This window comes from Globicephala melas, chromosome 14, assembly GCF_963455315.2.
Source record: "Globicephala melas chromosome 14, mGloMel1.2, whole genome shotgun sequence".
NCBI classification, from domain to species: domain Eukaryota; kingdom Metazoa; phylum Chordata; class Mammalia; order Artiodactyla; family Delphinidae; genus Globicephala; species Globicephala melas.
The window spans coordinates 3,347,390-3,419,478 of NC_083327.1; positions in this window are offsets into that span (position 1 = coordinate 3,347,390).

A 72,089-nucleotide genomic window follows, 5' to 3' on the forward strand; every position below is an offset into this window, starting at 1 on the left:
TTCTGAATCAAATCTTTACATAAGAGCTTTATTATAACCCTCTTCCTCCCTTTCCTTCCTATTTTCCTTTTTGACTCAACTAATTTCCAGATTATCAAATTCACAGGCAATCGGAAACATACACATTCATTTCAAATCAAAGATTCTTATAACTAGAGTTTTTAATTTAATAATTGCTAATTGTTCAGTCTATCTTTCTCTAAGAACATATTTGAAAGTTGATTATAATCTTTAAAAGGTTTCCATATTTATTTAGATATTTGTAAAAATCAAGTAAGAATGTGAGATATTCACCTGCTGATAAGCCTTCTAACTGTTTTAAAAATGTTATCATTCCAAAGAAATAAATGTTTACCTTTAAAATTCCACATAATTATAAAGTAGATTGATTTTATTTTTTAAATTACTAGTCAACATTTGAAACCATAATTAATGTGAAGTTTTATTCTAAAGCAGGTGTTGGCACACTGAGGGCCATAGGCCAAATATGACCCTTTGCAGGGCAAATCTAGCTATGGTCACTCAATTACATACTGTCTATGACTGTCTTCATCCTACACCACAGGGCTGAGTAGTAGCAATAGACTCAGCCCACAAAGACAAAAAATTTGCTGTTTGTCCCCTTGCAGAAATTGTTTGCTAACCTGTACAGTCTAAAGGAAGCACATGACTCTACTGGGTATGTAATTTTGTAAAAGCAGAGATAGATTTACACATTTTATTTAAACCAATTTTGAAAAAAATTGTAAACATGGACTGACTATGGTTTCACACATAAAAATATCTATCAATTTTTAAATACTTAGATAATCAATATTAATACATGTTCACAGAGTAAACAGTATTCATTGTGAATAAGACATATTAAAAATAATAATTAAAAAAACATGCTGAACTATTTCTTGGCTTTTTATATACAAATGATGGTTTCAGGTTCTGTCTGAAAGTCCTTACTTCTCTGATCCCAGCTTCAGTCAGGCATGTCAGCTGAGTTTCCAGTTTGCTTGGGAATCACTCAGGTCCCTGGTTTCTGGTGACAGTTCCCCTCATTTTGCCCCCACCCTTTGGATGGGGACAGGGCAGAGGCTTCTTGCTCCACTATAGTCTGCTTCACTGCCCCATGTGGCTGCCCAGTTCTTCCATCCTTTAAATAACACATCTGTTTAAAGAAAAATCCCTCCAGTGGTTTCTATTTTAAGAACTGGTCTGTGACTGGTATATTTTGGAAAAAAAAAAAAGTTGGAAATTATTTTGAACTAGTATGTATGTGGAGGAAGTATGAATGCAAGACATAAGGTAATTGGAGGTGGCAGCGACTTATTGTTTAGCTGGCTATGCCATTCTAGTTTGGAGTTGTTTTCTCTCATCCCCTTGAAAATATCATTTCTCTTCCCTATTGCTCAGAGGCCTACTGTTAGGCTTATTGACATTTGCTAAAATGTATGGTTTCCATACCTTGCTTTTGAAATCTTTGTTTTTCTTTGATGGCCTTCAGTTTCACTACAATACTCATAAGCAAGTTTCTTTTTATTTAACCTAATTGAAAGAAGTTCAACTTTCTGAATCTTAACATTTAGGTCATTAATCAATTATGCAAAGTCCCAATCAATCATATTCATTTATTGACATTCTTCACCCCAGCAAATGTCAGAGCACTGAAATAATCATACCCATCAGTTCAACATTCATTATTATATTTGGTTCATGTAAGGCCTCTTTCTTGTTTTCTCTTGTTTTATTTATCCTTTTTTATCTACATTCTCTACTCACATTCCCTTCTCTTTCTAGAAAAAGAAAACTTTAATATGCATAATATTTTTGTATGTGTTCTTGCCACAGTTACACATAGATAAAATCTGTGTATGGTATCTTCATTTATGTAAGTTGTATTATATTATATAGCCTTATTCATCTTTCAGAAGGCACTCTGATTTCTTTTACTCATATGTGTGGTACAGCTAAAATACTTCTTTCAGCTACTTTATAGTATTTTTTGTCATGATTTACATATACACTGCCTTGAACTTATACTACTCCTTTTGATTGTCATCAATTAAAAATTCTTAGAAATATTACTCCATTGAATATCTATTAACTGCTCTCTTTATAGACATCTGGGAGATTTATTTTTAATAATATACACCACAGTAAAATTATTGCCAGATTGCCCTCCAGAATGTCATATCAGGCAGCACTGCCACCAACAGTGCATGAACATTTCTATATCCTGTATCCCCATAAAAACTTGGCATTATCAGGTTTTTGGATGTTTGCAAGGGCAAAAGATGTAGAGTGTTGCTTTATATTGTTTAAATTTGCATTTTTAAATTAATGACTCTGAGAACTTCTCTCCATATTTATAAGTCTTTGGGGTTTAATTTTCTACTAATTTCTAACTCATAATATCATTTGTCTTTTGAGAATGCTATTTTTTTCTTGTTGATATGCTAAATTGTTTACTTTATTAATATATATTATCAGGAATATCTATGCCTAAAGATAAAACTTATCTTACCTAAACAATTGTTTAGCTCCTAGCATTTAGATAGTAAGCAGATTCATAGTCAGACACAAATGTTGTTTCAAAAACTGAAATACTTTGCCTTTAGAACTCTCAGGTCAAAATTTAGATATATATATATATGATATATTTTTATATGATTTGCTTTCCAAAATAAACAGGGATATAAAAGTTTGACAACTGAAATGTATAAGTAGGTTTATTTAGTTTTTGTTTCATTTGAACTTTAATTTTTCTTGTTTCTATAGAGCTATTACTATCATAATGTGGAGAGGAGGAACTATGAAATGAAAGGAAATATTATTATAGTAATTGGCCTTAGTAAATATTATGATAGTAATTCTCACTTTATAGGCTTATGGAAACATAGCCAGTAGAAAATACCAGAAATTACATGCACATACACACTCACTCATGCACATATAGAATATATAATCATTATTTTGTTCTTTTCTTTTTATCTGTTTTTTTTTTTAATTGTTGAAGTTTGGATAGTTTCTTTAAATTAAAAAAAAATGGAATTACCATAATTAATATTACTTTAAAGATGAGCATATGATGACAAATTCAGCAACAATTTGTAATGAGGTATGTTAAGTTGTTTAGAGCAACATAATATCTTATATAATTTAGATATAGCGTGGATATATTTTAAAAATCAACTTCTGTCTATGTTTTTATTTTGAAATGTTTTAGTTATTATATAGTTATCTTTAAAGTAGATTTTATATTTGATATAATTTTTAATCATATAATTTGTGGAAAATTTCCTACATAAATGTATATGATGAACAAGTGGTCCTCTCAGGATAATTTTCTTAAACTAAGCACTGGCAAAGATAATGTTCCCATAACTACTATTCCTGGTAAAAAGCAATATCTTGGGATAACTGGCACTGTTATATACTACAAAGTGGGTAAAATATATGAAGTTTGTGCACTACAAATGCAATTATTTTTAAGATAACATTCATCTACTAAAAAAAAAAATCACTATTTTACTTGGTCTTCGTGGTTTTCAGTAATAACTGAAAAAATCATGAGAATCATTCTATAGTACTTTCCAAATGCTGTATGTCTATGACATACACTCCTTTTTGGTGGCTTTCATATAGACTTATTCTCTTCAGCTTAAGGAAAGTTTGCAAGAAGGTAACAGATTATCCAACACTGAGTCATTAATAGAACATGGAGAATGTAGCAGGAAAATTTAGGCTATGTTTAAGATGGGAAATCCGGGTGATACTGAATGACTCCTAAGGCAAACCGTTGGGGTCCTTTGTTCTTTTTGGCATTGAATTGTCCAAATATCAGTGTTTCTCATACCAAATAGATGTTCTCAGACTTATTCAAGAGGCAAATACAAAATTTTAGAAATAATATCACTTAGAATTATTTATATATATACTGTATAAATATTACTGAGTATTTCTGAGAGCTGGCCATAATAATATTTAAAATAAATTTCCAGATACACCTAAATTATTTATAATACATACTACAAAAATGGGAAGCTACTTTGTTTCAAAATGCTTTAAACATTTCATTGCTTCAAACACAAAACAGACATAGACATTTAAAAGTTATGAATAATTAGAATAGTAAAAAAAAATTATTTTTTTCTAATATTAGAAAGACGTGAAAGACATACTTTCATATTCCATAACATATAAAACCTCTATAATATAAAGTTTGCTCAACTGTGTTAATATCAACTAAATAATTTTGCTAGTATGCATACTTATGAACAATAAAGTCGATCTGTAATCATAAGCATGAAGAAGTGAAAGAAGTCTGATTCCTGTCTGATTCCTAACCCTACCCCTTATTTATTGAGATAACTTAGACAATTCAGTCAACATCTTTGAGCTTCCTGGATTCTGCAGGAAGGAGAACACATGATCAACAAGCACCTCACTCACACCAAAAATGTAAGGTTCATTCCTGACTTAAAACTGTATCCTAGAACTTGTCTAATCATGTATATCCGAGAGAGATGGGAGTGGGGAGAAGTGAGAACAGAGAGAGATGGACACATAGAAAGTGGAGAGACAGACCAGAGAGACAGTGAGAGAGGAGAGAGAATGGCAGGTGTACATTTAACATTTTAAGAAACTGACAATTCCCAGAAAGGTGGCACTATCTCACATTCCCACCAGGAAGGTAGTACAGAGTTCCAGTTGCTCCACATTCTTGTCAATTGTCTAATTATTTTTTTTTAATTTTAAACATTTTTTTTTGCGGTACACGAGCCTCTCACTGTTGTGGTCTCTCCCGTTGCAGAGCACAGGCTCCGGATGCGCAGGCTCAGCAGCCATGGCTCACAGGCCTAGCTGCTCCACGGCATGTGGGATCTTCCCGGACCAGGGCACGAACCCGTGTCCCCTGCATCAGCAGGCAGACTCTCAACTGCTGCGCCACCAGGGAAGCCCAATTTTAAACATTTTAATAGATAATGTAGTTGTAATTCATTGTGGTTTAAATTTGCATTTCCCTAATGATATTTAGCATCTTTCATGCATTTATTTGCCATTTGTATATATATTTTGAAAGATGTCCTCTGAAATCTGCCCATGATTTTCATGGGTTTTTTTTTTTTCTTACTATTGAGTTTTGAGAATTTATTATGTTTTCTTGATAGAAGTACTGTTTAAGATATATCTCCCAGTCTGTGACTTGTATTTTCATTCTCTTAACAATGCCTTTTGAAGAACCTAAGATCTTAATTTTAATAATTTACCTTTTTAAAAAAAATTACCGATCATGATTTTGAGGTTGGATTTAAATCTTTGCCAAGGTCACAAAGATTTGTTTTGTAAGTAGTTTTTTAATCAGTTAAGTTTAGATCTCTGATCCCTTTTCAGATAATTTTTGTTTTGCTGTGACATACGGGTTGAGGGTCCTTTTTTTCAGCATATAAATATTTATTCCAGAACCATTTTTTACAAAAGTTATTTTTATCCACTGAATTCCTGTTTGCCATAACTTTATCAGAAATCAACTACTTATACATGTGTTAGTATATTTCTGGACCCTTCTAGGCTTTCCATTGATTTTTCTATCCTGGTTCCACTAGCACACTCTATTGATTACTGTAGCTTTATAAAAACGTTTAAAATACGGTAGTATAAATCCGTCAAGTTTATTCTTCATTATCAAATTTCTTTTAGATGTTCTAAGCCTTTAAATTTTTATATGAATTTTAAAATCAGCTTGCTAATTTCTATTAAAAAAGGCCTTTGAGATTTTGATTGTTATTTTGTCAAATCTGTAATTGGTTTTGGAAGAAATGACTAACTATTTTATGAATATGCTATATCTCTATATTAATTTACATCTGACAATCTCTGTCTTTTCAATGAGTTACTTAACCAATTTAAAGGTAATGTATTTTTAAATTATGGTTGGGGTTATATCATGCATCTTGCTGTATGTTTTCTATTTGTCCCTTCCATTATTTTGTCTTTTCTTCCTTTTCTTACTGTGTACTTTTGGATTAATTGAATACTTTCACTATTCTATATCATCTCATTTGTTGACAAATTAGCTGTAACACTATGTTATTTAAGTAGTTGTTTTAGAATTCATCATATACCTCTGTAATATATCAGTCTGTTGTAAACCATATAATATCCCTTTAACTATAGTTTGAGATTCATACAATATTATATTATTACTCTTCCCTCCTGCTTGTGTGCTATGAGTGTCACACATTTTACAGCTGAATATGTTTTAAACTCACAAGACTTTGTTTTCATTATTCCTTTAAAAGACAATAATTTTTTAAACAGATTCAAACAATAAGTCAAAAAAGGCTTTATATTTACTCCTTAGTTATTACTTCTAGTATGCAATACCCTTTACTTACTATTTGAAAGCAAAAGTTTTGGTCTCCACATTCTCAGTTTGTATTTGCCTAGAGAACAAGTCTACCTTTAACATTGCATATTTCACTTACCTTGCCCAGGTTTCAGTTGATTTTTCTTGATTTATTTGATCTCAGGTATATATTTTCCTTATTTTTTTACTCTAGTAATATATTTAAAGCTACATAGTTTTTTAAACTTATTTTCTATTTTGGGTGGGTTTTTGGGGACGAGAGAGGTTTGCTTTTGTTTTGTTTTGATTATTTGTTTATTTAAGATCTAGTTGAGTTATATCAGGAAAACCCATAATTTGTAAAAGTAGATCACAAAGCAAAATTTACAATTGAATAATTTTTCCTTTTATACTTAAAGTATAATATATATACTATAAATTTTGCTTTATATTTGTATAACTTTAAGTGATTTGCCTTAACATACATTTGTGCTTACAATTTTTCCAAGCCCTGGTATTTGAGATGTTTGTCAGAAATATAGTACTTCATTTTTCTTTGCATTCTCCCCCACCCTAATTTACTTATTTTAATTCTAAACTACACTTGTTTTTAATAGATGAGTTTATAATATATATAATCATCTAAAATAGATGTCTAACTTTGATTTTATTATTTAATTCTATATTTTTGCTATTTCCTTCCTTTGCTGAATTATAGCCTTGTATTTTATTTTCAATATTTAAAATACTAGAATGGTTATTTCCCATGTATTACTGACAAGCTCTTATAGAACTTACCCAGTGTCTTCAAATGACTTTTAAAACACCTAGTATATTTTAAGTTGTTAATAAATGTTACTTTCCTGTCAGACACCTAAATCTACCATATCTTTATATGTTAAACCAAGTTTTAAAAACGTTGGATCAAAAAAAAAAAAAAAAAAAACGTTGGATCAGCCAATCAATCGCAGACATTGGGCTGTATAATGTTGTTTAACATCATGGGATCATCATATTGTGGAACTACAAAAGGAAAATAATTTCTGAAAATATATTGAATATTTATTTTATATATTATATGATAAATAGAGGCTGTGTAGGATATTTTTAATATACACTTTGCTCAATACTCTAGTATATTCTTCTGAAGAAGGAGAGGGAAATATTTGACATGGGGCTTTTTCTGTACTTTCAGAAATATTTTCCTGTATCTTCCTATGAATCAGATGGTGGTAAAGATTTTAACTATAAATACTTTGAAACTCATCTACATATAATACAAACTGACCAAAGAAGAAAACTCGGAAAACAAATTACTCTTGTATGTAAATTTTTTTAAAGTATGTGAATTTTTTAATCTAAATTTCTAAATAGGAGAAAAAATACACTTTCACAGATCCAAAGCAATGTTTTCATTGACAGTATTATTTTTAAAAATTAGATTATTTATTAAATAAGGCTATTTAATATATTTGTTCTAACAATGCTGTAACCTTTTACTGGCCTAATAACATAGGTTTCTCATCTCAGTGTACAGTACAGAAGATAAAAGCTGAGAAAAATTGTGTGTAAGTGAAGCCACTATTTTGACATGTAATGTGATTTCACAAAGGTATATTTGCTCCAAATACATTTATGGTAGTGTACTGCGATATACTTAATGTCCAGCATCATCTTTGTATTTATAGCTCCAGGCACTTGGCAAGCTTCACTGTGCTGAGGAATGAATGACCAAATTTCCTAACTTAAAAGTTTCTTGGAAGTCATACTCTGTAAGCACAAAGTATTATGATTTGAAATTTTAGACTTAGTTTCTGGAAGAGAAGTGTACAATGTGATTTCTTAATAGGGACCACTTGGTATTCCCTATGTATCCCCCAGTTCAGTAGTCCTATGATTTTCAGTCTCAAGACTCTGATTGTATGTGGAAGGAATTACTGAAAGGAACGATTTCCAAATACACTAGATGTGAAAATCTGAAAGTGATTTCCATCGTTCATGTAGGAATAATCCTTGAGTATTTATAATGAACTGCTCACTCTGTCATTCTTTTCTGGCTTATGTTAATTTATCCTCAGACAATTTTATGAGAATCATCATAACATTTCAATCTTATTGTTAGTATTTGTTTAAAATTAACCTGGAGTTGTGCCAAACAAAGCAAATGGACACTCAACAGGAGAATGTTGTCAACACAGTGTCCCAACAGAGAAACTAATACCTTTGAGCCAATGCCAACTGTGCTGCCATAAAAACAGTTGGCTTTAAGATGAACAAAAGTGAATAAAAGTTACTGACAGATCTGCTTTAAAGGTCACTATGGATCTGCAACATGCACTTATATCTTAGATCATTTAAATTATTTTCTGAAAGCAAAAATAATACCATCTGACTCTTCCCTAAATACTGCTTTGATCCTTTATATCCAGCTCCACTAAAGAAATTAAGTAGGCAAAATGAGATATGCTTTATTTGGGGTTAATAACTTGCAATTTTTAAAATTTTTAGAAACAGAAATTTACACTGATGATAGTATATAGTAACTTGTATTTTTGTCCCTTTTCAATCATTAAATTCCTCATTTTTTATGACTCTCCAGTATAAAACCTTGTCAAGTTTTTACATATAAATACCTTTCAAAACTAAACAAAAAATTAATAAATCTTACACATCTTTAATTTATACTTGATATTAATATGATGTAGTGTTGGAACTACAGGTGGTTCTTCATTAACTAATAACTAAAACAAATATGTAATATGTTCATTGAATATGTGCATATTGCATAGAGTCAAACTTTTTAGGCCAAGATTTTTCCTTTTTGGGACATTTAATTATATATCCTCATAGCAATACTTACATCATTATTTTGCATTATAATATTATTTATAATCAGTAAGTCCCCTACATATGAATCTTTAAGTTGCAAACCTTCAAAGATGCAAACGTCAGAGCTTCCCTGGTGGCGCAGTGATTGAAAGTCCGCCTACTGATGCAGGGGACATGGGTTCGTGTCCCGGCCCAGGTAGATCCCACATGCCACAGAGCGGCTAGGCCTGTGAACCATGGCCGCTGAGCCTGCGCGTCTGGAGCCTGTGCTCCACAATGGGAGAGTCTACAACAGTGAGAGGCCCATGTACCGCAAAAAAAAAAAAAAAAAAAATGCAAACGTGTGTTCTCATGTCCAGTCATGTAAGTTAGTTCACGTTTCTGGCATACACTGTAACATGCATGCATTCACTACAAGTGGTTGTGCTTTTGTGTACTTTACTGTACAGTACTATGTAGAGTACAGTAGCACAGTATCTTTATTTCAAGCCCAGGATATCTGGAAGTAAGCATAAAAACAGCAGTGATGTAGGTGGCACTGTACTATACTTTTCAAGATACTGTACTGTAAGATTAAAAATGTTTTCTTCATTTTCCATGTTTGTTTGATTTTATGTATTATTTGTGTGAAAAGTATTATAAACCTATTACAGTACAGTACTATATAGCCAGTCATGTTAGTGGGGTACCGAGGCTAACTTTGTTGGACTTATGAACAAATTGGACTTACGAATAAATTGGACTTAACGAATGCACTGTCGGAATGGAACTCGTTCATGTGTAGGGGAGTTACTGTATATAGTGTAAAACTAATTTTGAATTTATATTATTTTAAAGCACAGGATCGTAAATTGCTTCTATCATTATACAATGGAAAAATAGTAAAATACTAGCAACCAATCCTTTAAAAGGCTTCATATATTTTCATGAGCATAATAATTTTCAATTCTCTTAACAACTCAGTGAAGAAGAAACTTGTTTTTTTCTGATGAGGAAAGCCCTCCACAGAGAGCTTAATAGCTTAACCAAGACCACACAACCTGTGTATGTTACTTCTTTTAGGAAGAATTTGGAAATTTTGGCTCTATTTTTGACTGACCTAAATTGTATATATTTGGCTTTGCAACAATCATCATCTTTCTGAACACAAAATTCACTTCAAGAGAGAGTATATGCCAGTATCTCATCATATATTTTACTTGAGGACAAATTAAGTAACATATTTCAATTTACTGTAAAGTTTTACAGAATAAATAGATGATGATGATGTTGATTAAGTTAATACATTTCTGACATCAAAAGTATTTTTCTTAATACTTTTTTTTAAAAATTTTATGTTGTATTGGTATCTTGATAATCTTTAACATTTTTGTGTACAAGGTAGTGAATCTAATTTTAAATTTCTAGAAAAGATTCTGGAATATTCTGCCAATAAAAAAATTTATCTCTCAACTTTTGGCTAATGGGTGTTAAAATATAGAGAAAAACATATGTTCCCAGATTTGCAAAATTTCAACACTCAAAACAGCTATGTCAAAGACATATATGGTATAAATCATAAAATAGAGCTAGGTTGCAATGGAAAAGGGGAAATAGTTCTGGAAGAGATTTTAATCTGATTAATATTAATGAGAAAGAAAAAAATACATTGCTGGAGAATTCTTGAGGAGGAACTCTCTCTGTCTCTGTCTCTCTATCTCTCTTTATTTATGACTTGATGTGATTTTGTGAAATATGGAATTAATAGAGTCAAGTTACCACCAAGAGAAAAGAGGGAAGCTGGACTTAGAATTAAGTTGGCATTATAGAAAATCTCAGGAGGACATCCAATGGAACCAAGTGCTTCATCAAAGGACTGAACTTCTGAGTCAAGCAAAACTGGAAACCTGCATTAACTTTGAATAAATCCTATTTATTGTTTGAATGAATTGGCTAAATAAAATATTCTACATAATAAGAAACAAAATATTGTATCTAAAAAAGGATTAAGTTGTCTAATCAACCTTTCAGGAAATTTTTTTATAGACACAGTTAACCTCTTGTTTCAAAGGTGATTTTAGTCCTAGGAACTATCATCTGTAAATTAGTTTATTTTCTATTTTCCAGAAGTAAACGTGATTTATCTCTTTCTCTTACTAGAGCAAGTAAACTTTTTCCCTCCTCATCATTATATTCACCAATCACCTGTACTGAGGTAGCTATATCTTCCAGTGAAACTGATGAAAATTATTAAAAAACAAAACAAAACATGTAAACTCGCTGGAAATAGTCCTTAAATTAAATAGCAAATGAAGAAACATCTATTTAAGAAAATCTATGGAAATTTGATAAGAAAAGCAGAATGTATGGCATTTGATCAAAGACCACTCCCTCTTTTCCTCCTCCCAGCTCAGTGAGGAAAACACTCCACTCCAAACTGATGCAGCTAAGAACATAAGTCTCACAGCCCATTGACATCCTAGTCAGAGAGCTTTCTTCCTGGGAAGAATAGGACATCAGCATTTCTCATTCAATCCCCAGCTACCTGTCACTAAGGCTGTTCTGGGAATGTGTGGTCCAGAGATAAGGCTTTCCTCTTCCTACCAAGCCCCACTCATGGAATGGAGGCTCTACCTTGGGCACAACATGCTGAGAACACCGGGGTCTTAATTGTCATTGCTCCAGATTGTGAAGTGATGGTCCTATGCAAGGAAAGGCAAGTTGAGTGGACTCAGGCTCTGTCCACCTCCTCCATGTGCTCAGAAATTAGAATAGGCATGTCACTTGGAGAAAAACTTGCCAATGTCCTCACCCCCAACTCCAGAGCCCTGGCTCAGATACTTTACCTGTAGGAAGAACGTGCTTTAAAACAGGTAGCTATTTATCTCTTTCCAAATGAATGGACTTCATTTTCAACAGAGAATGGATAAACTCAAGCCTAAAAGTGTTCTCTAGATAATTGGAGGTTGTGGAGAAAGGCAGTTGGGAGGAAATTAGTGGATTCAATGACATACAACTTAGACTGAAGACTGGCTGGTTTGCAAGAGGAAACAGGGAATAAGTCATTTGTAAGAAACACTCCTGGGTTTAGAAAGAACATTAAACACTGATCTCAGAAACTGTTTGTTTTAAGGACACAGACTTTAATTGGATTCATTTGTACAACAATTTATGCCCCAGGGAATGTTGAAAACAATAGAGCAATCACTGAGCCATTAGTGAAGTGTAACAGCAGGTGGCAATCAGGAAAGAAGAGGAAGGGATCCTACCCAAAACAGTGTCATTCCAGGGGTGTCATGAGCATACTCAATGCTGCCCCTCCCTAAGGAAAAATATCAAAGGCTTAATACTGTGGAAGTAAATAGACCTCACTGAAATGATCCAGCCAGTCACTAAACCAATAAGCAAATAACATAACAAGTCCCCTGAGAGACAGTACATATATATATATATATATATATATATATTAGATAAAATATATTATTCAAAATGTCTAGTTTTCAAAAAAAAATTGTAAAGCATGCAAAGAAACAGAAAAGTATGACTCATACAGAAAACTGGCTGAATTTATCAACTAAAAACTTCAAAGTATATGTTATAAATATATTCATAGAATGAATGAGTGATTTTAAAAGTAAAAGAAGGTATGATAACATTGGCACTTCAAAGAGAATGTATCAACTAAGAAAAAAATAAAACTATGTATAAAAAAGAAACAGGGCTTCCCTGGTGGTGCAGTGGTTGAGAGTCCGCCTGCTGATGCAGGGGACACAGGTTCGTGCCCCAGTCCGGGAAGATCCCACATGCCAAGGAGTGGCTAGGCCCGTGAGCCATGGCCACTGAGCCTGCATGTCCAGAGCCTGTGCTCCACAATGGGAGACGCCACAACAGTGAGAGGCCCACGTACCACAAAAAAAAATAATAAATAAAATAAAATAAAAAAGAAGCAAATGGAAATTCTGGAGTGGAAAAGTACAGTAACTGAAAATTTTAAATTCACTAAAGGGGCTTAACAGCAGATTTTAAGTGGTAGAATAAAGAATTAATGAACATGAAGATAGATAAATAGAGATCATGCAAGTTGAGTAAAATGTAAAAGGAATGAAGGAAAATAAACTTAGCTTCTGAGAAACGTAGGATACCATTAGCACAAACACATTCACAATACAAATACCAGGAACACATTCATAATAGAAGTAACAGAAAGAGAGAAAAGAGCAGAAAACATTCATTCATAATAAAAACACAAACACATTCATAATATTGATAGAAGTACCAGAAAGAGAGAAAAAAAGCCAAAAGAAATATTTGAGAAATAATGACTAAAATTTTCCCAAGTTTATTGAAAAACAATAACCTACATATTCAGTAACTTAATGAAATCCAACTAGCATAAATGCAAAAAAATCTACAGACACATCATATTAAGAATTCTGAATGTCCAAAACAAAAAGAATATTCTAAAAGAGGTGATAGAAAAATGACTCTCCACTTAAAAGAGAACCCCAATATGATTAACAGCAGACTTAAAGGGAGTCATAAGCAGTGGGATAACATATTCAAAATGTTCAAAGGAAAAACAACAACAACAGAACAACAGCAGAACAACCAAGAACCTTAAATCCAAAAATATTATCTTTAAAAATGGGGATGAAATAAACTTTTCAAAGTAAACAAAACTGAAAGAATTTGTTGCTTGCAAACTCATGTTACAAGGAATACTACAGGAAGTTTTTTAGGATAAAAGCAAGTGAATACAGATTGTAATTTAATTCTACACACACACACACACACACACACACCACCACCACCAGCAAATGTAAATATGTAACTATAAAAGGCAGTATAAATGCATATTTTCTTCTCTTAACTAATTTAAAAAGCAATTATGTTCCAATAAAGATCTATTTAAAAAATATATACCTTTATTAGGCTTACAACATAGAGAAATGTATCAGTGTGCAATATATTTGCCAATAATAGAACAAAGGAGTGAGTGGGAGTAAAGTTATAATGAATTAAGCTATATTAGGCTAAGGAAAAGACTACAGATGGACAAGTAATAACTGTAACAATGTATTGTTTGGTTTGTAACACTAATAGTTGTTATATGTAAAGCAATACTATCACAAAAGGGGAAGAACATATAGAGCTATACAGGAGTAATAGTTCTATATATCACTGAATTAAACTAGTATAAATCTGAAGCTAATTCTGGTAAATTAGAATGTTTATGGTAAACACTAGAGCAACCACTAAAATAACCTAAAAAAATAATTAAAGAAATTTAAATAGTACACTAGAAATTATTTGATAATCCAAAAGAAAGCAGTAAAGGAAGAGCAGAGTAACAGAAAAGACATGAGACATATAGAAAACAAAAAGTAAAATAGCAATCTCATCAAAAGACATAGATTGTTAGATTCTAGCCATCTTAGTGCTGTGAACTGGTATCTAATCGTGGATTTGATAAGCATTTTCCTGATGACTAATGATGTTGAACATTTTTTCATGTGCTTACTAATGATTTGTATATCTTCCTTGGAGAAATATATATTTGGGTATTTTGCCCATTTAAAAAATTCAGTTATTTCATTATTGAGTTGTAACACTTCTTTGTATATTCCAGAAACAGTTTCCTTATCAGATATGTAATTACAAATATTTTCTTCCATTCCGTGGGTTGTCTTTTTACTTCCTTGATAGTGTACTTTATTTATTTTATTTAATTTTTTTTGCGGTACACGGGTCTCTCACTGCCGTGGCCTCTCCTATTGTGGAGCACAGGCTCCAGACGCGCAAGCTCAGTGGCCATGGATCACGGGCCTAGCTACTCTGCAGCATGTGGGATCTTCCCAGACCGGGGCATGAACCCGCGTCCCCTGCATTGGCAGACAGACTCTCAACCACTGTGCCACGAGGGAAGCTTTGATAGTGTACTTTAAAGAATAAAAATCTTTTACTTTTGATGAAGTCCAATCTATCTATTTTTTTCTTTTGTTGTTTATGCTTTTGGTGTCATATCTAAGAATTATTTGCCAAATCCAAGGCCATGAAATATTACCATATATGTTTAGGTATCAAAATGTCAAATCAAAAATCAAGTGATAACAAGTGTTGGCAAAGACATGGAAAAATTGGAACTCATGCACTGCTGGTGGGAATTATAGCAGTGCCATCACTTTAGAAAACAGTGAGATAATTCTCTAACTACTAAACAAGAGTTACCATATGACTCATAAAACCCACTTCTAGGTATATACCCAAGAGAAATGAAAACATATGACTACAAAAAAACATGCACACAAATATTTATAGCAACATTATACATAATAAACAGTGGGAACAACCTAAATGTCCATGAACTAATAAGTGGACAATGAAATGCTATCAGTACAAGGCATAATTTTTTTAAGTTTTTTTTTAAGTTTTCATTAGGGCCTTTATTCAAAATCATGCAGATTCAAGGAGATATTTTATACAATAAGGTAAGCATTTGGGCCTAATATGATTTAAGAGTTTTGTGGAAGTAGGACAGGCCTACACATCCTCTCTGTCTTCTTACATAAAGAAAGGCTTTCTTTCTGAGACAAAGCCAGAAAGATCATTTTAGAAGGAAAAAATAGATTTTTCTGATTGATCTTCAATGTTTTTGGCATCTTTTGTCCTTTTGGTACATGCTTCTTAGCATTCATTTTGCTGTGACTGAAAATAACCTTTGATTTGTGACTTGTGACTGAAAAAACCTTTTAATTAAAGCCTCCCATCCATTATTTCGTATGAAACCCACCCAAAAAAAATCCCGCAAAAAACCCAAAAAACTCACTAAAACAAAAACAAAAAAACATTCACTGTTAGAGAATAAAAACTGAAAACCTAAAATGACATTACATTTTAAATATTTACAGGTATGAAATACCCCTCAAATGTGTCAGGAAAACAAATCCTAAAATGAGTGAAATGGGAAAGCTGGTATGATATAACAAGAGGACAATAATGTTCTTTTCCAGAGAAGCATCAAATTTAAGGAGACAAGGCAAGCTTTCTGAGTTCACAAGGCATTGACTAGACCTCCCATCTAAGCTTCTTGACCTTTGATCAAAAGCCAGGAAGATTACCCACCCAGAAGACATGATAGGTCTACACATATGTTTTTTTCAACATGATTTATCTTTATTAATCATCCCTTTTGTTCACATTCTTAATTACTTAGGCAATCCAAATCCAACTAGGACAGGCAAAAAAATGATGATGATGATGGTGGTGATGATGATGATGGTGATGATGGTAATGATGATGATGATGATGATGATGAGGTTAATGGTGATGATGATGACAATGGTGATGGGGGTGATGATGATGATGATGATAATGGTGATCATGATGGTGATGATGATGGTGGTGATGATGATGGTGATGGTGGTGATGATGATGATGGTGATGGGGTGATGATGATGATGGTGATGATTATGACGATAATGGTGATCATGATGGTGATGATGATGGTGATAATGATGATGATGGTGATAATGATGATGATGGTGTGGTGATGGTGGTGATGACGATGGTGATGAAGATGATGGTGATGGTGTGGATGGTGAGGGTATTGGTGAGCATGGTGATACTAATGATCATAAGTAACAATAGTTAATCTTTACTGACTTTGTGCCATATACTATGCTAACTCTTTACATATATTTCCTAATTAAATCCTCACAAATCTATGACATAGGTATAATTTTTATCCTCATTTTTTAAATTTATTTTTTGAACTTTATTTTTTGTACAGCAGGTTCTTATTACTTAGCTATTTTATACATATTAGTGTATATATGTCATTCCCAATCTCCCAATTCATCCCACCACCACAACCACCCTCCCCCCAGCTTTCCCACCTTGGTTTCCAAACGTTTTTTTCTCTATATCTGTGTCTATATTTCTGTCTTGCACACCAGTTCATCTGTACCACTTTTCTAGATTCCACATATATGCATTAATATATGAGATTTGTTTTTCTCTTTCTGACTATTTCACTCTGTATGACAGTCTCTAGGTCCATCCATATCTCTAAAAATGACCCAATTTCATTCTTTTTTATGGCTGAGTAATATTCCATTGTATATATGTACCACATCTTTATACATTTGTCTGTTGATGGGCATTTATGTTGTTCCATGACCTGTCAATCGCAAATAGTGCTGCAGTGAACATTGGAGTGCATGTGTCTTTTTGAATTATTGTTTTCTCTGGGTATATGCTGGGTAGTAGGATTGCTGGGCCATATGGTAATTCTATTTTTAGTTTTTTAAGGAATCTCCATATTGTTCTCCATAGTGGCTGTATCAATTTACATTCCCACCAACAGTGCAAGAGGGTTCCCTTTTCTCCATACCCTTTCCATCATTTGTTGTTTGCAGATTTTCTGATGATGCTCAATCTAACTGGTGTGAGGTGTTACCTCATTATAGATTTGGTTTGCATTTCTCTAATAATTAGTGATGTTGAGCAGGTTTTCATGTGCCTCTTGGCCTTCTGTATGTCTTCTTTGGAGAAATGTCTATTTAGGTCTTCTGTCCATTTTTTATTGGGTTGTTTGTTTTTTTAATAATGAGCTGCATGAGCTATTTATATATTTTGCAGATTAATCCTTTGTCAGTTGCTTTGTTTGCAAATATTTTCTCCCATTCTGAGGGCTGTCTTTTTGTCTTGTTTATAGTTTCCTTTGCTGTGCAAAAGCTTTGAAGTTTCATTAGGTCCCATTTGTTTATTTTTGCTTTTATTTCCATTACTCTAGGAGGTGGGTCAAAAAAAACCTTGCTGTGATTTATGTCAGAGTGTTCTTCCTATGTTTTCCTCTAGAGTTTTATAGTGTCCGGTCTTACATTTAGGTCTTTAATCCACTTTGAGTTTATTTTTGCATATGGTGTTAGGGAGTGTTCTAGTTTCATTCTTTCACGTGTAGCAGTCCAGTTTTCCCAACACCACTTATTGAAGAGACTGTCTTTTCTCTATAATACAATGGCATATTTTTTAGCCATAAAAAGGAATGAAGTACTAATACATGCTACAGCACAGATTAACTTTAAAAATGTGTTAAGTGAAAAAACCTCATTACATAAGACCAAATATTATATTTCATTCATATGAAATGTCCCAAATATGGAAATCTATATAGATTAGTGGTTGCTTATGGCTGTGGAGTTGGGTGGGAAGATAGGGGGCTGATAGCTAATGGTTATTAGTTTTGTTTTTTTTTAAGGTAATGAGAACAAGATGATTGTTGCACATGTCTGTGAATATATTAAAAATCATTGAATTGTATATTTTATATGGGTGAGTTTCACCACCTTTGAAATATCTCAATAATGCTGTAAAAAATAAACCCTTTAATTTCATCATATTTAAGTAAATAATGGCTATAAATTCTACATCATCAAGGCTCAAGAGAGCATTCAGTTAATAAGAGGAGGGTGTCCTCCTGTATGGCTAGACATAAGTTCAATGATCGAAGTTGGTACTTTGTAGAAGAGGAAAGAGAACAGGGACTCACAATGGAAATGTATCACAAAGTAGGACTTTGAATGAGATTCACAATATTTGTTAAAATAAAATTAACCTCCTTCCTGCAGCATATTGGTGTATTCTACAATTTTTGTTCAAGACTGAAAAGTTTTTTGCTTTACCTTTTTTTGTATCTATATGAGATGATGGATGTGAATTAAATTTATTTCAGTAATCATTTCACAAAATATGTAAGTCAAACCACTATGCTGTACACCTTAAACTTATATAGGGATGTATGTCATTTATATCTCAATAAAACTGGGAAAAAGAATACTTGGGGAAAATCAAAGTGTAACTTGTTTATGGGCATTAATAAATAAGTCAAATATTCTTGCCTAAAACTAATAAATGATTAAACTAGAAAAAAAATATGATTTCCTAGAGAGGTGTAAAATAAATGCCTATAGGAGATGAATTATTGGAAAGAAACACAATCTAGTATAATACTTAAAAGCTCAGACCCAGGAACCACATTGTGGATATAAATATGACTCCAGAATTTACTAGTGATTAAGACCATGGACAACTTAGCTTCTCTGGGCCTCATTTTTTTTTTTTTTTTTTACTTCTCCTAAAAACAGTACCTGCTTTATAAGATAGAAATACTTGAATGGGTTCAAATAAAGTCCTCAGAATTATGCCTGACATTTAGTAAGTACTTATTATTAGGCAAAGTGTGATGGAGCTGTCATGTGGAAGAGGAAAGAGATGTTCTGTTTGGGATGGAAAAAGAACAGTATCCAGAAGAACATGTTAGAACTGCACAATATTCCTAATATTTAACAATTTAGAACAGCTGCAAACTATAATTTGCTGCCTCAATATATTAATACAAAATATTGTCTTCTCAGGCATTATTATAGGAAATTTGTGTTTCAGGTGATATTTAGACTTGATAAATTCAAAGATTCCTTGTGAATCTTGGATTATTTTTATAGATATCATTTTCCAGTGTATTGCCTTATATTCTACAGTTGTTTGGCTAAAGATTTTTCATGCCAAACTGATTGATTTAAGTGATTTATATCTCCTAGTTTGACAAATGGAGTAAGAGCAAGAAACCTGACCTGTTATACATATTCACTATATGTAAAAATTCCTATGTTATAAAATATTTAATAGTAATTCACCTGTTACACCTATAAAAGGTTACCGTCTGGGAGTGGCTGTGCAGTTTGAAAGATTCTAATTAACTTTAAAGAATCCACTAAGTCTTTAGCTAGTCTGTTTTAGAGTAAAGGAGTCAATAAAGAGTCAAGATTTTAAATTCAAATTAAATTAACTGTGATTTGCAAAAGGATTTCTATTCAAAACTTCCTCCAAGATATGACAAGACTTGAGCTTCCCTGGTGGCACAGTCGTTGAGAGTCCGCCTGCCGATGCAGGTGACACAGGTTCGTGCCCTGGTCCAGGAAAATCCCACATGCCGGAGTGGCTGGGCCCGTGAGCCATGGCCAATGAGTCTGTGCTCCAAAACGGGAGAGGCCACAACAGTGAGAAACCTGTGTACCACAAAAAAAAAAAAAAAAAAAAAAAATGACTAGTCTTAACCTTCCTGGAATTATTCCCCCACTGCTTGATACCTCTTTTTTATTCCTGATTACATTCTGATTACTACTATATAGCCTAAGCATGATAGGAAACAATGGAATGTTACTAATTACATTTTATGGAACTTTCATTATCTGGATCCTAAGACTGGAATCATATGCATGCGTGTACACACAAGCACACACACATATACCCACCACCACTCATACATTTACAACTATACACTTAGGGGTAGACAAAAATGGTTTGTGCTCTAAGAATTCACGTTTGGTTTATTATAATCATTCCATTTCCCTTCTCTTAAGTTATGGTGGTAAACTCTTTTATCTTTCTTTTATTGGTTACCTTAGAGATTAAAACTTGTGGAGTTATTACTTTTTAATAAAACAATTTTTACTACCTCTTTAATAATACTGGAATCTTTGTCTATTTAAAGTCTCTCTATCTTCTGTTTTATTTTGATCATGTGTGCTAGTTTCAGAAATATTTTAAATAGTACATGACAATACAGAGTTAAAGAAAACTATGCCACCCTCAAATGTACTAACATTAAGTCATTTTTAAAATAAGGACATTAAATTTGCCCTTGATAAAAAAATAAATAATTTGCTTTTTAAATTTTCCCTAAAGAATATCTGTATTGATTTTATTTTCTCCCCAATGAAAAGGGCCAATAATTACAAAAGGATTCTATAATTCATTTGAACAATAAATGGAGCAATTTGTGGAGAAGATGATTAAACCTGAAAGGAAATAAAGAGGGCTATATTTACCACCAGCCATTGGTTTGCCTGATGATGCTATGTGAATATCTCATTATTGGTACTGTTGATATTTGTGTCTGGGGGTTGCCCTGTGTCTCCTAGAATGATTAGGAACATTCATGACTTCTATCCCAATAATGTCAATAGCACATAGCACACACATACCTTAGTTGTGACAATCAAAAATGTCTCCACTCATTGAAACATGTCCCCTATGTGAAAGTCACCTCCAATTGAGAACTACTATTCTATGTTAAGGAAAAGGTCAGAATACAGATAAAGAACAAGTATATACATATATGTATATATATAGTGTATATATATACACATATATTTTTATATATATATATTTACTCATATTTATATACACATACATATGACTTAAAAACTTTAAATTTTATTTTTTATTATTCAAACATCTACAAAAGTGGGATGAACAGTATCAGTCTCCATGCATCCATTACCCAATTTCAACTATTGCTAACATATGGCCAATCTTGTTTCATCTACTCCTCCACTGGCCTGTTTTCCTTTTGTGAATTACTGTAAAAGCAGATCCTAAACATTGCTACTATTTCTTCCACAAAGACCTCAGAGAATTCTACAATATAGGGATTCACTGAGTCCCTTTTTAAACGTAATCACATTATCGTATCTTTAACTGGGTTTGTTCAAAATTGAAGGCTGATATGATATCCTGTGAGTAGGACCCTTCTGATGTCTACATGGAACTGGTCACTATATCAATATGGAGTGAAAGCTAAGGTATTTGCAGGAATGCACAGAAGTGACAAAGAAAACCATTACCCAAATTATTCAAAACAACTTATTCCTTAATATCATGAAATATCCAGTTATTGTTCAGGTTTCTCAGATTGTCTCAGGGAAATTAATTAATTAATTAGTTGTCTACCTATCTATGTATCTATTTATCTCTCTATCATCTAATTATTTGTGTTAGGTAGGTTGTTTGGATTAGGCTCCAAATAAAGTCCAGAATTGATGGATATATTTATCAGGTCTCTTTTAATTTATTAACCTTTATTTGAGACTCAGTCCTGTAGAATTTCTTCCCTCCATGTCTTTTCATGGCTTGATATCTCATTATTTTTAACACTGAATAATATTCAATTGTCTGGATATACCACAGTTTATTTATATATTCATAACCTGAAGAACATCTTAATTGCTTACAAGTTTTGTCAATTAAAAGTAAAGCTGTCGTAAGCATCTGTGTGTAAGTTTTTGTTAGACATATGTTTTCAAATTTTGGTTTAAATACCAAGGATTATTGCTGGATCATATGGTAAGAGTATATTTAGTTTTGCCAAATGCCAAACTGTCTTCCAAAGTGGCTGTACCAGTTAAAATTTTTATCACAAATGTCTGATAGTCCCTGCTGCTCCACATCCTTGCCAGCATTTGGTGTTGTCAGTGTTCTGGATTTTAGCCATTCAAATAGGGATGTATTGGTGTCTCATTGCCTTAATTTGCATTTCCCTGACAATGTACAATGTGGAACATGTTTCATATGCTTATTTGTCACCTGCACATTTTATTTGGTGAGATTCCTGTTCAGGTTTTTAAATTAAGATGTTTGTTTTCTTGTTGTAGAGTTTTAAGCGTTCTTTATATATATTGGATAACATTCTTTTTTTTTTTTTTTTTTTTTGCCGTATGTGGGTCTCTCACTGTTGTGGCCTCTCCCATTGCAGAACACAGCCTCCGGACGTGCAGGCTCAGCTGCCATGGCTCATGAGCCCAGCTGCCCCGCGGCATGTGGGATCTTCCCAGACCAGGGCACGAACCCATGTCTCCTGCATCAGCAGGTGGACTCTCAACCACTGTGCTCCCAGGGAAGCCCTGATTCACTTTTTTGTACAACAGAAACTAACACTGCAATGTGAAGCAATTATACTCCAATAAAGATGTATAAAAAATTAAATTAAATTAAAATTAAAATGGTATCACCATACTCTAGGTCATCTAGGATTTCTCCTATGCTATCTTCTACCAGTTTTATAGTTTTGCATTTTACACTTAGACCTCTGATCAATTTTGAGTTAATTTGTATGAAGTTTGTAAGATCTGGGTCTAGATTCATTTATTTATTTATTTATTTATTTTGCATATGGATGTCATTGTTTCAGCACCATTTATTGAAGAGACAGCAATCTCTTATCTCCTTTGCTAAAGATCTGTCTGTCCTAAGACAGAAATTATAGTGATAAATGCCTACATTAAGAAAAAAAGAATGATCTTAAATAGGCCATCAAAATAAACCCCTCAAGAAATTAGAAAATAAGAACAAACTAAGCCCACATTAGTAGAAGGAAGGAAATAACAAAGATCAGAAGGAAAATAAAATAGAGTTAAAAAGACAACATAAACGATTAATGAAATTAATATGTTTTTTTAAAGATAAAATAGACAAACCTTTAGTTATATTTAAGAAAAACAAAAAATAAAGGACTCAAATAAAATTATAAAAGAAAGAGAGAACATTACAACTGATACCACAAAATACAAAGGATCATAAGGGACTATTATGAGCAGTGATATCTCAACAAATTGGACAACCTGGAAGAAGTCTATAAATTCCTAGAAACATACAATATACCAAGACTAAAACATGAAGAAATTGAAAATCAGAACAGACTGATTACTAGTAAGGAGATTAAATCAGTTATCAAAAACCTCTCAACAAAAGAAAGTCCAGGACCAGATGATATGACTGGTGAATTCTACCAAATATTTAAAGAATAATTAATAACAATACTTCTCAGACTCTTCAAAAATTTGAAGAGGAGAGAATACTTCTAACTTCATTTTATGAAGCCAACATTACTCTGATACCAAAACAACACAAGGACCTACAAGAAAAGGAAATTCTAGGCCAATATCCTTTATAAATATAGGTGTAAAAATCATCAAAAGATATTAGCAAACAAATATCAACTGTACATTAAAAGTGATTTAATGTACATGATCAAGTAGGATTTATTTCAGGATGCAAGGGTTATTTAACATTCACAATATTCAATGTGATATATACCTCATTAACAAAATGAAAGATAAAAATCATGTGATCATTTCAGCATAGGTAGAAAAAGCATTTGACAAAATTCAACATTCCTTTATGATAAAACTCAACAATTAGGTATACTTGGAAGTTTTCTTGACATATTAAGGACTATATATGACAAACCCACAGCTAACATCATATTCAATACTGAAAATATAAAAGCTTTTCCTCTAAGGTCAGAAATAAGACAAGGATGCCCATTCTTACCACTTTTATTCCACATAGTACTGGAAGTCCCAGCCAGAACAGTTACGCAAGAAAAATAAATAAAAATATCCAAATTGGGGCTTCCCTGGTGGCGCAGTGGTTGAGAGTCTGCCTACTGATGCAGGGGACATGGATTCGTGCCCCGGTCCAGGAAGAGCCCACATGCTGTGAAGTGGGTGGGCCCGTGAGCCATGGCCACTGAGCCTGCACATCTGGAGCCTGTGCTCTGCAATGGGAGAGGCCACAACAGTGAGAGGCCCGCGTACCGAAAAAAAAAAAAATCCAAATTGGAAAGAAAGAAGTAAAATTTTCTCTATTTACAGAAAACATGATATTATATATAGAAAACCCTAAAGACACCACCAAAAACATTTAAAATCAACAAAGTTAGTAAAGTTACAGTATACAAAATCACTACCCAAATATCAGTTGCATGTTATATGTTAATAACAAACTATCGGAAAGAGAAATTAAGAAAATATTCCCATTTATAATAGCATCAAAAGAATTTATACATTACAAATGGTTTGGATTTATACTTAGGAATAGGTTTAACCAAGGAGGTGAATGACCTGTGCTTTGACCAGTATAAGACATTGATAAAAAAAAATTGAAGACAACACAAATAAATAGAAAGATATTGCATGATCATGAATTGGAAGAATTAATATTATTAAAATGTCCCTACTACCCAAAGCAATCTACAGATTCAATGAAATCCCTATTAAAATACCAATGGCAGAAATAGAAAACACAATGCTGAAGTTGTATGGAGCCACAAAAGACACTGAATAGCCAAAGCAATCCTGAGAAAGAACAAAGCTGAGGCATCACACTTCATGACCTTAAAATGTATTGCTTAACTATCATAATAAAACAGCATGGTAGTCAGCATTAAAACAGACAAATAGCTCAATGGAACAGAAAGCACAGAAATAAGTCAATGCATATATCATCAATTAATTTAGACAAAGGAACTAAGACTATACAATGAGGAAAGGAAGTTTCTTCAAAAAATGTTGTTTGGAAAACTGGATGGTCACAGAAAAGAGTGAAACTGGGCCACTATTTTATACCACTTACAAAAATCAACTCAAAATGAATAAAAGACTTGAATGTTAGACCTCAACTATAAAACTCCTAGAAGAAAGCATAGTAAGTAAGCTTGACATCAACCTTGAAAATGACTTTTTTGGATTTGACACCAAACGAAAGGCAACAAAAGCAAAAATAAACAAGTGGGACCACATCAAACAAATGAAAAAACAAAACAAAAAAAACAAAGCAAAAAAATCTTCTGTACAGCAAAGGAAACCATCATCAACATGAAAAGACAACCTACAGGATGGGAAAAAATATTTGCAAATTATATATGTGATAGGGGGCTAATATCCAACATATAAAAGGAACACAAACAATCCAGTTTAAAAATAGGCAGAGGATCTGAATCAACCTTTTTCCAAAGAAGATATAGAGATGACCAATTGGTATATGAAAGGGTGCTTAATGTCACTAATTATCAGGGAAATGTAAATTGAAGTCAAAATGAGGTGTTATCTCACACGGGTTAGAGTGGCTACCATGAAAAAGTCAACAGATAACAAGTGTTGACAAGGTTTTGGAAATAAGGTAAAACTTATGCACTGTTGGTGAGAATGTAAATTGGGGAAGCCATTACTTGAAACATTATGGAGGTTCTGGAAAATAATTTTAAATAGAACCACCACAGGATTCTGTAATCCCACTTCTGGATATATATCCAAAGAAAACGAAATCAGGATATCAAAGAGAGATCTGCTCTTTCTGTGTTTATTGCAGCATTATTTACAATAGCAAACATTTGGAAACAAACCTGAATGTCCATCAACAGATGAATGAATAAAGACTACATATGATATCAATTGAATATAGTAATAATATTCTATATATATTCAGTTGAATAATAATGTGTAATATATATTGAATATTATATATACTAATATATACTTCTTTGAATCAATTTACTGTATTTTTTTTATTTTTAGGCTGCGTTGGGTCTTCATTGCTGCACGTGGGCTTTCTCTAGTTGTAGCAAGCAGGGGCTACTCTTCGTTGCAGTGTGCAGGCTTCTCACTGCAGTGGCTTCTCTGGTTGTGGAGCACAGGCTTGAGGTGTGCAGGCTTCAGTAGCTGTGGCACATAGGCTCAGTAGTTGTGGCTTACAGGCTCTAGAGCTCAGGCTCAGTAGTTGTGGCACACGGGATTAGTTGCTCTGTGACATGTGAGATTTTCCGGGACCAGGGATTGAACCTATGTCCCCTGCATTGGCAGGTGGATTCTTAACAACTGCACCAACAGGGAAGCCCTAATATATACATTTGAATATTATTTGGTTATGAGAAAAAAAGGAACTCCTGCCACTTGCTACAACTTGGATGGATTTTAGGTCATTATACTAAATGAAATAAATATACAGAGAAAGGTAAATACTGCATGGTATCACTTATATGTGTCATCTAAAATAAAGTGAAACTCATAGAAACAGAGAGTAGAAAAATGGTTACCAGGGGCTGGGTGGTAGGTGAAATAGGCAGATGTTGGTCAATGTACAGAAACTTTCAGCTTTAAGTTAAAAAAGATTGAACATTTAATGTTTAAAGTGGCAGGTATAGTTGAATATATTAAGAAAGTAGAACTTAAATTGTACTCACACACACAAAAATAGTGTGAGATGATGTGAGATGATGTGAGATGTGAGATGATGGATGTGTAAATTAAATAGTTTGGAGGACACCTTTCACAATGTGTATGTATATAAAATCAGCATGATGTACACTTTAAATATCATGATTTATTTGTCAATTATACCCCAATAAAACTGAAAAAGGAAAGAAAAAGACCTGGAAGAAAACTTTCCATGTTATGACTCTATTGGGAAGTGGTATCCCGGGGAAGCAGAAAAGATTAAGTGACTTAACAATATTGAGGCCAAATATCTATGATTCTTTTCCTTATGTGTGCTACCTCCTGGAAGCTGCTTGAGCTCCAGCTTTTCTTTCTTTAATTTAGAAAGAAAAGAGGATGAGGAAGATACAAATCATTTTTTCTTCTATCAGAAAAACAAGCTTAATCAAAACTACAACAAAGTTCTAATTATGTAATGGAAAATAGCTACCCTGGATGCAAGGACATTACTGGGGTAGCACATAACTCCCCCCACAAAATCAGGGCTGTAAATGAAGAATATACACAGGATACACAGATAAGAGTATCTGCCACAAACACAAAAATATATCTTTACATGATTTTCTGTAATATTTTGGGGAAATAAACAAATATTTATTTGTTTAATCATGCATTCAGCATTAAGGTACAGGTTTAAAATTATTCATTTACCTTTTGAAATTAGAATGTATGAAAGATTAAAACAAAGCAAATTATTAAGAATATTAATATACTCTAGAAACATTCTCCATGGACTCTCATACTATTTAAATATTACAAGCATAAATCACCAAACTGTAGAATTCTAGGTTATTAGAATTGTTAAATAAGCCTTAGATCAATAAAAGAATGTAAATGTTAAAAAATCCGGTGGAAACAACAGAAACCAGTTTAAACTCTATCCTTCAGTTATTTTTCCCTAAATGCCTTGAGGGACAGACCATTTTAACTGTAGTAGCAAGCAACAATTCTCCATTTTAATAGCAAATTACCCTTCCAAAGAAACAATAGCTTCAGAGAGATTTAATCAAATATTTCAATCGGCTGGCATGGATCACTTGTTCAGAAATACTTTCCAAAATCACATATTCCATATCCTTGTTACTCAGACCAACTGTTTCTTTTTTGTTTGTTTTTGTGTTTTAACATCTTTATTGGATTATAATTGCTTTACAATGGTGTCTTAGTTTCTGCTTTATAACAAAGTGAATCAGTTATACATATACATATGTCCCCATATCTCTTCCCTCTTGCATCTCCCTCCCTCCCACCCTCCCTATCCAGCCCCTCTGGATGGTCACAAAGCACCGAACTGATCTCCCTGTGCTATGCAGCTGCTTCCTACTAGCTATCTATTTTACATTTGGTAGTGTATATATGTCCATGCCATTCTCTCACTTTTTCACAGCTTACCCTTCACCATCCCCATATCCTCAAGTCTATTCTCTATTAGGTCTGGGTCTTTATTCTCATCTTGCACCTAGTTTTTCATGATCATTTTATTTTCTTAGATTCCATATATATGCATTAGTGTACGATATTTGTTTTTCTCTTTCTGACTTACTTCACTCTGTATGACAGACTCTAGGTCCTACCAACTCACTACAAATAACTCAATTTCATTTCTTTTTATGGCTGAGTAATATTCCATTGTATATATGTGCCACATCTTCTTTATCGATTCATCTGTTGATGGACACTTAGGTTGCTTCCATGTCCTGGCTATTGTCAATAGAGCTGCAATGAATATTTTGGTACATGACTCTTTTTGAATTATGGTTTTCTCAGGGTATATGGCCAAGAGTGGGATTGCTGGGTCGTATGGTAGTTCTATTTTTTTTTTTTTAGGGAACCTCCATACTGTTCTCCATAGTGGCTATAGCAATTTACATTCCCACCAACAGTGTATGAGTATTCCATTTTATCCACACCCTCTGCAGCATTTGTTGTTTGTAGATTTTCTGATGATGGCCATTCTTACTGGTGTGAGGTGATACCTCAAAGTTGTTTTGATTTGCATTTCTCCAATGATTAGTCATAATGAGTATCCTTTCATGTGTTTGTTGGCAATCTGTGTACCTTCTTTGGAGAAATGTCTCTTTAAGTCTTCTGCCCATTTTTGGATTGGACTGTTTGTTCTTTTGTTATTGAGCTGCATGAGCTGCTTGTATATTTTGGAGATCAATCCCTTGCCAATTGCTTCATTTGCAAATATTTTCTCCCATTCTGAGGGCTGTCTTTTCATCTTCTTTATGGTTTCCTTTGCTGTGCAAAAGCTTTGAAGTTGCATCAGGTCCCATTTGTTTATTTTTGTTTTTATTTCCATTTCTTTAGGAGGTGGGTCAAAAAGTATCTTGCTATAATGAATGTCATAGAGTGTTCTGCCTATGCTTTCCCCTAAGAGTTTTATAGTGTCTGGCCTTATATTTAGGTTTTGAATCTATTTTTAGTTTACTTTTGCCAATGGTGTTAGGTAGTGTTCCAATTTCATTCTTTTACATGTAGCTGTCCAGTTTTCCCAGGACTACTTATTGAAGAAGGTGTCTTTTCTCCACTGTATATCCTTGCCTACTTTATCAAAGATAAGGTAACCATATGTGTGTGGGTTTATCTCTGGGCTTTCTATCCTGTTACATTGATATATATTTCTGTTTTTGTGCCAGTACCATACTGTCTTGATTACTGGAGCTTTGAGGTATAGTCTGGAGTCAAGGATCCTGATTCCTCCAGCTCCATTAATCTTTCTCAAGATTGCTTTGGCTATTCGAGGTCTTTTGTGTTTCCATACGAATTGTGAAAATTTTTGTTCTAGTTCTGTGAAAAATGCCATTGGTAGTTTGATAGGCATTGCATTGAATCTGTAGATTGCTTTGGGTAGTAGAGTCATTTTCACAATGTTGATTCTTCCAATCCAAGAACATAGTATATCTCTCCATCTGTTGTATCACCTGTAATATCTTTCATCTGTGACTTATAATTTTCTGCATACAGGTCTTTTCTCTCCTTAGGTAGGTTTAACCTAGATAATTTATTCTTTTTGTTGCAATGTTAATGGGAGTGTTTTCTAAATTTCACTTTCAGATTTTTCATCATTAGTGTATAGGAATGCTAGAGATTTCTGTGCCTTGCTATTTTATCAAATTTATTGATTAGCTCTAGTTTTCTGGGAGCATAGTTAGGATTCTCTCTGTATAATATCATGTCATCTGAAAATAGTGACAGCTTTAATTTTTCTTTTCCAATTTGGATTATTTTATTTCTTTTTCTTCTCTGACTGCTGTGGCTAAAACTTCCTAAACTATGTTGAATAATAGTGGTGAGAGTGGGCAACCTTGTCTTGTTCCTGATCTTAGTGGAAATGGTTTCAGTTTTTCACCATTGAGGATGATGTTGGCTGTGGATTTGTCATATATGGCCTTTATTACGTTGAGGAAAGTTCACTCTATACCTACTTTCTGCAGGGTTTTTTTCATAAATAGGTGTTGAATTTTGTCAAAAGCTTTCTCTGCATCTATTGAGATAATCATATGATTTTTCTCCTTCAATTTGTTAATATGGTGTATCACATTGATGGATTTGTGTATGTTGAAGAATCCTTGCATTCCTGGGATAAACCTCACTTGATCATGGTGTATGATCCTTTTAATGTGCTGTTGGATTCTGTTTGCTAATACTTTGTTGAAGATTTTTGCATCTATGTTCATCAGTGATATTGGCCTGTAGTTTTCTTTCTTTGTGACATCCTTGTCTGATTTTGAAATCAGGGTGATGGTGCCCTCGTAGAATGAGTTTGGGAGTGCTCACTCCTCCACAATTTTTTGGAAGAGTTTGAGAAGGATGGGTGTTATGTCTTCTCTGAATGTTTGATAGAATTCACCTCTGAAGCCATCTGGTCCTGGGCTTTTGTTTGTTGGAAAAATTTCAATCACAGTTTCAATTTCAGTGCTTGTGATTTGTCTGTTCACATTTTCTATGTCTTCCTGGTTCACTCTCGGAAGTTGTGCATTTCTCAGAATTTGTCCATTCTTCCAGGTTGTCCATTTTATTGGCATAGAGTTGCTTGTAGTAATCTCTCATGATCCTTTGTATTTCTGCAGTGTCAGTTGTTACTGCTACTTTTTCATTTCTAATTCTACTAATTTGAGTCTTTTTTTTTCTTGATGAGTCTGGCTAATGGTTTATTTAATTTTATCTTCTCAAAGAACCAGTTTTTAGTTTTACTGATCTTTGCTATTGTTTCCTTCATTTCTCTTTCATTTATTTCTGATCTGATCTTTATGATTTCTTTCCTTCTGCTAACTTTGGGTATTTTTTGTTCTTCTTTCTCTAATTGCTTTAGGTGTAAGGTTAGGTTGTTTATTTGAGATGTTTCCTGTTTCTTAACGTAGGATTGTATTGCTACAAACTTCCCATTAGAACTGCTTTTGCTGCATCCCATAGGTTTTGGGTCATCGTGTTTTCATTTTCATTTGTTTCTAGGTATTTTTTTATTTCCTCTTTGATTTATTCAATGATCTCTTGGTTATTAAGTAGTGTATTATTTAACCTCCATGAGTTTGTATTTTTTACATATTTTTCTCCCTGTAATTGATATCTCGGCTCATAGTGTTATGGTCAGAAAAGATACTTGTCAGGATTTCAATTTTCTTAAATTTACCGAGGCTTGATTTGTGACCCAAGATATGATCTATCCTTGAAAATATTCCATGAGCAGTTGAGAAGAATGTGTATTCTGTTGTTTTTGGATGGAATGTCCTATAAATATCAATTAAGTCCATCCTGTTTAATGTATAATTTAAAGCTTGTGTTTCCTTATTTATTTTCATTTTGGATGATCTGTCCATTGGTGAAAGTATGGTTCTAAAGTCCCCTACTATGATTGTGTTACTGTCCATTTCACCTTTTATGGCTGTTAGTATTTGCTTTTTGTATTGAGGTGCTCCTATATTGGGTGCATAAATATTTACAATTGTTTTATTTTCTTTTTTGATCAATCCCTTGATCATTATATAGTGTCTTTCTCTGTCTGTTGTAATAGTCTTTATTTTAAAGTCTATTTTGTCTGATATGAGAATTGTTACTCCAGCTTTCTTTTGATTTCCATTTGCATGGAATATCTTTCTCCATCCCCTCACTTTCAGTCTGTATGTGTCCCTAGGTCTGAAGTGGGTCTCTTGTAGACAGCATATATACAGGTCTTGTTTTAGTAACCATTCAGCCAGTCTATGTCTTTTAGTTGGAGCATTTAATCCATTTACATTTAAGGTAATTATCGATATGTATGTTCCTATTACTATTTTCTTAATTGTTTTGAGTTTGTAATTGCAGTTCTTTTTCTTCTCTTGTGTTTCCTGCCTAGAGATTTCCTTTAGCATATTTTGTAAAGCTGGTTTGGTAGTGCTGAATTATCTTGGCTTTTGCTTGTCAATAAAGGTTTGAATTTCTCCATCAAATCTGAATGAGATCCTTGTTGGGTAGAGTAATCTTGGTTGTAGGTTTTTCTCCTTCATCAATTTAAATATGTCTTGCCACGCCCTTCTATCTTGCATAGTTCCTGCTGAAAGATCAGTTGTTAACCTTATGGGGATTCCCTTGTGTGTTATTTGTTATTTTTCCCTTGCTGCTTTCAATATTTTTTCTTTGTATTTAATTTTTGATAGTTTGATTAATACATTTCTTGGCATGTTTCTCCTTGGATTTATCCTGTATAGGAATCTCTGTGCTTCCTGGACTTGATTAACTATTTCCTTTCCCATATTAGGGAAGTTTTCACCTGTAATCTCTTCAAAAACTTTCTCAGTCCTTTTCTTTTTCTCTTCTTCTGGGACCTCTATAATTCTAATTTTGGTGTGTTTAATGTTGTCCCAGAAGTCTCTGAGACTGTCCTCAATTCTTTTCATTCTTTTTTCTTTATTGTGCTCTGCAGTAGTTATTTCCACTATTTTACCTTCCAGGTCACTTATCCATTCTTCTGCCTTAGTTATTCTGCTAATGCTCCCTTCTGGATAATTTTTAATTTCATTCATTTTGTTGTTCATCGCTGTTTTTTTGCTCTTTAGTTCTTCTAGGTCCTTGTTAAACGTTTTTTGTATTTTCTCTATTGTATTTCCAAGATCTTGTGTCATCTTTATTATCATTATTCTGAATTCTTTTTCAGGTAAACTGCCTATTTCCTCTGCATTTGTTAGGTCTGGTGGGTGTTTGCCTTGCTCTTTCATCTGCTGTGTGTTTTTTTGTCTTCTCATTTGCTTAACTTACTGTGTTTGAGGTCTCATTTTTGCAGGCTGCATGTTCATAGTTTCCATTGTTTTGGTGTCTGTCCACAGTGGCTAAGGTTGGTTCAGTGTGTTGTGTAGGCTTCCTGGTGGAGGGGACTAGTGCTTGTGTTCTGATGGATGAGGCTGGATCTTGTCTTTCTGGTGGGCAAGTCCACATCTGGTGATGTGTTTTGGGTGTCTGTTGCTTATTATTATTTTAGGCAGCCTCTGTGCTAATGCGTGGGGTTGTGTTCCTGTTTTGCTAGTTGTTTTGCATAGGGTGTCCTTGCCCTGTAGCTTGCTGGTCATTGAGTGGAGCTGGGTCTTGCCATTGAGATGGCGATCTCTGGTAGATTTTCTCCGTTTGACATTATGTGGAGCTGGGAGGTCTCTTGTAAACCAATGTCTTGAACTTGATTCTCCCACTTCAGTGGCACAGCCCTGATACCTGGCTGGAGCACTAAGAACATGTCCTCCACATGGCTCAGAATAAAAGGGAGAAGAAACACAAAGAAAGAATGAAGAATTAAAATAAAATAAAATAAAATAAAATAAAGTAAAATAAAATAAAGTTATTAAAATAAAAAATAAGTATTTAGAAAAAAAAATGGACAGAGAGAACCCTAGGCCAAATGGTAAAAGCAAAGCTATACAGACAAAATCACACACAGAAGTAAACACACTCAGAAAAAGAGAAAAAGGGGAATATATATATATATATATATATATATATATATATATATATATATATATATATATATATATATATATATATTGTTGCTCCCAAAGTCCACCTCCTCAATTTCAGATGATTCATTTTCTATTCAGGTATTCCACAGATGCAGGGTACATCAAGTTGATTGTGGAGATTTAATCTGCTGCTCCTAAGGTTGCTGGGAGAAATTTCTCTTTCTCGTCTTTATTTGTACAGCTCCCAGGGTTTAGCTTTTTAATTGGACCTGCCTCTGTGTGTAGGTTGCCTGAGAGCATCTGTTCTTTGCTCAGACAGGACAGGGTTAAAGGAGTGGCTGATTGGGGTCTCTGGCTCACTCAGGCAGAGGGAAGGGAGGGGTATGGATGTGTGGTGAGCCTGTGGTGGCAGAGGCTGGCGCGATGTTGCACCAGCCTGAGGCTCTCCTGGGGAAGTTGTCCCTGGATTACAGGACCCTGGCCGTGGTGGCCTGCACAGTCTCCCAGGAGGAGCAGTGTGGATAGTGACCTGTGCTTGCACACAGGCTTCTTGGTGGTGGCAGCAGCAGCCTTAGCATCCCATGCCCATCTCTGGGGTCTGTGCTGATATCTGTGGCTTGCATCCATCTCTGGAGCTCCTTTAAGCAGTGCTCTTAATCCCCTCTCTTCATGCACCAGGAAACAAAGAGGCAAGAAAAAGTCTCTTGCCTCTTCAGCAGCTCCAGACTTTTTCCCAGACTCCCTCTCAGCTAACTGTGGTGCACTAGCCTGCTTCAGGCTGTGTTCACATGGCCAACCCCAGTCCTCTCCCTGTGGTCTGACCGATGCTTCAGCTCCCAGCCCTCGCCCACCCTGGCGGGTGAGCAGACAAACTTCTCAGGCTGGTGAGTGCTGGGCAGCACTGATCCTCTCTGCGGGAACCTCTTTGTTTTGCCCTCTGAACCCCTGTGGCTGTGCTCTCCTCTGGGGCTCTAAAACTTCCCGCCTCTGCCACCCACAGTCTCCGCCTACAAAGGGGCTTCTAGTGTGTGGAAACCTTTCCTCCTTCACAGCTTCCTCCCAGAGGTGCTGGTCCTGTCCCTATTCTTTTGTCTCTGTTGTTTCTTTTTTCTTTTGCCCTACCCAGGTACGTGGGGAGTTTCTTGCCTTTTGGGAGCTCTGAGGTCTTCTGCCGGCATTCAGTAGGTGTTCTGTAGGAGCTGTTACACATGTACATGTATTTCTGATGTATTTGTGGAGAGGAAAGTGATTTATGCATCTTAAACTTCCGCCATCTTGAAGCTCCTCCAGACTAACTGGTTTTTTTTTTGTTTTTTGTTTTTGTTTTTCTGAAACATAGTAAAATATTTTATAATCATCTTCCCATTTTGTGATCTACATCACATATATATTTAATTTGTTATAAATATTAAGTGTATTATTATAATCTATTATTTGTTACTGTTTTTAATAGAATATATACATACCTATAAATGATTTAAGTGTACTATAAAAGTTAAGCAATAAAACACAGCTAAGTAAAATAAAGCTTTTACAGTTCTTAGACTATTGTTTAAATCAGAATAACTGGCATTCAATATTTTTATATTCTTTAAATATAAAATATTTTTACATAGTAGTATTAAAAGGAATTTGTCCTCCTAAATTACCTGAAATGTATAATAAACAGAGTAGCCATGGTAACTCTTGACTGTCTTACCAGAGGTGTTTATGTAGCTTGAGAGAATCTACAGAAAATAATTTGTTTAAGAAAAACATTTTAAGCAGTTTTTGTTAAAATTTTATCATCATGTATTTGGGGCAATTATGATTTCAAGAAACAGGCACATTTCCGGGGAGAAAACAAAACCAAACTTTATGCATCCCAAACTTAATGCTGAATATTAGTGGTTCATTTTTACAGCACATTTATGTTCTGTTTCCTTGGTTGCCCATTTAATGTTAATCTTGAGAATTAGGCAAAGTATGTTTTAAATAAACAACATTATTATTTTACTTTACTATGATTTTTAAAATATTTTCTTAAATGTGCTTTTCTTCTAATGAGTGCCAGTGTGTCATTTGTTATTTTCTACAACAACAAAAAAATATTGTTTAATTTTTCATTAACTCTTGGAAAAAATTTTCATTATCCTTTTTTTAGATATAATATTCTGAATTATATTCAGTTAGTATTCATCTGACAATATAATGTTTTAAATTGAGAATACCTCAACAGTTTTATACTGCAAATGATTTTCTAAAGGACATGTTTTATGAAAAAAACATTTAGTCATTTCTTTTGTGATTACAAGAATCTGTGCTTATTTCGTCAATATAATTCTGAAGAGTTTTGTGAATTTAGGATACTCGAACATATACATCTTTGCATATATTTAAACATAGATTTACTGATGTCATTGTTTTGAATGTTTAAAGCTGTAAAGTGAAGTACATGAGTTTGAACTGCTTGGGTCCACTTATGAGTGAATATTTTTCAATTGTAAATGATGTAATATTACACAATGTGAGGTTGGTTGAATCTGAGGATGCAGAATTGCATATAGGGAGGAACTGCATATATAGAGAACTGACTGTAACTTACATGCAGATTTTTGGCTGGGAATGAAGTGTCACTGCCACTAATACTGATATTGTTCAATGACCTATTGTATTTATATTTATGACAAGTTGTTTAAAGAAATGAAAACAGTGTTTACCTACGAAGGAAAAAGAAAAAAGGTAAATTAAGATCCTATATTGTCTTCAATTGCAAAGAAAATTATTCCCTTTGATATTTGACTTTCATTATTTCCAGCTTTTTCAACACATAAGAGAAAATAGTCACTGGAGTTTGCAATACCATTTGGTGACTTGCTGTCTATTGGCAAAAGGAGTAAATATGAAAAATATTTCTGTCCTCTTTTGTGATCTTCCCATTTTATTCTGACATAAAACTTAGTGTCTTTTTAATGAAGCATAGTTGATTTGACAATATTATATAAGTTTCTGGTGTGCAGCATAGTGATTTAATATTTTTGTTACAAAATAATTGCTATATTTTCCTGTGCTGTACAATATATACCTTTTGCTTATCTATTTTATGCATATGCATACCCTTATCTTCCTTTCCTTTCCTACTTTCCTCTCCCCATGGATATCCACTAGATGTTTTCTGTATTGTGAAACTATTTCTGTTCTGTTGTATGCACTTGTTTTATTTTTTAGATTATATAAATGATAATATATAGTATTTCTCTTTCTCTGTCTGACTAACTTCACTAAGCATAATGTTCTCTAGGTCTATCCACATTGTTGCAAATGGCAGAATTCCATTCTTTTTTATGGCCGAGTAATATTCCAGTGTGTGTGTATTTGTATAATATATATATTATATATATATACATATATATATTTTATATATATATATTATATATATATATATATATATATATATATATATATATATATATATATATACACACTGCATCTTCTTTTGGTCATTCATTTATTGATGAACACTTGGGTTGCTTCTGTATCTTGGCTACTGTAAATGATGCTGCTATGACCATGTGGGTGCATTTATCTTTTTGAATTAGTGTTTTCAGTTTTTCTGATATATATACTCCAGAGTAGAATTACTGGATCATATGGTTGTTCTACTTCAGTTTTTTGAGGAAACTCCATGTTATTTTCCATAGTGACTGCACCAAATTACATTCCCACCAAAAAGGTACAAGGGTTCCATTTTCTCTGCATCCTTGCCATTGTAAGTTTGATTTGTGTTTTTCTAATAATCATGTTGAACATTTTTTATGTGCCTGTTACCCATCTATATGTCTTCTTTGGAAAAATGTATACTCAGGTCTTCTGCCCAGTTTTAAAAATTGGGTTGTTTGTTTTTTTGATACTGAATTGTATGAGCTGTTTATATATTTTGGATATAAACACTTGTCAGTCATATCATTTGCAAATATTTTCTCCTATTCAGTACATTGCCTTCTCATTTTGTCAATGGTTTCCTTTGATGTGCAAAAGTTTTAGTTTAAATTAGGTTATATTTGCTTTTGCTTTTATTTGTTTTGCCTTGGGAGACAGATCCAAATAATATTGCTATGATTTATGTCAGAGTGTTCTGCCTATGGTCTCTTCTAGGAGTTTAATGTTTACAGGTCTTATATTTAGGTCTTTAATCCATTTTGAGTTTATTTTAGTGTATAACATGGGGAAATGTTCTAGTCTCATTCTTCTATATATAGTTGTCCAGTTTTCCCAGCAGCACTTATAGAAGAGACTGTCTTTTCTCCATTGTATATTCTTGCTTCCTTTGTTGGAGATTGACTATAGGTGTGTGGGATTATATCTGAGGTCTCTATTCTGTTTCATTAATCAGTGTGTCTTTTTTGGGGTCAGTGCCATACTGTTTTGATTACTGTACCTTTGTAGTATATTCTGAAGTCAAGTAATGTAATACCTCTGGACTTTGTTCATTTATTTCTTTTATAATTGCTTTGGCAATTCCAGGTCTTTTGGGTTCCATATAATTTTAGGATTTTTTTGTTCTAGATCCTTGAAAAATGTCATGGGATTGTATTAAATGTGTAAATTGCTTTGGGTGATATGGACATTTTAACAATGTTAATTATTTCAATTAAGCACATGGGATATAGTTCAATTTATTTGTATCATCTTCAATTTCCTTTATCAATGTTTTATAGGTTTCACAGTACAGTTCTTTTATCTCCTTGGTTAAGTTTATTCCTAGGTATCTTATTCTTTTTGATGTGATTTTAAATGTAATTTGTATTTGGTTTTTGTTTTTCTGATAGCTCATTTACTAGTGTATAGAAAAGCAACAGATTTCTGCATATTAATTTTGTATCCTGCAACATTAATGAATTTATTTATTAGTTTTGTTTTCTGTAGAGACTTTAGGGTTTTTTATATGTACTATCATGCCATCTGCAGGTAGTGACAGTTTTACTTCTTCCCTTCCAATTTGGATGACTTTTATTTCTTTTCCTTATTTTATTGCTGTGGAAAGGACTTCTAATACTATGTTAAAAAGAAGTGGCAAGATTGGGCATCCTTGTCTTGTTCCTGATTTTACAGGAAAGATTTTCTACTTTTCACCAATGAGTATGATGTTAGCTGTGGGTTTGTCATAAATGGTCTTTATTATCTTAGGATATGTTTCCTCTATACTAACTCTGATGAGCTTTTTTCATGAGTATATGTTGAATGTTGTAAAAAAAAATTCTGTATATATTGAGATGATTATATGTGATTTTTATTCTTCCTTTCATTAATGTGGTATAAAACATTGATTGCTTTCTGAATACTGAACCATCCTTTCATCCAGTTGATCACAGTGTATAATCCTTTTATATGCTGTTGGATTTGGCTTGCTAATATTTTGTTGAAGATTTTTGCATCTATATTCATCAAAGATATTGGTCTGTAATTTTCTTTTTCTCTTTTGTCTCTGTCTGTTTTTTGTTTCAGATGACCTCATAAAATGAATATGGGAGTGTTCCATCTGCTTCAATTTTTTGGAAAAGTTTAGAATAATAGGTATTAACTCTATTTTACATGTTTGGTAGAGTTTCCATATGAAGCTGTCAAGTTCTGGACTTTTGTTTGCTGGGAGTGTTTTTATTACAAATTCAAATTCACTACTAGTAACTGGTCTGTTCAGCTTATCTATCTCTTCCTGATTCAGTTTTTGCAGGTTGTATGTTTCTAAAAATATGATAGTTATGTACTTGTTACTATTTCATTACTTGTTTTCCTGTTGTTTTTGTAGTTAATTTCTTCTTCTTTTTGTTTCTTCCCTTGTGGTTTGATTTTTTTTTTTTTTTTTTGGTAATATGCTTGTGTTCCTTTCTCTCTAGTTTTTGTGTATCTAATGTAAGTTTTTGATTTGTGGATACCATGGAGTTCATATATGTTGATCTATTACTATTTCTACTTGTTTTAAACTGGTAGTCATTTAATTCAAAAACATTCTGAAAGATATACATTTTTTACCCCTCTCCCTCATTTTGTGTTTTGATGTCATATTTTACATTTTGTGTGTAACCTTTCACCATTTATTGCAGTTAAAGTTGCTTGTACAATTTTTTTTTTTTTGTCTTTTAATCTTCATACTAACTTATTTAAGTGGGCAATCCCCACTATTGGAATTTTTTCCCCCCATAGATTATTCCTTCTTTTTATAGCTTTTTCTTTTCCTCTTAGAAAAGACCCCTAGCATTTCTTCTAAGGTATATGATGTTGTTTTTCACTTGTTGTCTTTAGAATATTCTTTTTATATTTAAATTTTGTTATTTTATGATAATATTTCTTGGTGTGGATCTGTTTTGCTTCACCTTGTTTGGGACCCTCTGTAATTTCCGTACCTGGATATCTGTTTTCTTCTTCAAGTTTGGGAAGTTTACATTCATAACTTTATCAAGTACATTTTCAACTGTCTTCTCTCTCTCTTCTCCTCTTGGACCCTTATAATGTGAATGTTGATACAACTGATGTTATCCCAGAGCTCTCTTAAACTGCTCTATTTTTTTTTTAATTTGTTTTTCTTTTTGCTGTTCTGATTAGATTTCCATTATTCTACCTTCTAGATCACTTATGCATTCTTCTGTATCACCCAGTCTGTTATTAATTCCTTCTAGTGTGTTTTTTAATTCTGTTATTGTATTCTTCAGTTCTGACCAATACATTTTTAATATTTTATAGTTTCTTATTAAAATTCTCACTGTGTTCATCTATTCTTTACTCTAATTCAGTTAGCATTCTTATTACTAATACTTTGAATTATTTGCCTGGTAAATCATTTATTTCTGTGTCATTATTTATTCTTTCAGGGATTTTCTCTTCCTCTTTCAATTGAGATTAGTTCCTCTGTCTTCTCATTTTGCTTAACTTTCTCTGTCTCTATAAATTCAGGTGAAATACTTACCTATGGTAGTGTTGAAGTGGTGTCCTTATGTGGGAGCTTCCATATACAGTCTGCATGTGACCAGTGTCTTTGACGGTAGAATTGGATTTGATGTGAACACAAGTCATGCCTTTCCTCAGGGTGTACTGGCAGCTATCACCTCGGTAGGTGGTGGGGCTGGAGATGGAGGGGCTAGAGCTGGAGCCAGGTATGAGGTGGGGCTTTCCCTTTGTTTACTGGGGTCACTGACCTATTGGGAGTGGGATTAGATCCCAAGTTGCTGGAGCAGAAACCCTGAGGGTCGGGTCTGAGCTGGCTCTGTTCCCTTTAAGTGTGAGCTTTCTCCACTCTTAGCACTGTACCCTTGCCCTGGAGAGGAGCACTTTGGAGCAAGAGGTGCTTATGTGTGTTTTGGCTTCTGTTGAGGTGCAGGCTGTGGTGGGATGGCTGCAGAGAGAGGTCTGGGCTAACCAGACCCTCCTCAGGAGCAGCTTTGTGTCTGAGTCTCCTTTATTCCTCATTGTCAATTATACCTCTCAGTCTGTTGTGTAATGCACATGGCACATGGGGCTCTCATGGGTTTTCAGTGTGTATGGGGGACATGGGCTCTTGCAGTCCAGGCTCCATCCATCAGAGATCGAAACTGCTTGATGAACTGCTTGTGTAAGCTCTAGCAATGGCTGTCCCTGCCTTGCTCAGACAGCATCCTGGGTTCAGTTTGCCTTTGCATCCCACAACTTGAACTCCCTCCCAGTCATGGCAGCACTCACTAAAGTGTGGAGCTTCAACATGAAGTAAGCAGGGCTGGAGTGTTTGCTTGACTCAAGCTGGGGAGTACACCAGAGTGGTTGAAGAAAACCAGGCAGCCACACAAGTAATCATCAGTCTGCTCCCTCTGCTCTGCCTTAAGAACAAGCCAGCACACGTGTGCTCCTCTTGAGTGCAGTCCAGGCTTCCCACAGCCTTCCTGTTAGGTTCAGCGACCTCCAACTAGCCAAGGGGGCTTGTCTTTCCTGTTCATGACACCAGGCTGGGACACCCAATATGTGGCTGAGACCACTCAATCTCCAGGGAGAGTCTCCTTCTGTGTAATCTCCCCTTTCCTCTGAGTCCTCTCTCAGGGGCATGGGTCCTAACCTGATCACTTCTCTTTCTTTCCTACTTGATTCCATGTAGAGCTTTCTTGCAGCCTTGGTTGTGAAAGAATCTTTTGGCCAGTTTCCAGTTTCATTTCTGAGAAGATTGTTTTACATGTAGATGTATTTTTGATGTATTTGTGAGGGGAAGTGACTTCCACATCTCCTACTTGATCAATCTTGACTGATCTCCCTACAGTTTTTGTTTTTGAAAATAAGTGAGAAAAAATTTAATTTTGACTGTTCCTACATTTGATTTAATCTTCTTGTAAATTATCCTTGAGTATCAATGATGATGGTTGGTGATGTTTACTTAAATATTAGATACCGTCCAGTATATGTTTACATGCATAGCAGAGCAATTAAGTTTACTAGGGATGGCAAAACATTTCTCAGCTTCAAATTCTGTCTCTACTCTTTAGCTGTGTGACCCTAGACAAATTTGCCTGGCATCTCTGTATCCTTGGTTCCTTATCAGTAAAATTGGGATATTAAATAGGCTTGTCTCATAGGATTATTGTAAAAGTTAAATGAACTAATCAATGGGAAAAATTTAGAACAATTCCTGGCACCTATCATGCTGAAATCATTCAATGGATATTAGCTATTATTGTGCACTTATGGAGTAGACCATTTATTTACCCTTTGACTAAATTACTACTTCACATTTGATGATTGATATTAGTGCCTTTTTACATGTTTTTATATTCCATAATTTAATGATGCTTGTATTTGAATGAATTGTAAGACACTTTTTGTGCAGTGTCCTTTGAGTTCATTCTGCTTTACTTGGCACAGCTGTTATCATTTACATATTAAATCCACCACAATTCATTTTTTTTAACCAGCTTTATTGTAATTTCAAAAGCAAATACTGACACTGAAATCTTGTGACACTAACATGCTAAAATTTTGCTAACCATAGAATCTATATTTATATCTTTTAAGTTTGTCTCCAAATAAAACACAGTATTAAAGTAAAATCTCATTGAATACTCTCATTATTCTGAAAATGTTACAGAAAGTTCACTTTCAAAAATATTCCTGGAGGAACTTCTGCTTTGAATTTTTTGTACAATTCCTTAAGTCTGCTTGATTTTGTTTGTACACTAAGATGTTCAGATTATTTAAACAGTTAACTTGTGTATTCTGCACTTCATTAAAAGCAAATTGTCAACACACAGCTGACACAGCAGTTCTCAGCTAACAACTCAAAATAATTAATCTTTTTTTTTTTTCTTTGCAGTACATGGGCCTCTCACTGTTGTGGAGCACAGACACCGGATGCGCAGACTCAGGCCACCATGGCTCATGGGCCCAGCCATTTCGCGGCATGTGGGATCTTCCCAGACCAGGGCATGAACCCATGTCCCTTGCATCAGCAGGTGGACCCTCAACCACTGCACCACCAGGGAATCCCTAATTAATCTTTTTGATATGTAATTTTGATTACTTTGGTAATACACTTACCTTATATAAGAATTTTCATAATTATTGAAGTGATTTAGACATTTCACTTTTGTCTCATATATAGCCCAAGATTTAAATATTTTAAAAATTAAAACATTAATAAAAGAGAAAACTATTTACAAGAAAATAAGGTGAAAAATAAAAGTGATCATTTATAATTTTTTATACAAATATAACAATTACTTAATGAGGTATAATAACATACACAATTTTTAATGAGATGATTTCTGTAAATCTCTATATAAATGGTTGTCACTCCCCTAAAGAAAGCAAGGAGGGACATCTTTTGTTACAATAAAGTTTTAAGAGTTGAGGGAAAGATAGTTTCACTATATACATTCTGCATAGTGGAATAATCCTATATAAATTCATAATTATCTTCTCTTAACTACTGTAATACAGGGCCAACATTGTAAATATCTCTCATCATTAGGGCCACAGAGTAAACCATACACATACTAGAGAAGTAGAAAAAAGAATTTCTATTCCTACTAATGGAGGTGATTGTTGAGTTATTTAAAAATATCTGTAGCAGGAGTTCCAGCTGCTGCCACTGACAAAGGACGGTCCTAAGGGGTCTTGGAGTCTGGGCCAGTGAGAACTCCACATGCATCATAAATGTGAGGAGAGCACCTGAGCCAGGATGACGGCCAGAGGGTAAGGACCTTCAAGATGGTGGAAGAGTAAGACATGGAGATCAACTTCCTCCCAACTAATACATCTAAAATGCATCTACATGTGGAACAACTCCTACAGAACACCTACTGAATGCTGGCAGAAGACCTCAGACTGTGCAAACGGCAAGAAATTCCCCCAATACCTGGCCATATGGCTGACAGGGTCTTGGTGTTCTGGCCGGGTGTCAGGCCTGAGCCTTGGAGGTGGGAGAGCCGATTTCAGGACATTGGGCCACCAGAGACCTTCCAGCCCCATGTAATATCACCTGGCAAGAGCTCTTCCAGAGATCTCCATCTCAACGCTAAGACCCAATTCCACTTGACGACCAGCAAGCTACACTGCTGGACACCCCAAGCCAAACAACTACCAGGACAGGAACACAAACCCACCCATTAGCAGAGAGACTGCCTAAAATCATACTAAGTTCACAGACACCTCAAAATAAACCGCTGGACGCCAGCCTGCCCACCAGAAAGACAAGATGCAGCCTCATCCACCAGATCACAGGCACCAGTTCCTGCCACCAGGAGGCCAACACAACCCACTGAACCAACCTTATTCACTGGGGGAAGACACCAAAAACAACAGGAACTACGAACCTGCAGCCTGTGAAAAAGAGACTGCAAACACAGTAAGTTAAGCAAAATGAGAAGACAGAGAAAAACACAGCAGATGAAGGAGCAAAATAAAAGCCCAAGAGACCAAACAAATGAAGAGGAAATAGGCAGTCTACCTGAAAAAGAATTCAGAGTAATGATAGTAAAGATGACCCAAAATATTGAAAATAGAATGGAAAAAATACAAAAAACACTTAACAATGACCTTGAAGAACTAAAGAGAAAACAAACAATGATGAACAACAAAATAAATGAAATTAAAAATTCTAGAAGGAATCAATAGCAGAATAACTGAGACAGAAGAATGGATAAGTGACCTGGAAGATAAAATAGTGGAAGTAACTGCCGCGGAGCAGAATTAAAAAAAAAAAAAAAAAGAATGAAAAGAATTGAGGATAGTCTCAGAGACATCTGGGACAACATTAAATGCACAAACATTCAAATTATAGGGGTCCCAGATGAAGAAGAGGAAAATAAAAGAAATGAACAATATTTGAAGAGATTATAGTTGAAAACTTCCTTAATATGGGAAAGGAAATATTCAATCAAGTACAGGAAGCACAGAGAGTCACATACAGGATAAATCCAAGGAGAAACATGCCAAGACATTTATTAATCAAAATATCAAAAATTAAATACAAAGAAACAATATTAAAAACAACAAGGGAAAAGCAACAAATAACATACAAGGGAATCTCCATAAGGTTAACAGCTGATCTTACAGCAGAAACTCTGCAAGCCAGAAGGGAGTGGCAGGGCATATATAAAGTGATGAAAGAGAAATAGTTACAACCAAGATTACTCTGCCCAGCAAGGATCTCATTCAGGTTTGACAGAGAAATTAAAATCTACAGACAAGCAAAAGCTAAGAGAATTCAGCAATTCCAAACCAGCTTTAAAACAAATGCTAAAGGAACTTTGTTAGGCAGGGAACACAAAGGAAGGAAAAGACCTACATTAACAAACCCAAAACAATTAAGAGAATGGTAATAGGAACATACATATCAATAATTCCTTTAAATGTAAGTGGATTAATTATCTAACCAAAAGACATACAGTGGCTGAATGGATAGAAAATCAAGACCTGTATATATGCTGTCTTCAAGAAACCCACTTCAGACCCAGGGACACATACAGACTGAAAGTGAGGGGATGGAAAAAGATATTCCATGCCAAGGGGAATCAAAATAAAGCTGGAGTAGCAATTCTCATATCAGGCAAAATAGACTTTAAACTAAAGACTATTGCAAGAGGCAAAGAAGCACACTATATAATGATCAATGGATCAATTCAAGAAGAAGATATAACAATAGTAAATATTTATGCACCCAACCTAGGAATACCTCAATACATAAGGAAAATGCTAACAGCCAAAAAAGGGGATATTGACAATAACACAATAATAGTAGGGGACTTAAACACCCCACTTTCACCAATGGACAGATCATCCAAAAGCAAAATAAATAAGGAAACGTAAGCTATAAATGATACATTAAACAAGATGGACTTATTTGATATTTATAGGACATTCCATCCAAAAATAATAGAATAACAGTATTTTTTCGACCACAACACTATGAGACTAGATATCATTAAAGGGAAAACAAAAACTGTAAAAAATACAAACACATGGAGGTTAAACAATATGCTACTAAATAACCAAGAGATCACTGAAGAAATCAAAGAGGAAATCCAGAAACACCTAGAAAAAAATGATAATGAAAACACAATTTTCCAAAACCTATGAGATGCAGCAAAAACAGTTCTAAGAGGGAAGAATTATAGCAATACAATCCTACGTATAGAAACAAGAAAAATCTCAAATAAACAATCTAACCTTACACCTAAAGCAATTGGAGAAACAAGAACAAAACCCCAAAAGTTAGCTGAAGGAAAGAAATCAAAAAGATCACAACAGAAATAAATAAAAAAAATGAAGGAAATAATAGTAACGATCAATAAAACTAAAAGCTGGTTCTTTGAGAAGATTAATAAAATGGATAAACCATTAGCCAGACTCATCAAGAAAAAAAGGATGAAGACTCAAATCAACAGAATTAGAAATGAAAATGTGGAAGGAAAAACGGACATGGCAGAAATACACAGGATCATGAGAGATTACTACAAGCAACTATATGCCAATAAAATAGACAACCTGGAAGCAATGGCCAAATTATTAGAAAAACACAACCTTCTGAGACTGAACCAGGAAGGAAAAGAAAATAGAAACAGACCAATCACACAAATGAAAATTGAAACTGTGATTAAAAATCTTCCAAAAAACAAAAACCCAGGACTAGATATATTCACAGGCTAATTCTATCAAATATTTACAGAAGAGCTAACATCTATCCTTCTCAAACTCTTCCAAAATATAGCAGAGGGAGGAACACACCCAAACTCATTCTAGGAGGCCACTATCACCATGACACCAAAACCAGACAAAGATGTCACCAAAAAAGAAAACTAGAGGCCAATATCACTGATGAATATTAATGCAAAAATCCTCAACAAAATAGTAGCAAACAGAATCCTGCAGCACATTGGAAGGATCTTACACCATGGCCAAGTGGGATTTAACCCAGGAATGCAAGGATTGTTCCATATACACAAATCAATCAATGTGATACACCATATGAACAAATTGAAGGAGAAAAAACATGATAATCTCAATAGATGCTGTAAAAGCTTTTGGCAATGTTCACACCCACTTATGATAAAAACTCTCCAGAAACTAGGCATAGAGGGAAATTAACCACAACAAAATAAAGGCCATATATGAAAAACCCACAACCAACATCTCTGTCATTTGTGAAAACTGAAACCATTTCCACTAAGATCAGGAAAAAGATATGTTTGCTCACTCTCACCACTATTATTCAACATAGTTTTGGTAGTTTTAGCCACAGCAATGAGAGAAGAAAAAGATATAGAAGGAATCCAAATCAGAAAACAAGAAGTAAAGCTGTCACTGTATACAGATGACATGATACTCTACACAGAGAATCCTAAAGATGCTACCAGAAAACTAGTAGAGCCAATCAATTAATTTGGTAAAGTAGTAGGATACAAAATTAATGCACAGAAATCACTTGCATTCTTATACATTAATGATGAAATATCTGAAAGAGAAATTAAGGAAACACTCACATTTAGCATTGCAACAAAAAGAATAAACTACCTAAGAATAAACCCTACATAAGGAGGAAAAATACCTGCATGCAGAAAACTATAAGACACTGATGAAACAAATTAAAGATGATACAAACAGATGGAGAGATATACCATGTTCTTGATTAGAAGAATCAATATTGTGAAAAATACAATACTACCCAAAGCAACCTACAGATTCAATTCAATCCCTATCAGACTACCAATGGCATTTTTCATAGAACTAGAACAAAAAATTTCACAATTTTTATGGAAACACAAAAGACCCAGAATAGCCAAAGCAATATTGATAAAGAAAAACGGAGCTGGAAGAATCAGGCTCCCTGACTTCAGACTATATTACAAAGCTACAGTAATCAAGACAGTATGGTACTTGGACAAAAACAGAAATATAGATCAGTGGAACAGGATAGAAAGCCTAGAGATAAACCCGCATACATATGATCATCCTATCTTTGATAAAGGAAGCAAGAGTATACAATGGAGAAAAGACAGCCTCTTCAATAAGTGGTGCTGGGAAAACTGGGCTGCTACATGTAAAAGAATGAAATTAGAACATTCCATAACACCATACACAAAAATAATCTCAAAATGGATTAAAGACCTAGATGTAAGTCCAGACACTATAAATCTCTTAGAAGAAAACTTAGGCTAAACACTCTATGACATAAATCACAAAAATACCCTTTTTGACCCACCTCCTAGAGAAATGGAAACAGACACAAAAATAAACAAATGGGACCTAATGAAACTTAAAACCTTTTGCACAGCAAAGGAAACCATAAACAAGATGAAAAGCCAACCCTTAGAATGGGTGAAAATATGTGCAAATGAAGCAAATGACAAAGGATTAATCTCCAAAATATATAAGCAGCTCATGTAACTCAACATCAAAAAAAAAAACAAAAAACCCAATCCAAAAGTGGACTGAAGACCTAAATAGACATTTCCGACATGTCCGAAGAGGACATACAGATTGCCAAAACACATGAAATGATGCTCAGCATCACTAATCATTAGAGAAATTCTATTCAAAACTACATTGAGATATCATCTCACACCAGTCACAGTGGGAATCATCAAAAATTCTACAAACAATAAATGCTGGAGAGGGTGTGGTGAAAAGGGAACCCTCGTGCATCATTGGTGAGAATGTAAATTGATAGTCACTATGGATAACAGTATGGAAGTTCCTCAAAATCTAAAAATAGAACTACCATATGACCGAGCAACCCCACTACTGGGCATATACCCTGAGAACACCATAATTCAATAAGAGTCATGTATCAAAAAATTCATTGCAGCACTATTTACAATAGCCAGGACATGGAAGCAACCTAAGTGTCCATTGACAGATGAATGGATAAAGGAGATATAGCACATATATACAATGCAATAGTACTCAGCCATAAAAAGAAACGAAATTGAGTTATTTGTAGTGAGGTGGATGGACCTGGAATCTGTCATACAGATTTCCTGTTTCTGTAAGTCAGAAACAGGAAAACAAATGCTGTATACTAACACATATATATGGAATCTAAAAAAAAAAAAAGTTTCTGAAGAACCTTGGTGCAGGACAGAAATAAAGATACAGATATAGAGAATGGACTTGAGGACACGAGGAGGGGGAAGTGTAAGGTGGGACGAAGTGAGAGAGTGGCATGGACATATATACACTACCAAATGTAAAATAGATAGCTAGTGGGAAGCAGCTGCATACACAGGGAGATAACCTTGGTACTTTGTGACCACCTAGAGGGGTGGGATAGGGAGGGTGGGAGGGAGACGCATGAGAGAGGAGATATGGGTATATACGCATATGTATAGCTGATTCACTGTGTTATAAAGCAGAAACTAACACACCATTGTAAAGCAATTATACCCCAATAAAGATGTTAAAAAAAATCTGTAGGGAAAATTTAAATCCTTCTGCTTTTTTTAGTTTGTTAATATGTTAAATTATTTTTAAATGACTATTTAAGAATGTTTTCTAGAATATTTTATTCATTCCTAAAATCAATGGAACTTAATCGTTTTTATTCTTTTCTGCTTTATATTGTAAAATTGATGCTCTTAGTAGCTCTTTTATGTATAAAACACCCTAATATCTGTGAAAAGCTGTGAGAACTTTAAAGTCATTTGGACATCAAAACTTCCTCTTCCAGGCAGGGGATAATGAAACCAAGTAGCATTTTTATTTATTTATTAGTTTACATCATCTTTCTGAAAAATGTCTTCTCTATTATAAAGGTCTGTATAGTACCTGAGGATCAGTTAATGAGACTATTTAAAAATGTAAGTGTCTTAATGTAGACTATATGCTGGAATAAAAAGAAGGGGACATCAATAAAAAGAAACATCATCTCCCTTTTTTCATTGACTTAATGCATGATTTTGGTGAAGTCAACTGATTCTTCAGGTGAACCGACTTATTTTGAAAAATAAGATGGAGGCTGAATTTCATGCTAAGTTAACAGTACTAATTAAATATTAACAATTAGAACAACCTTAACAATAGCTTTATACCTTATAAGATTAATCCTGCAAAATACCCTTTTTCTTATAGAAATATAGTCAGAATATGAGACTTTATATTTGTAAAATGAAACATACAAATTTTAATTCTACTACAAAGTTCCCAGTTGCTTCATGGAAGTACATAAAGCTGAACTCTGAAAAATGGAGTTAGTTAATTAATGCCACATATTGTAATTACAAAGTCAAAATATGTCGAATTACAACCACTACTATTTATTGAGATCACTTGAACAAATCCTGTGAAATTTGACACAACCTATCAGTTTTCTTTGTATTAACAGTCAGGATGGCTTACTACATTGTTCACTGATATTTTAATGTAAAGAATAAAATTAAAAGACTTGTCATTTTTGGTAGGCAAGATTCTTAATAAAATTAAAAGACTTGTCATTTTTGGTAGGCAAGATTCTTAATATGTCTTAATCTCACAAAGTTTCTATCCTTAGGATTATTCAGTTCAAGCACTAATCTAGGTTCTACTGTGAAGGACAGATATGTGAAGGGCAGATTTACTAGTCAGCAGACCTTAAAAAAGAGAGATTATGCTGGAATATCCAGGTGTGATACAGGAGCACTAAAAACAGAAGAGATAGGCAAAACCATCAGAGAGACAAAAAGAGAATGGCAGAAGAGACATAAGGTAGAAGAGGAGATCAGATACGTTCAAAGCATAAGAAGGAATTGACTAGTTACTGCTGTCATTGAAGCTGAAGTAAAAGGGCCATGAGTTGTGAAAATGCCTCTGGCTCCTGGAAGCTGGGAATGACCCTAACCAATGATCACTAAACAAAGAAGAATTCCAATCCTAGAGCTGTAACAGAGCTCAATAGTGCTAATATCATGAGTAAACCTGGGAGTAGATTTATTACCAGCACCTCCAGACAGAAGCAAAACACTACTGACATCTGATCTCCACCTTGTGAAAAATAGAGCAGAGTGCTACTTAAGATAAAACCTGGGGTTTTGACTTATATGACTGTGAAATAATAAAAAAAGATGTTTAAACCTGCTAAATTTATGGTAATTTGTTATAGAAGCAATAAAAACAAATACACCATCCAATTTGATAAGTTTTGTAGTTAAGTTCTTTATTGTGGAGTGCTGATATATATATATATATATATAATATATATATATATATATATATATATAGTTTTCAAATGAATTATTTTACTCAGATAGTTAAAATAAATAAATTCAATGTAGTTTGCAAGTATGTTATGAAGGTTACATCTTAATAAAACAGATTTAAAGGTGTTTTCTGCTTTCACATGTAAAGAGCTTGGAAGTTGTCATTCCATCCTAATAGGTAAAAACCTGAACAAACTGAAAAAGTAACAACTCTTTTTAGATCCATAAGAGAAGTGAGGTCATAGGGCAAGCCATTTACCCTCAAATTGGAGAGACAGACAGGCATTATAAAAAACAAAGTACTAGAGCAAAAATCTCCATGGACACTAGAGGTAGAGTAGAAAATCCTGAAATGGAATTGACAGATGGCTGGAGGCTAGATGTCAACAAGTCCAAGAGTTAAAAACTCCAGTTACCCAGTCATTAGAAGCCACCATAATATTGTGAGATTTACCTTCAGGGGCTCAACCACGTTCCAAGAGTGAATATCAATGTAAAATCTACTCATTCAAGAAGGGAAAAACAACCATTTTGAAATGTGCCAGAGCACTCAGTTATTAATCACTTATCAAAAGTCAGGTTTTCTGGTTTCAACAGCATTTTGTCCCTCAGTGCCACAAAGGATCTTTCCTGGGTCTAGTGTCTCATGTTGGAGGGAAAATGCAGATTGTATATCTACTGAGGTCATATTCAAATAACAAGAGATAACACTCAGGAACTTTTTATTTAAAGTCCATATGTTATCAAGATCTTGGATATTGGAGATCATCTGAACTAAATTCTGGGAAAGCTGTCTCTTTAGATACCATCTGCTTCAATTCCAGGAAACTTTTCCTTTCAGGTCACTGGATGATGTGCGGGTTCAGTCAAAGTTTACGGACTTCTTTAAGTGTGTCATGTGAATTAAACTGTATTCCCTCGAATTCGACAGCACAGGGGTTGGTTAGTGGTACATAGTAGACATCTTTCCAACAAGGTTAAAAAGTCTTTCTGGAGGTGACTTTTTCAATAGACCAAAACTCCAGGTTGCAAGTGTGATGCTTAAGATCTTTGTCTCCAGAAAGAATGCTGTGAAAACTTTGCTCTATCAACACATATTTATATTTTACAGAAGCAATTAGACCTTTGAAATATTGGAGTATCTCTCCTTTTATCAGTTGTGGGTCAAATGAGTCAGGAGAAAAGTACATTGGGCATCCTGTGACTATCTCAAAAGGGAGCACTTTATGAATTCCAAAGGAGTAGATCTGAGATATAGAAAAACCAATGGCAATCATTTTGGTCAAGGTATTTAGAGGGCCCCTACAAATTCTTCCAACTAAGTCTTAATAATGTTATTGGTGTGTTCAACTAAACTAGGGGATTGAAGATGGTAAACACAGTGAAAGTGTTGTCAAACCAGTGAAAGAGCACAGACTTGTTGAAGTACCTGACCAGTAAAATTGTTTCCTCAATCACTATAAAGTTGGAGACTGAATTCCCCAGATAGGGATGAACTCTTCCAAAAGGACTTTAGTCACAAAGAGGCAGGTGCTTGCCTTCAAGGGAAAGCCTCAGTCCATTTTGAAAATATATAGACCATGACTAAAACACATTTATATCCATGGGACAGAGGAAGATATATGCAATCCATTTTCCAGACCCAAAATTGCCCACTATGCAATTTAAAATGTCTGGGACCAGTACAAACAGGCTTTCCCTGGCAGTATTTCAGACAAGTGTGAAAAGTGAGGTAGGGCAATTTTCATGGCCTTGTTAACATTTTCCCACCAATATTAATTCATGAAGACTATTGTTTTGTCAGTAGATCAATGTTTTAATGCATGTACAATGGTGAGGAGTGGGAAATTTAGTCTCCAGTAGAACTGGATTCTTATTTGATCCAAAGCAGAGCTTTCTTTTTTTTACCAAACCAACAATTGTTAAACTTCCAATCTTGTTTTTCCTTTTCAGAGATGAAAACTGGACTTTTTAGCCAGTTTTTCTAAGTTATCACTTGGAGAAATAACCAACAATAGGGCTTTGGCTGTGACTGTTTCCTTTAGGGACAGTAGTCCTTGTGGAAATACCAGCAATGTGATTTCCCCTAGTTAACAGAGAGTCAAGTTTAAAATGCCCCAGAATCGTATTAATAGCTAAAGCAGCAGGAAACAATCTTGCATAAAATAATTCTGAACAATTCTGAATATCGTTTTGTTTTTGTTTTTGTTTGGCTGGAAGTAAGAGAGCATGTTGCTTCTACAGCATTCCAAAATCATGAGTTACTTTGAAAGCATATCCATTATAAATATAAATATTGATGGTTTTGCCACTGGCTTAAGTATAAGCCTGTGTAAGAGTCTATAGTTCAGACTCTTACAATAACCACAGGTAAAGACGCTGTATCAACAACATCAAAAGAATTGCAATAGCATACCCAGCACAATGTTTGGCATTGTCACCTTTTAAATAAGAACCATTAGCGAACCATGAAAAGTCAGTGTTATCCAAATGAATTTCCTGTAAATCTTGACAAAAAGTCAGGATGTGATCCATCAGCATTATGCAGTTGTGAGGGACTTCTTTGGTGATGGAGGAGAGGTGAGTAGTTGGGTTAAGGCCACTATAATGCAAAAGAATTATGTGAGGAGCAGTCAACAAAAAGACTTCATAGGAGGTGAGGGAGCTGGCTGAGAAATGTTAAGAGTGATTGAGAATTCAGGAGAGCTTTTACTTCATGAGATACAAAATAAGTTAAAGGGAATTCCACAAGGGTTCTCTTGGTGGCCTTAACCAAAAGGGCAGTGGTTATAACGTCATTAAGGCAATGGGAATATCACTGGACCACAGGGTCCAGTTGCTGGCTATAATAACCTATTTGTCTATAATGGTCCCTGTGTTTTAGGGTAAGCATCCCAAAGTCATTCTCTTCCTCTTTGTATACAAAAAGGAAAAATGTAATCTGATAATTGGGAAGCGCAAGAACAGGTAGGTTCATCAAACTCTCCTGTAAGACCTTAAAATCTATGTCACCTGTTTTTTCCCATAAAGTTGCATCAAGATTGTTGTTGTTTTGTAAACATACAAATGTTTGGTCATAAGACAGAAGTTTGGAATCCAATTTTAGCAACCATCTATAGCCCAGAAAAACCTCACATTTCATGTTTGGTGTTTTGGTAAACTTAGGACACAATGAAGCTTATCTGTATCTGGGTGTAACACTTGTTCTAATATCAGATGCCCTAAATATCAAACCTGGGTTCGGGAAAACTGTAATTATTCTTTGGTGACCCTATGCCCCTTATTTTTTTTCTTTTTTTTACATCTTTATTGAAGTATAATTGCTTTACAATGGTGTGTTATTTTCTGTTTTATAACAAAGTGAATCAGTTATACATATACATATGTTCCCGTATATCTTCCCTCTTGCATCTCTCTCCTTCCCACCCTCCCTATCCCAACCCTCTATGTGGTCACAAAGCACCAAGCTGATCTCCGTGTGCTATGCAGCTGCTTCCCACTAACTATCTATTTTACGTTTGGTAGTGTATATATGTGCATGCCACTCTCTTGCTTTGTCACAGCTTACCCTTCACGTTCCCCATATCCTTAAGTCCATTCTCTAGTAGGTCTGTGTCTTTATTCCTGTCTTACCCCTAGGTTCTTCATTACATTTTGTTTTCTTAAATTCTATATATATGTGATAGCATATGGTATTTGTCTTACTCTTTGTGACTTACTTCACTCTGTATGACAGACTCTAGGTCCATCCATCTCATTACAAATAGCTCAATTTCATTGTTTTTATATGGCTGAGTAATATTCCAGTGTATATATGTGCCACATCTTCTTTACCCATTCATCCAATGATGGACACTTAGGTTGTTTCCATCTGCTGGCTATTGTAAATAGAGCTGCAATGAACATTTTGGTACATAACTATTTTTGAAATATGATTATCTCAGGGTATATGCCCAGTAGTGGGATTGCTGGGTCATATGGTAGTTCTATTTGTAGTTTTTTAAGGAACCCTCATACTGTTTTCCATAGTGGCTGTACCAATTCACATTCCCATCAGCAGTGCAAGAGTGTTCACTTTTCTCCACACCCTCTCCAGCATTTATTGTTTCTAGATTTTTTGATGATGGCCATTCTGACTGGTGTGAGATGATATCTCATTGTAATTTTGATTTGCATTTCTCTAATGATTAATGATGTTGAGCATCCTTTCATGTGTTTGTTGGCAGTCTGTATATCTTCTTTGGAGAAATATCTATTTAGGTCTTCTGACCATTTGTGGATTGGGTTGTTTGTTTATTTGTTATTGAGCTACTTATGAATTTTGGAGATGAATCCTTTGTCAGTTGCTTCATTTGAAAATATCTTCTCCCATTCTGAGGGTTGTCTTTTAGTCTTGTTTATAGTTTCCTTTGATGTGCAAAAGCTTTGAAGTTTCATTAGGCCCCATTTGTTTATTTTAGTTTTTATTTCCATTTCTCTAGGAGGTGGGTCAAAAAGGATCTTGCTGTGATTCATGTCATAGAGTGTTCTGCCTATGTTTTCCTCTAAGAGTTTGATAGTTTCTGGCCTTACATTTAGGTCTTTAATCCATTTTGAGCTTATTTTTGTGTATGCTATTAGGGAGTGATCTAATCTCACACTTTTATGTGTACCTGTCCAGTTTTCCCAGCACCACTTATTGAAGAGTCTGTCCTTTCTCCACTGTACATTCCTGCCTCCTTTATCAAAGGTAAGGTTACCATATGTGCGTGGGTTTATCTCTGAGTTTTCTATCTTGTTCCATTGATCTATCTTTCTGTTTTTGCGCCAGTACCATAATGTCTTGATTACTGTAGCTTTGTAGTATAGTCTGAAGTCAGAGAGTCTGATTCCTCCAGCTCCATTTATCTTTCTCAAGATTGCTTTGGCTATTCGGGGTCTTTTGTGTTTCCATACAGATTGTGAAATTTTTTGTTTTCGTTCTGTGAAAAATGCCAGTGGTAGTTTGATAGGGATTGCATTGAATCTGTGGATTGTTTTGTGTAGTAGAGTCATTTTCAGATTGTTGATTCTTCCAATCCAAGAAGGAGGTATATATCTCCACCTATTTGTATCATTTTTAATTTCTTTCATCAGTGTCTTATAATTTTCTGCATACAGTTCTTTTGTCTCCTTACATAGGTTTATTCCTAGATATTTTATTCTTTTTTTTGCAATGGTAAATGGGAGTGTTTTCTTGAGTTCATTTTCAGATTTTTCATCATTAGTGGATAGGAATGCAAGAGATTTCTGTGTATTAATTTTGTATCATGCTACTTTACCAAATTCATTGATTAGCTTTAGTAGTTTTATGGTAGCATCTTTACGATTCTCTATATATAGTATCATGTCATCTGCAAACAGTGACAGCTTTACTTCTTCTTTTCTGATTGGATTCCTTTTATTTCCTTTTCTTCTCTGATTGCTGTGGCTAAAACTTCCAAAACTATGTTGAATAAGAGTGGTGAGAGTGGGCAACCTTGTCTTGTTCCTGATCATAGTAGAAATGCTTTCAGTTTTTCACCATTGAGGACGATGTTGGCTGTGGGTTTGTCATATATGGTCTTTATTATGTTGAGGAAAGTTCCATCTATGCCTACTTTCTGCAGGGTTTTTTATCATAAATGGGTGTTGAATTTTGTCAAAAGCTTTCTCTGCATGTATTGAGATGATCATGTTTTTTCTCCTTCACTTTGGTAATATGGTGTATCACGTTGATTGATTTGCTTATATTGAAGAATCCTTGCATTCCTGGAATAAACCCCACTTGATCATGGTGTATGATCCTTTTTATGTGGTGTTGGATTCTGTTTGCTAGTATTTTGTTGAGGAGTTTTGCATCTATGTTCATCAGTGATATTGGTCTGTAGTTTTCTCTCTTTGTGGCATCCTTGTCTGATTTTGGTATCAGGGTGATGGTGGCCTCGTAGAATGAGTTTGGGAGTGTTCCTCTCTCTGCTATATTTTGGAAGAGTTCGAGAAGGATAGGTGTTAGCTCTACTCTAAATGTTTGATAGAATTCGCCTGTGAAGCCATCTGGTCTTGGGCTTTTGTTTGTTGGAAGGTTTTTAATCACAGTTTCAATTTCAGTGCTTGCGATTGGTCTGTTCATATGTCCTTTTAAAGCTAAAAGATTTAGCAAGTGGATGTTGTCTTCCCCTGAGGAGGCTTGAGAAGGAGAGCAAAGAAGAAACTTTTCCACTTTTTGCAACTAAGTAGAACCTCTAGGGAACATTATATCATCTAGTCAAGCCTTCAGGATTTGTGAGAAATACAAAGGACTCTTAGTAAAACTCTGAAGCATTACTGTCCAAGTGAATATTTTCCCCAAATAAAGGCAAAAATATATTGGTTAGCTTCGTCAACTAGGATACTAAAGAATGCACTACATAATCAATTACAGTAGAGAATATCCTTAGGATGGAAATGGATGTTAATGATATGTGAGGATTTGGAACAAAAGGGTGTCCAGGAATAACAAAGTTGATTGCTTAGAGGTTCTGGACAAAACCTCAACACTTGGCCCTTAAGTTTTTTTAAGGGGAAAAATAGGAGTATTACAGGGAATAATATAAGGGATAAAGAGGCCTTGAGACTTACACTCTTCTATTATTGTCTTTATGCCTTAAAGGGCTTCTTCACTTATAGGATATTGATAATTCTGGGAAGAGATTTTGAGGAATCTACCTAGATCTTGATGGGAGGCATGCTGTAAATTTTGTCAATATCAGTTGGAGAGTTTGCCCATAAGTAGCATGGTAGCTGATTCAATAGGGACAAATGATCACTGTGTCCAGAATCAGCTCTAGTACCATCAGAAGACGGAGGAAATAAATTGTTAAATGTCATTTAATTCATCTGATTGGTTACTTTAATGACTTCTGTCAAGTTCTAGAATTATTTTTTCCCTTGGAAGAAAGAAATTCCAGCATGATACTTCTTTAATAAGTCTCAGTCTAATAAATGTAAGGTAGATGAACTGAGGAGAAAAGGGTGTGTATTTCTCAAAATTTCTGAACAAAAGGGAATAGATTCAGAGACGGAAACCTCTTGAAGTTCATCAGGGGTGCCCAGTATTTGAACTATTTTAGTACTCCGAAGCAGGGACTTCTTTATAATAGTGAGGTTAAGCACTGAGAGTACGGTTCTGGTGTCAACTGGGAGTGGAAAACATTCAGACCCAATCTGGAGAAATGTTTCTCCAAACTAATTAAGATGGAGCTTTTCAAAGAGCCCCTACAATTCCTCAGAGCCTTGTCAATGAGAATTGGGAGAACATTGGAAAGGCTTTTTAGAGAGCTGAAGGCATCTGAAGAACTTAAATTTGTAACAATCTAGTTTCCTATGTCCTGGATTTTTGCAATTGTAGCAAAAACTAGGAGGGTTTTGATTTCACTAAGGGACCTTCATTTGCTGAAGTTGAAGATAAAGGGTTTTGGTGGTCTTCTTATCTAAAGTAGGAGGGAGGTGGTTTGCCAGATAAACTAAATCTGTATGGACACAGTTTTACAGTCTATCCCAGTCCTTTTTACTAGAAGGGAAAAGTCCTGGTTCAACCTATTCATAGACATACAGTTAAAGGCTTCCTGTGTGGAAGCAGTATCTGAAGGAAGACCAGAATTTGCCTTAAAAACAATCTGAAGTATATTGCAATAGTCATGAACCTAGTCAACAGTGTGTAAGCTTAAATTTTGTTTGAATCAACAAGCTTTAGAAAAACCTTAGGAATGTCTCTAAAAAACTTGCCTAGCAGTTGCCTGAACATGATCATGTAATAAGCTATCAAACTGGTCTCCAGGTTTTAATTCTAGGGAGCTTTAAGGATTTTCCCAATTAGCAGTTTTTTTCCAATTCTGGGTCTGACCCTCACTGACAAGCATATGAGTTAGCTGATAGAAGTCAGAGAAATCAGGTTGATATGTTTAAATGACTGTATTAAATTCCTCAGAAAATCTGTGAGGATCTTTGGTACTTTGGGAAAATCTTTGACTATGGCTCACAGTTTAGTTTTAGTCCAGGGAATATAAAAAAATTAAGGGTTTATCTTCTGGATCCTCAGGTGACTTAATTTTAAAGGACATGTCCTGATAAGTTCAGAGGAAAAGGGAGTGGGGAGAGTTTCAGAGAAAATTAGAAGTTCAGTGAAAGAATTAGTATGTTGGAACTGAGGGCCTAGAGGAGGTTTAGGTAGTTTAGAAGGGAAGGAGGAAAGTGGCCCCCAAGGCAGAACCTGAGATAAAGAAGGGAGAAGAGCCTGGAGCTTCAGAAGACATTTTATCTTCCTTTCTTTGTTAGCTTCCCTCAGTTAATCTTAAAATCTTATTTTGCAGAGAGGCAATTGTGGCTCCTGATAACATTTGGAAGCCTCAAAATACCAATGGAAATAAGTGTTCTATTCAGTTTGGGAAATTTTAGAACTATGATTGTCCAATTAGATTGTAACACAGGTAAATTTGAGGATTTCAATAGTTCCCCATAATGGTCATTGATTTTATAAATTGTATTTGGTTAGTTTGGTTCATTTAGTTAGAAATGTCCATGAGGAATGACCATGGTTTTCAATCGTAAAATCAGCTGTGGTCCCTGTAAAGGGGGCACCTTCAAAATATTTAGATAACTAGTTCTTAGAGATTTTTTTTTCTTTTATTATCCAGAGTAAGAGAATAATTTTCAAACAGTCTAAAGAGCTCAGACAGCTTAAACAATGTAAGCAATCCAAACAGTCTGTAGGCTTTATACCAACAAGTTCTAACGGAAGAGTCTGGATTAGAAAGAGGCAGGCTGAAGGTTGTGCTCAGCACAGTTCTAAAGAAACAGCCCCGCTTCCACGAGGAATGGCCTGAAGCCTAGTCAGTTCCAAACGGAAAAGTCTGATTTCAAAATCAGGCCAAAGTGCCAAATGAGTACTCACACACAGAGCAAGCCTTAACTAGAAAAGAGAAAACCATAAAATAGATCCCAAGTACAAGTACAGCTTGGAGAGCTTCCTAATGCAAAGAGGATGGAAGTTTGTTTCAAGAAAAAACTTACCCTCAAATTCCAGGGTCAGTGAGAAAAGCAGTGAGCAACAGAGGGTTCAGTGTGTGTACTGCATTTATTTGCTCAGCAGCCTCAGAGTCGCTGGTAGTCTTCTCTGGATTCCCGTACTGATCACCAAAATATTGACTGAAAACAAACTGACAGTTATTCCCCAGCAATAATGGGTTTATTTGGGATCAGCAAATAATTGTCATTTGAGGTCTGCTATTGCTGTGAGCCATATGCAAATCCCCAGCAGAGGAGAACAATTTTATGGAGGGAAAAAGGAAGTGGGAGGGCCACAGTTATCAAAAAGTTCACGGCTTTTCATTGGCTGAGTTATGACAGTCTGTCATTGGTTGAATTCTTGCCAGGAAAGAAGAGGAAGTCTTCCTTCTTCCCACTGGGCTCTTCCATCATTGCAGGGTGTGAGAGCTCCCACTTCCGGTCTCCTAACTCTTTCTAATGGAGGTTTCTGTTTATTAGTTTTTCACAATATTTACCCAAAAACGTTAACAAATTTAAGTCCACTCGAAAACGTGCACGTGACATTTATAACAGCTTTATTCAAAATTGCCAAAACTTAGAAGCAATCACATTGCCCTTCAGTAAGTGAATGTAAAATAAACTGTGATACATCCAACAATAGAATATTATTCAGTACTAAAAAGAAAAGACACAGAGAAAACCAAAATGCTTATTACTAAATGACATAACAAATCTGAAATGTTATATACTATAAGATTCCAACTATATGAAATTCTGGAAAAGACAAAAGTATGGAGACATTAAAAGGGTCAGTGGTTGCCAGGGTTTAGGTGGGAGGGAGGGATGAATAGGGTGAGCACTTAGGCTTACAGGACAGTGAAAATACTATGTGTGATACTATTGGTGGACTTATGTTGGTATACATTTGTCCAAACCCATTAGAGCATACAACAGGAAGAGTGAGCCCTAATGTAAACTATAGAATTTGGGTGATAATGATGTGTCACTGTAAGCTTATCAATTCTATCATATGTATCACTCTGGTGGGGCATGTTGATAAGAGGGAGGCTACTCAATTATAAGCAGGGAGTACATGGGACCTCTCTCCCTGCCTCTGAATTTTTCTGTGAGCCTACGAGTGCTCTAAAAAATTACTTAAAATATAATCAATTAATTAATTTAAAATGATTTAAAGAGATATGTGTTTCTAGATAAGGTATTATTAAATGACAAAATATAATTCACTGTAAAATTTGAGATCAAAGTAAGACATTTCAAGATAATTTGATAATCATGAAATTATGAAAGACCATTATGGCAAGCACATACACAAGAAGATGTTATAGCAAAAGTGAATCCATTTCTGATTTCAAAGTCCTTAAAAACTTTTTATGTTTTATGTTAATCCTTACCATTTGGGGATATCAGGGTGTATCCCACAAAATTTAACCACTTCATTATTTTTTTTCCCACAAGGCAGGAGAAAAAAAGCAAAGATCAGCATTCTTCCCTAGAGACTCAATCAGGACTCCCACAGTTGAGTAGAATTTGTATTTTATATTATTATTAAGACTTGTCCCCCATAGTTTAAATCAAAATAATAAACAAACTTGTGTATGTATATTATCAAGTATTTGTATTGTAGCTATATGAGTATATGTATAGATACACAGAGAGATATATCTACATTTTTACTCTTCATCATATGGTTGTATTGCTCACTTATGCATAACTGATTTGGAAATTTATTATAATTATGAAGTCACTAGCACAGCAGCTTTCCTTTTTCTTGAGCAATAAAGAAAACATATCAAGTAGTAACTAAATTTTCATCTGACTTAAGCAAATATTTTGTAGTGTGAGCTTCTCAATCTATGCTTATTATCTTTGTCCCAGGTTAATCCTTCTTTTCATGATAACATTGATTAGAAAATGACTGCCAATTATCCTTGTGTCATATCCAGACTGTTTTCAGTTGGATATACATGCATACATGTACGGACAAATACACACTAGACATCTCACAGCCCCCAAGGTGCCAGGGGAGGAAATTACGTATGAAACAAATACAGTAAGTCCTCTACATAGGAACCCTCAAGTTGTGAACTTTTGAAGATGTGAACATGTGTGCACATGTCCAACCATGTAAGTTAGTTCACGTGTGTCTGGTGTACATTGTCACATGTGTGCATCCTCTACAATTGGTTGTCCTTTTGGATACTTTACTGTACAGTACTGTATAGAGTACAGTAGTACAGTATCTTTATTTCAAGCCCAGGATGTCCAAAAGCAAGCATAAAATCAGCAGTGATATAGCTGGTACTGCTAAGAAGCACCAAGAATTGGAGGCCCAGAGAAAGGACAATGAGAGACAAGAGGAAGAAGTGACTGAAGAACTGAAGAGATTCCTGACGCAGGAAATGGCAGGGGATTTTCTTTATTTATGGAGGCACTGTTAGTTTTTGAGACACAGGACCTGAATGTAGAACTGTACACGAAGGTTGCAGCAGCCATTCAGAATGCAATCCAGTGCTACCGTGTCATCTATGATGAGAAAAGAGCTGCTACCCAGACACCACTAGATCATTGTTTCAAGAGGGTAGATAGAATTGAATCCAGCAAGGATCCAGAACCTGTGCCATCGTCAGGCATGAGTGAAAGTGCAGCTGGCCCTCCATCTCCTGTTGCTGACGATCCTTCAGCTCTACCATCTCCCACCTCCTCTCCCTCCTCCAGTCAGTAACTCTTCTTGCTTTTTCACTCGATGCCAGCCGCAGTTTGCCAGCTGTTGTACGGTACTACTGTACTTTTCAAGGTATTGTACTGCAAGATTAAAAATGTCTTCTTTATTTTTTGTGTTTGATTTTTTATGTATTATTTTTGTAAAAAGTATTATAAACTTATTACATTACAGTACTATATAGCCAATTGTGTTAGTTGGGTACCTAGGCTAACTTTGTTAGACTTACAAACAAATTGGACTTACAAACACACTCTTGGAATGGAATTGGTTCATATGTAGGGGACTTACTGTAATAAAATTCTCCCTGGAATCCTCAGACAGTATTTCATTGGTAAACACTAAAGAGAAATGGGATATTTTCTGTTTTTATTTTTTTCATTTCTTACCATGATTATTCATTTATGATAATTCCAGGATTAATAGGACTGTATGAATGGTAAAATAGTATAGAGAATAAAAATTTAGTAGCAAACTTCTAATATAAAATTAGACATATAACTTAATCTAGTTGGGAAAATTTATCCCATTCAATATTTTATCTCAACATTTTTGAAATGTTGAGATTCCTCACTCTAGAATCATTTGGTCTTTTGTGAATCATGAAAAAATTTTAGGTGGGGACAAATATAACCAGCTGAAAAAGTACCATCCTGAGTCCTTCTCTTTCTCTTTCCTGCTACCAGAGCTTGGAAAAATAAAGCAGAGAAATCATAATCAAAACAATAGAATGTCTTTTTCTCTGGTAAGCAGAGACCTAAATTGAAGACACATCCTCCACAAAATCCCAATCTTCCGTATACTTTGTCGGACTTTCTACAAAAACTTCTCGTCTCCTCAGCTCACGTACCCACTTCCCAGTGGAAAATAGGAGAAGGGAATACTTCTGTTTCCAGGGTGGGCTTAAAGATGGGCTCAGTGAACCAACTGTTATCTTCTCCATCCTGAAGTTTCAGTATCTATTTTAGCACTGCTAAAGGATTATCTCTTCTTTTTACTCTTTCCAAAAATATAACTCTTATTCTAGCCTCAAAATCATTCTCAAGAAATTAATGTGATAGAATATGTTTGTTTACTTGTAAGAAATAACCTTGCAAAATACAAGTATTTTAGTTTAAGGAGGGAAAGCACTATTTGACTATGTACTTATGTCTCAACATTCATTCTCTAGTTTTATAAACTGGATAATGGATTGGAAAGGTAATTTAAAGAGTAAAGTCTAAAGAGTTGATTTGTCCATCAGATAGTCATTCAAGCAAAATGTTTTTATACACACATTACACACATGGCTTGAGCCAGCATTTAAAAAAGTAAAAAACCAACATTGTAGAACAGACTAACAAACTGAATTATTCAGTGTATAGATTGGTACCAAAAGAAGAAAAATAAATATTGATCCTAAATGTGCACTCCCATTTCCTTTATGCTGCAATACATGGTAAAGTAATGATTTATTATTGTATAAAAAAGGATTCAACCTAACAAAATAGAAACATAGTTAGAGTCCAAGAACAAATACATGGTTGTCAGAGGGGTTGATGGGATGGGAGAGAAATAGGTGGGGGAGATGAGAGGTACAGACTTAACAAATGGGTCAGGAATATGAAGTGTACAGTGTGGGGAATATAGTCAATAACTATGTAGTATCTTTGTATGGTGACAAACGATTACTAACCTTATCTTGGTGATCATTTTGAGATGTACAGAAATATCTAATCACTATACTGTGTACAGGGAACTAACATAGTATTTTAGGTCAACTATACTTCAAAAACAAAAAACAAGCTCATAGGAAAAGAGATCAGATTTGTGGTCACCAGAGGCAGTGGGTGTGGAGAGGGGGGACTGGATGAAGACAGTCAAAAGGTACAAACTTCCAGTTACAACATAAATAACTCTAGGAATATAATGTATAACATGATAAATGTAATTAACATTGATTATGTTATATGTGAAAGTTCTTAAGAGAGTAAATCCTAAGAGTTCTTACCACAAAGAAAAAATTTTCTATTTCTTTAATTTTGTGTCTGTATGAGATTGATGGATGTTAACTAATCTTATTGTGAAAATGATTTCATGATGTATGTGAGTCAAATCATTATGCTGTACACCTTAAACTTATATGGTGCTGTACATCAGTTATGTCTCAATAAAACTGAAAAATAAATAAATAAACAAGTACACAAAGAAATGAATAAATGTCCATCTGCCTTTGTGCCCTCTGGAAAGGTTTCCTAAAAATGATTAGAGGGAGTTGCAATTAGTGATGAAGTTTAGGGTAAGGGACCAATATGATATGGTGGGAGGACTGGGAAGTGTTCAAGAGTGTCAATACACTTTCTGGGGGATTAATCAGTTTTGAAAACAACTAAACTTTAGTAATTATCATGGCAGAGAGGTAGATAGGCTTTGTGGAATCTGTGAAAAATCTGGCATATACATATTGGAACAGAAATAGAATCACAGAATCACAGGTTAAGTGAATTTTGCAAATGGAATTAGTCTTAGAAATTATATAACCCAATCCTTTTAAAAACATTTAATTTTAACAACTTCATTGGGCTATAATTGATATACAAGAAACTTGAAGATATTTAATATGTATAATTTGGTGAGTTTGTACATATGAAACTCTAGTGAAACTATCACCACAATCACGGTAATAAACATAGGCCTCAACTCCAAAAATACAAAACAAAACTAAACAAAAAAGTGATTCAGTTTGGTGACCATTTACTGTATTCAAAACTTTGACACTATTTGGAGCAAAGTATATCTTGATATTTTTAATTTATTATTAGTGTAATCTTGATCTCATTTTGAAATGCCTCGTAAGAATCATCATCATCAATGAAACCATCACGCTTTCTAACATCTTTTTCACCAAGAACAAAATAAAGTTCGATTTTGGGGTTGTTAATAATTCTTGACACAAGAGGGTTGGTACTGGGTTGATAGGTTCATAGCATAGATAATCCCAATACCTATTCATTTATAATTGTCTACATTTAGCTACAGCAATTCACAATTTAAGAATACTTGTCTTATCCAAAATATAAATCATATAATCTTTGTGCTATGTGCCATTGCATGTGTTCATTATGATATATCTTATTTTATTTGCCTTGTTTTTATCAAGTAGTACTTGCCCTCAGTAAGTTATTTAAAAATTTATTAAAAAAAGAAGATTTGTGTAAAAAAAGATTGCCCATAAGATAGTACAGCAAATGAAAGACTTAATGATGCCCTTCTCAAATGCACTTATATTCTTCTCTATTTTCCAGTATATATAGAAATAATTTTGTATTAAAACATGTTTTATATTAAAATATATAAAGTAGTACAAACTAAATGTAATTATATTAGGCAAAATATACCTGATAGTTCTTTTAGTTATAGTTATACCTTGATAACATCAAGTCTTTAACAAAGGATCTTTGTTTCTGGGTACTGACATTTTCCTTTCAAAAAGGGTAAGAATAAAAAAGCAAAAATGAAAGAATGAAACAATGATACATTTTACAGTACTTAAAATAATACTAAGTCAATAGTTCATAAGAAACAATAAAAGCAACAAGTCAGCACATTGAAGAAGCACAGGAGAGCTTTCACACTGTACAATTACATCTTCATGGGAAGGCTCCATTCAATTAAAGAAAAGGCTATAGTCACTATAATACTGTACATGTATAAACTGCCAGACAAGAAGCAGTTAATATTTACCTTATCATTGAATGAGCATACAATTAAGTATATCACCTCAGTGAATTTATTTTTCCAGCTTTATTGAGATCTTATTGACATATAACCTATGTAAGTCTAAGGCATACAAGGTGATGATTTGATACATGTATATATTGAGAAATATTACCACAATAAAGCTATTTCACAACTCCATCCACTCACATAATTACCATTTTGTGTGTGTGTGGTGATAATATTTATGATCTACTCTCTTAAAAACTTTCAAGTATTGTATATAATAGAGTATTTTTATAGTGACCATACTATTCATTAGATGCCCAGAACTTAATCATTTTTTAAACATTTTTATTGGAGTATAGTTGATTTACAATGTTGTGTTAATTTCAAGTGTACAGCAAATTGAATGAATTATAGATATACATATATACACTCTTTTTTTTTTAGATTCTTTTCCCATGTAGGCCATTACAGAGTACTGAATAGATTTCCCTGTGCTAAGGACAAGTAGGTCCTTAATAGTTAACTATTTTATATGTAAAAGTGTCTATATAGCAATCCCAATGCCCCAGTTTATTCCTCCCCCCCATCCCCTGGTAACCATAAGTTTGTTTTCTACATCTGTGACTCTGCTTCTGTTTTGTAAACAAGTTCATTGTACCAATTTTTTTTAATTCCACATATAAACAATGTCTTATGCTATTTTTCTTTCTGTGTCTGTGTGTCTGACTTACTTCACTCATGATGACAATCTCTATGTCCATCCATGTTCCTGCAAATGACATTATTTTGTTTTTGTTTTTTTTATGACTGAGTAATATTCTATTGTATATATGTACCACATCTTCTTTATCCATTCCTCTCTTATGGACTTTTATGTTTCTTCCATTTCCTGGCTATTGTGAATAGTGTTGCAATGAACGTTCACATGTATCTTTTGAATTATGGTTTGAATTATGGGGTGCATGTATCTTTTTGAATTATGGTTTTCTCTGGGTATAGCCTTAGGATTGGGATTGCTGGGTCATATGGTATTTCTATTTTTAGATTTTTAAGGAACCTCCATATTGTGCTCCATAGTGGCTGTATCAATTTACATTCCCACTAACAGTGCATGAGGGTTCCCTTTTCTCCACATCCTCTCCAGCGTTTATTGTTTGTAGATATTTTGATTATGGCCATTCTGACTGGTGTGATTGTAATTTTGATTTGCATTTCTATAATAATTAGTGATATTGGGAAACTTTTCATGTGCTTTTTGCCATCTATATGTCTTCTTTGGAGAAATGTTAATTTAGATCTTCTGCCCATTTTTTGATTGGGCTTTTTTTTTTTTTTTTTTTTGGACACAAACAGCTGCATGAGCTGTTTGTATATTTAGGAGATTAATCTCTTGTCACTTGCTTTATTTGCAAATATTTTCTCCCATTCTGAGGGTTGTCTTTTAGTCTTGTTTATGGTTTCATTTGCTGTGCAAAAGCTTTTAAGTTTAATTAGGTCCCATTTACTTATTTTTGTTTCTATTTTCATTACTCTAGGAGGTGGATCAAAAACGATCTTGCTGCAATTTATGTCAGAGAGTGTCTGTCTATGTTTTCCTCTAAGAATTTTATGGTATTCAGCCTTACATTTAGGTCTTTAATTCATTTTGAGTTTATTTTTGTGTACGGTGTTAGAGAGTGTTCTAATTTCATTCTTTTACAGGTAGCTGTCCAGTTTTCCCAGCACCACTTATTGAAAAGACTGTCTTTTCTCCATTGTATATTCTTGTCTCCTTTGTCATAGATTAGTTGACCATAGATGCATGGGTTTATCTCTGGGATTTCTATTCTGTTCCATTGATCTATATATCTGTTGTTCTGCGAGTACCATACTGACTTGATTAGAGTAGCTTTGTGGTAGAGTCTGAAGACAGGGAGCATGATTCCTCCTGTTACATTTTTCTTTCTCAAGATTGCTTTGGCTATTTGGGCTCTTTTGGTTTCCATTTAAATTGTAAAATATTTTGCTCTAATTCTGTGGAAAATACCATTGGTAATTTGATAGGGATTACATTGAATCTGTAAATTGTTTTGGGTAGTGTAGTCATTTTCATAATATTGATTCTTCCAATCCAAAAACTTCATATATCTCTCCAGCTGTTTGTGTCATCTTTGATTTCTTTCATCAATGTTTTATAGTTTTCTGAGTATGGATCTTTTGCCTCCTTATGTAGGTTTATTCCTAGGTATTTTATTCTTTTTGTTGCAATGGTAAATGAGATGTTTCCTTAATTTCTCTTTCTGAACTTTCATTGTTAGTGTATAGGAATGCAAGTGATTTCTGTGTATTAATTTTGTACCCTGTAAATTTACCATTTATGCAGTCTAGTAGTTTTCTGATGGCCTCTTTAGGATTTTCTATGTATAGTATCATGTAATCTGCAAACACTGACAGTTTTACTTCTTTTCCAATTTAGATTCTTTTTATTTATTTATTTTCTCTGATTGCCATGGCTAGGACTTCCAAAAGTATGTTGAATAATAGTGGTGAGAGTGGACATCCTTGTCTTTTTCCTGATCTTAGAAGATAAGCTTCCAGTTTTTCACCACTGAGAATGATGTTTGCTGTTCATTTTTCATATATGGCCTTTATTATGTTGAGGTATGTTCTCTCTATGGCCACTTTCTGGAGATTTTTTATTATAAATGTGTGTTGAATTTTCCTCTTGTTTCTGCTGTCTGCCCCCTGGTGGGTGAGGTTGGTCCAGAGGCTTGTGCCATTATCTGCTTGATAGGGAGTTTGTTTGGTGTGGTGATGACCAGATCATGCCCTAGATATTGAGCTGGGCCTCCCCTTTGCTCTGTGGTTGTCACTGCCCTGTCAGGGACTGGATCTGCTCCCTAGCTGTTGGATTAGAGACCCCTATATCTGTTTCTTAGCTGTGATTCTAATCTGCGGTGTGAGGTAGGTGGGATAAGATCACTCCCACTGGGAGACAAGCCACTGAATATTCCTCCTCTGGAGATGTTTATCTGTGAATGTGTTCTGTTGTGTCCCCTTTCACCCACTGTGCAGGCTTACAAAGTACACTGCTGTTGGCACTGCTCTCGATCCTGTCATAACCATGGGTATGCCAGCAACTGGCCCTGGTAACTCTCAGGCATTGTTTTCACCAGGCCACTGGTGCAGGTCCACTGAGGTCAGGTCCCAGAACTGCATTAGTCATGCACCCGGACCTGCTGTGGGAGCTATGGTGTCAGCTCAGAATCCGGCCTGGCCCCACCTCCATGTGTACGTGCCCACAGAGCCCACAGTTCCTAAAGCCAGATCCATCCCAGTTACAAGATCACTGGTTGTCCTTTCAGATGTTTTGCAGGTGCTGAATTTAGGAAGCCATCAGCAGAGGTGTAACTCCACAGTTCACACAGCAGCAAGGAGAGATTTCAGCTCTTCTTTCTTAGTCACATAGCTCCTGGGGCTCAGCTGTAGTTTCAGCCCCTCCTATGGATGATTTTCCTTGTGGAGGGAGTTATCTGCACACAACCAGGACAGCAGGACTGTGCCTGACACCCACTGGTGAATTTCCTAGTAACGAGAGCTATCTGTGCCCTTTTGGATCAGCAGGGGTGTGTCCTGGGGCCTGCTGGCAGAATTGCTAGTGGCTGGATCTGTCTGAACCCCTGTGGGTCAGCAGATGTGGGGCCTGAAATCTGCCCATTTGTCTGCAAGAGGTGGCCAGTGCCTGCCTCTGAAGCCCAAGATGGTAGTGGCAACTTGCGACCACCCCCAGAGCTCCTGTAGGCGGCTTCCTGTTGCCTGGGAGTGCTCCCAGGGATAGAAGTCCTTATGGTGGCCCTGCCCCTCTGCTCGTGTGCTTCTCAATAATGGGCCCTCTCTGGCAGGGCCAGACTTCTCCTAGTACACTCTCAGTTGTCATGGCCTGACAACTTCAGGATGTTTCTACACCTAACCCTGGTCCTCTCCCTGGGTCTGACCTCTGAATTCTGAGCTTCAGCACCCAACACCCACCCTCACTAACAGAGGAGTGTCTCAGGTTGTGGAGCACAGGGTGGTGGTGCAGAGCATCTGTGCAGGTTACTTTCTGTTTTGCTTTCCAGATACTTGTTGCTGCTTTCCCTGTTTTGTCTCCAAAACTCCTTGCCTATCCAGTCTAATTTATCTGCTGGTAAGGACCCTTCCCAAGGTGCGGGAACCTTTCCTCCTTCACAGCTTCCTAACTAGGGCACAGGCCCTGTCCTGATTTCTTCTTTTTATTTTTCCTTTTGTCCAACCCAGTTACATGGAGGTTTTCTTGTCTTTTCAGATGTCTGAGGTCTTCTGTCAGCACTCAGTAGCTGTTCTGTGTGAATCGTTCCACTTGTAGATTTTTTTTTAATGTTTCTGTGGAAGATGATGAACTCTGCTTCCTACTCCTCCACCATCTTGATCCCAACTCCTTAATCATCTAATAGATGTAAGTTTATACACTTTGACCAATATTTCCCCATTTCCTACTGCTCCCCACCATTGGCAACCACCATTCTACTCTCTATTTCTGAGTTTAGCTTTTTTGATTCCATATATAAGTGAGAATGTAAAAGTATTTTTCTTTCTCTATCTGACTTATCTCACTTAGCATAGTGCTCTCAATATACATGTGGATCCTATCATATATATACATATATATATATGTGTGCGTGTATATATCACATTTCTTTATCCTCTCATCCATCCATGAACACTTAGATGGTTTTCATGCCTTGATTATTTTGAAAAATGCTCAGTGAATATGGGGGTGCAGATATCTCTTCCTTTTTTTTTTTTTTTTGCAGTACACGGGCCTCTCACTGTCGTGGCCTCTCCCGCTGCAGAGCACAGGCTCTGGATGCACAGGCTCAGCAGCCATGGCTCACGGGCCCAGCTGCTCCATGTCATGTGGGATCTTCCCGGACAGGGGCATGAACCACTGTCCCCTGCATCGGCAGGCGTACTCTCAACCACTGTGCCACCAGG